The following is a 60,906-nucleotide window of genomic DNA, read 5'->3' as shown; positions in this document are numbered from 1 at the left end:
TAAAAATATAGTGGAGTAATGTCTACCTGAGCAGAGAGTGAAGTCACTCTCCCTCTGTGTGTGTTGTAATCCGAGCTTCTCCTCACTTGTTGACATCGCCGGGCCGGCCATGCGTGGTTTTAGTGCATGTTGGTGCATTTGAGCGTACATAATACATCATACATAATATTAATAGTAATAACAAAACAGCAAAAAAACATAAAAAACAAAAACATAAAAGTATTGTTATACATTCAGAGAATATAAATTTAAGAAAGGTATTAAATGTAAGCTCTTTTGACATTTACCTTCAATTTTATAGCATTCGTATGTGAAAATATTATACACATGCTGTTTTGATCCCATCCAAATGTAAGAAATGATTACCCCCTGTGGCTATTGACATTAAACAACACAACAAAGAATAAGAGGACAGAAAAGTGTATTTTTTATATTATCACAATATCTGATGGTTACTGTTGAGACTAAACAATGTAACGTTTCAGCTTGGAGCCCGACCAATGATCAAAGTTGCATGTTATGAGGTTGAACAAGACAAATTCTGTTAGCAGTTCCTCATATGCCAACGCATTAAGCTGTGTCTGCAGTATTTCCCTCTTAACCTTTACCAATACACGGTGGAAAGCTGGCGGTGTTAGCAGCAGTAGCAGACCTTTTTTTTTTGCTGGGGAGGTGGAATGAAGGAGAATCTCCTCATAACACATTGGCTGGCTGGAAAACAGGCCCTTTGACAGATGTGCATGCAGGAGAAATAAGAATATAAAGTGAGTTAAGGCTTACTGTAAATACGCATGTCTCAAATGGAATCACACAGGCCTTTGTCCTTATGGTACATACGTGATTGTTTGTTATGTTATTCAATATTTTCTCTGTCAAGTGCTTAATACACCTTTCCTACATTGGAATTTGACATTTTTAATTTAATAACGTCCACTTCACGCAGCCATTGACCAGGTGTGCAGAGGTGAGAAAAGAGAGGCAAGATTTTAACTTCTTCAAGAAAAGACTGTCCAGCAGTATGTGCCGTTATCCCCATTTGTACGATCTTGTAGTTATTTTGCGTCTCTTTTCAGTCGTTTTATGTTTCTTTGTGGTCATTTTGCATCTCTTCATGGTCTGAATGTGTCTCTTTGAGTGAAATATTGCAGGTGAAAGCCAAGGGGGCCTTAGCGCGGTAGGCCCGTTCAGTAATCCATCCATGTCCTGGATGACTGAGTCTTCATAGGAAACAGTTATACATTGATGTATAGTGGGATTCAATAATCATATCAAGTTATTTAAATCCAAAAACTGCTCTCAGCTGACTTCATACGTCATACATAATGAAATCATGCTGGACAGAAGAGACGGTTGTCTGTATTTTTGCAAAGAATCCATCAGAATCCATTCATCATTCTGGTCTGTTATATTTCATTGTCTGTCTAAACACATCTCCACATGGAAAACTAGGAGCAGAAACCAGAATGGAAAAAATGACTGAGTCACAACAGAAGGTATTTTGAAAAGAGACGGAGGGAAAAAAAAAGACTTGAGGTCAGAAACTACTTCAGATGTCACAATGGTAGATTGTTAGAGTTTGAAACAGTAATAGAAAAGATACGTTACCATGAAGACATCTAAAGGAGTTTCCAGTCTAAGGGGAGACCCTTTGGGAGCCTTTTCTTTTTAACTCATTTCCTCTTCTTGTCTTGTCTTGTCTTGTCAAAGGTCAAAGTTAGAGTCGGTTATATAGGATATCAAACTGTAGATATGGTGAAGGTAGAGCTGCAGGTTTAATGTTTGTGTGCATCTATAAGTGTGTGTGTGTGTGTGATGGAGATTCTCCCTGCCAAGGGATTTTCCACAGTCACTGCCGTATTCAGAAACAAATGCAGTATTGGCAGTCAGACCAGCAGTCGGGTAGAAAGTCTGAGAAAAATAAGTCCTCAAAGCATTCTTCCTGTTGTCCAAGTTAATTTCACACTTCCTCACTGCCATTCCTGCTTTCAAAACAACCTCCTCGACTACACTGATTCCTCTACTCCCACAGCACTATTCTACTCTGTGTCTCGGCCTGTTTCTCTCCTCATTCTTTTCTTTTTAAGCTGCTTCTTTACAGCTTAACTTGTTTCAAAACAAACATACTGATGAATATCAATATTTAAGAGACAAATTTCCTGCAAGCTGAAATCCTCCACTTTGTTTTCAATCTTTCATTAATGCAGGACAGATTTAACACACAAAGTAAATCATTCTCGCGCCTTTCCTATGTTCTGTGTGTTTCTCTCACTCTTCCTTCCCTCCCTCCCTCTGTTGCTCTCAGTCCATGTGAGGTGATTCAGCATCAGTGTAAGTCTTTAAAGCAGCACGTGAGTGACCTCATCCTCACACATCTGCTGCAGAGTTTTACCAACCAGGGCACTATGAAGGGCCTGAGCACTCTGCAGGGGTTTGATCAACACATGCAAACAAATACTCTTGATGGAGGAATTACTGAATCACACATATTCATCAGGCGTGTCGCGATCTCTAAATCCACGATTTGATTTGACATTTGATTTTAAGGTCATGATTCGATTTATAATTTTTTTTTTCAGCACAGGTGGCTATGCCATTGTTAGACTTTGGAGTTTTGATTCGAAAGATCAACAGATCATTGGTTTTATGCCCTGACAACTGTCTTTTACAATTTCAAATTCTTCTTTAAAAGGATAGGCTACATGGTATCAAGCAAGGTACTGTATATATATATATATATATATATATATATATATATACAAATATATACAGACATACTGTTGGGAACAAACAGAAGAAGAAGATCCATTAGATGGCATGGCCATTAGACTGTATATAAGAAGTGGACGTAGTCACCATGACATCATCCGTTGGTTTGTGGACTGCCGTTTTGAAGCCTCAAGTTCGACATCTTGTTTTTTTGCAACCAGAAATGACACAAGAGGGTGGAGCTAAGTACAGCCGAACGCTGAATAAGACATTTTTAGGCGACCAAAATGTTACAATTAACTTTCATGAACAAAAAACACACTTTGAAAGGGTTAAAGTTGTAAGACGAAAATACGGACAACTCCCAGATAACACCATGGTAGCGACCTGTCAATCGACGAAAAGACTTACGGGCAATAACTGTACTGGAATAACTGAAGCAGGACCTGACAGTCAACAGAAAATGTGGGAGCCTTGCTCATCCTCTTTGCCTGAATCCCGCCGTCCAAGTGAACAGGGAAGTAAAGTGAAACCACACCGCTGTGCCATTTACCGAAAGTGATAGTAACCAAAAAGAACATGTGTAGCCTAAACAAATAATAATAACACAGGCTAAATACACATTTTGGCTCCGACATCCTACAGTATATTTACTCTCCTTTTAGCTCTGTTTTTGTTTTTGGAAATATCAGGCTCTTAAGTTGCTCCACTTTGTTCACCAGCTAGTTGTTAATTTTCTCAATGTGTTGTTTGGTGCTGTGTAGGTAGTGTACAGTGTTGTTTGGTGCTGTGTAGGTAGTGTAAAGTGGGTTTATAGAGCTTTTTTGCTGGAAACAGGTGCCTGCTGCAGCAGAAACAGGGTTGAAAGCGGTGTGAGTGAACCAAAACAGTAAGGTTTAGAGCCGTAAAACCAAAACAATAAGCTGAAAGATACTAAAACGCTCCTTAGAGCTGAGGGGAATTGCGTTGGGTCATAATTATCTGTTGGTTTGTCTCTACAAGTAACCCCTTTTATATTACACATAGTCATTTGAGCCATTGTTACTATGAAAATATTGATTAGCGCAGCTTTAAATGAACTCACATTAAAGTCCTTTTCCCTGCTGGTAATGCATACATTCAAACATACATACAGCACAAGTCTTGCCCTTGTAAAGTTGCACCCACAACCTCCATAAACCTCCTTTTGTCCCTCCCATGAGCTTCCGTCTGTTGGCCGTCGTCTCGCCTCGGCCGGCCAGCCAGCCAGGCAGCTCCTGTTGTGATGTGACTTTTCCATCCAGAGCTGTGGGACTCAGCCAATCAGCCTGAGAAGAGCAGGGCCTGCTCTTTCACAACATCTCCTGGCTCCACCGTCAAGGATGTTTTTTAATGCAGTGATTAATAATACACAAAGTAAAATATTGTCTTGGAAGCCTCTTTGGGAAACTACATTCTAAATTTTCCATGTATGACTTCCCTTTCGTATGAGATAGCTTTTCAAGATGTGATGTTTTTCTATTTTTTAATCCAGATTTAGTGGTGTATTGCATTAGGCAAGAAGGGAGCAGAGCAATGCATATCTTCACTCCTCAGGTTCAGATTTATAAGTCATATGTTTGGATCAAGCATCACTTCCGTTCATTGGGTCGCGTGTAATCATGTTTGCATGCGCTTATGCGTGTCAATACTGTTTGTGATTCATCAGTTAAGCAGCGTATGCTTGCACACACGGAAGTACTTGTGTTTCTGTTTATTCCACATCTGTTAGTGTCCCTCTGTGCATAAATAAATCCTGTCCTTGAAGTGCTTTCCAATGGCAGTTAAATGATAAGTAACAATGTCTATCATGAGCACAAGGACCAGACTGATTACGTCTTTGCTCGAAAGCTACCGCCTGTAAATCCAGATTGTTTCTTTGTGTTGTTGTCGCTCTCTTGTCTGTCTGTCTGTCGGTTTCCTAAGCCTCTAGCAGAAGGGTGTAACATTTACAACCTCAAAAAGTCAGACAGAGTGGGAGTGAATTTAAAAGACTCATGGAAATGGAGGCGAGTGTTCAAGAAAAAGGAGAGCAAAATGTAAACGTGACCGAGGCAAGAGGTGTTCGAACAGTATTTGCAAACAATTCTTCAGATTTGTTTTAACTTGCGTGGAGCGCCGGATGAGTTTTGACATGTAGGACAATATAATCTGCTAGTAAGTCTGTTTAGCATGCCTTTTGGCAGTTGACCTACTCGACTCCACCTGAGTGGTCCTGGTCTACCTGTGTGGTGCTCTAACAGGTTTAAGCAATATAATAATAATTATTTGCAACAACTGTTTTTCCTCTCCCCGTCGTCAGGCCAAGGCTGATTGACTTTGAGGGATCCCAGCAGCTGAGAAGCACTATTCAATAGCCCAGAGACATATGGGGATAAATTCCAACAGAGTAACGCACATATTCCACCTTCATCTAACACATGGCAAAGAGGAATAAGTCAACTTGTCAGATTTTCTCAGGTCAATAAATGAACTGAGAGAGAGAGTGAGAGAGAGACATAATAAACCACAACACTTTCCATACCACGCTCACATGCAGAGACATGTCTGCCTTACGTTATGCAACTGCTAGCCATGCCTTCTTTTATTGTTTACAATATAACATGTTCCCTTGACATCACACTTTTTTACATGACATTTGATGTAACATCCCAGCAAATTACCTAATGTGATAAAAGTTTTAGCACCAATTTAACAGTGTATTACAGTCTTTGGGTTAGACGTGAGTCATTACCGTTGCATTAAAAAAGGCAACCCCCTCATTCATGTCAATGAGACCACTGTGTTGGGCTCTAGGCGGAGTACTTTCCAGAAATACAAAATACGGCTTGAAAGGAGTATAGACTGCTGTGCAGTGTCTTGGCGTCTGATAAGCTTTCAAGCTGAATTTCCTGGTTTGTATTTTATCTTGTCATTGGTAGATGTATTGCTGAAGTGTATGCTTCTACAGAAACAGCGTTTTCTGGACTACGATAAAAGCAGAGAAAGGGAGAGCTCCTTGTGATCATGTCACAGCTCCGTCATCTGAGGAGAAACAAGGAAACAAAATAGTTACCTGGCTGCTTGCACCAATGACTGCAGTTTTATTTTACATCACACGGAATTAACGTTAAGACAGCTGATTATTTGGTTCAGCCCAGTGGTGACCAATATGTTCCCCAGACCGGTCATAGTCATAGACTGTATATAAGAAGTGGACGTAGTCACTGCGGCGTCACCCATTGATTTATGGACTGTGGTTTTGAAACTTCAAGTTTGGCATTTTGACCGTCGCCATCTTATTTTTTGCAACCAGAAGTGACAAGAGAGGGTGGAGCTAAGTACAACCGAATGCTGAATAAGACATTTTTAGGCGACCAAAATGTTACAATCAACATTCATGAACTGAAAACACACTGTTTGTAAGATGAAAACACGGACAACTCCCAGACCGGACAACACCGTGGTAGCGACCTGTTAATCACAAGATAGCCACGCCCTAAAGCATACCCTGCTTTATGGTCTATTTGACTCTAAATGGGACCATAATTTACTAAATGAACATCATGCTGTATTGAAGAAGACTTGAAACTAGCGATTGAGACCATAAACTCATGTTTACAATGTTTACTGAGGTAATAAATCAAGTGAGAAGTAGGCTCATTTTCTCATAGACTTCTATACAATCTGACTTCTTTTTGCAACCAGAGGAGTCGCCCCCTGCTGGCTATTAGAGAGAATGCAAGTTCAAGGCACTTCTGCATTGGCTTCACTTTTCAGACTTGGAGGTTGCCCACTGGTCGTAGTAAAATAAATATCTGCTTAATGCTTTTTAATGCTTGGGTCCAAAAATGTAATATTTAAAACTGAAGTTTAAAAACATGTTGACAGAGACCTTATGTTGACAGTTAGCCTGTGACAGAGCGGCTAACTGTTTTTCTCTGCTTCCAGACTTTATGTTAAGCTAAGCTAAGCTAACCTCTCCTGGCTGTAGCATCATACTTAATATTATGTACAGTATATTGATTTATGTGAGTTGTATTGATCTTCTCGTCTAACTCTTGGCAAGAGAGCAAATTAACATATTTCCCAAAATGCTGAACTATTCCTTTAATGCTGAACATCTCAGCAGTGTGAATGTGTAACTGTGAACCATTGCTGATAAGTTAAACACATTGAGAGTAACAAATCAAATTCAGCTACGACATATTCCACTGACATATTTGCATCTTGCCTCTATGGCACTATTCGCCCACATTCATAATGGGATGTTGGAGTGTTTTTGGGGTGATAAAGTCATATTAGAGCAGTGTAAATATTACACTACCCTTCTACTGATTATGATGAAATCATATCTTTGAACTCAACAATAGGGGCCACTGTGTTGGAAAGTTAACATGGAGAAAAAAATGACGTCCAAAACAATAAACTTGTCAAAGGTAGACACCCCTGCCAACGTTGTGTTTTGATTATCAAGAAAAGCTGCTCCTGGCCTTGGTCTCCACTGGCACAGACTTTTCCGATGACGTATTTGTATCTGCTGCAGAGGTGGAGGATAATAATGAAGTAATAGAACATTTGAGCAACTCGACAAAGCAGTGGAGGTCATCCGAAGGTTTGTAACTATGCCCAAGGTCTAGATCACAGGGTCAGATTAGCTCAGCATCAGATAGGCGGGTGTTAAATCACTCACAAAAACATACATACTAAATACACCCTTTTGGGTAACACTTTACTTTAATCTACTGCCCTGATTTACTTCGTCTAACACCTATAGTCGGTGTATTTGATGTTGGTGTAGTGTTCTTATTGGTTTTATTAGTCAGGAATACGTTTCCAAAATTGTTTGGCAAATACGCTCATTCTCTTTCTTGCCAACAGCGAGATCAAAAGATCAATACCGCTCTCATATATATCCGTTAAAGGTGCTGAATTCCAAAGAGCATATCTATGATTGAGGGTTTGCTTCCACACGGCTCTCAACACGGCTGAGCTGGCAGCTATCAGCTAACAGTGTTAACAGTGCAAACAATGGCAACAGTGCTGACAGAGCTAACAGTGTTAACCTGGGGGGGGTACCAGAGGGTGGGCGTTACGCTTCCGGGACTATATACATAAACGTGTATATAATAAAATGAATAAAAAATATTCAATATATGAAATAGACGAAATTATATATTTATTTTTATATCAGTGCTTGCACATAAAATAACAGATGTATTGATGCAGTCAGTTAACTGTGAGATTATTCTGCTTAAAATTAAATTAAAAAATATTTTTAATTTATTACAATGTGGGTGTTATTTTCGTGTTATCCATCATTTCTATCGGTTTTGATAACATTGTAACTGCTGAGATCTGAGAATACTGAAAGTAAACACCCCCCAAAAAGTGTATAATAATCACTTCTGGCACAATCAAACTTGTTGTGCATACAACCAAGGAAAGTATGGAAGGTCAAGCTTGTACCAGGAAGTGGGTCTGTAAACTGTGATGGATGTTTATAACAGACAGTTTGGATAAGAACTTCAATATTTGATCTTTGTTTTCTCTTCCACATACAGTAAGTTTGGCTAACTTGAGGGTTTGTTTCAAACTTTATCTTCATGATCTTCTCATGTTTCTTGTCATGTCAGACTTCTTATGATGGTGCCACACTTCCATATCTCAGCAAATAAAGTCCGTACGTAGCCATGGAAAGGATGGACACAATTCCGAAAACAAGATAATATAAGTTTTATGAAAGGGAAATTTGTCTCCTCCGTCCTTAAGACCAAACATTTTTTCCTGTTTAGTGCAGTCAGCTCAAACCTCTCATCATGTGCTGAAAGAAAAGGAATAAATTCTGTGGATAAAATGCAGAGTTTTTGTCTGTAGCTGTGATAAATCTGGATTTTCAAAGAGGTTAAGACAGAAGAAACTACAGCATCTAAAGTGCCTCTCTGTGCTGGCAGCCAGGAGGTTTTGGAGCCTCATTAATCAATCATAGTGTCCAACATTGACTTCATTAGGCGTTTAACAGGGACTGTAAAGACACCACAACTCAGTCAAGCTCTTTCACTGCCTCTTTATCAGATCTGTATAAGCAGATCACGTAAGATAGGATGACATAGTGTTTTAGTTAGCCAAGAAAAGCCATGGGAACAATTACCATAATCCTAAACCCTATCTTTGAGGTTTATGGGCCAATAAAAGAGAATATTATCTAGAAGCTGCTGGATGAGGAAGGATTTGCATCATATAGTGTCATGAAGGTGTGCATGTGTGCCATGTGTTGACAGAAGTGCGGTTGTTTACGAGCTGCATGTGAGCATTCGGTATGTGTCGTTGCACATAATGACTCGTGGGACATGTTAAATGCACCTCAGACCTCACACACCGTCACAGAGGAAGGTCAGTAGCAATCAACGTCAATGCTTAAGTGTAAGTAAATACCCCGCTCTCCCCCGAGTTAACGATGTCGAAAATCTTTGTTTTTCCAGGTTTGTTTCCATCACATGAAGTCATTTTAGACATCCATGTCATGAAATGAGTTTAGCTGTTGACAGAATTGGAATATGCTGCAGCACTTTCTCTCAGTCTGACCTGATTACCTGGAAATTAGTCTGCCTTAAAAAACTTTAGGCTATCCTCATTTGACTGCCTCAGATTGGGGTTTGGTTTGTGTGCCTGAACCATAAAACAACAGGTCTTTCATAAAGGCCTGCGTTTACTTTTTAGAGTTGAATGAATGTTGGCAACATTTCCCGGGTAACATGAGCTGAGTTTAAAGACTTCCACTGTATTTCATGACATGAATAGTATATCTCATTTCTAAGCTCCCTGAGGGCTGCACGATTATGGCCAAAATGGTAATCATGATTATTTTGATCAATATTGAGATCATGATTATTTATCACAATTATTCATTGATTTTAGGGATTTTATCTATAGTTGTTATTTGCATAAAAACACACAATTTAAAAGATTAGGAAATAAATGATTGTATTTTTATTTAAATATTTGCTTTGATTAAAAAAAAATCTTGGCATTAGTTCTAATTATATATTATAAGCTGTTTAGGAAGTTAAACGGGACTTGCAGTTGTTACAAATTGCAGCTTTATGTCTTCACTCACACTGAAGAACTTCCTCACTGACTGCCACTGTGTGCCGACGTAAAACCATCATGTGGCGGCTGCACATGTGTGTGTGACTGGCTGCTAACTGACGGTGCATCTCTGTTAGTTTAGGAAACGCTTGATTTATGCAGCAGAGTTTTCATGCATCATGCATTTCAAACATCAATGTCGCACTCGATCATGTTCATTTAATTGTGGGAAGCCAAAATCGTGATCGTGATTAATATTCGATTAGTTGTGCAGCCCTAAGCTCCCTGTCACCATATTGTGTCTTTTCCTCCTGCATCTCTCACTATAGGGAATGAAACACTGATATTTCAGACTTTCACTTCTTCTGTGTAACCATAACCTTTAAGAGATAACAACCGATAATCTGAAAAGATAATGTTTTTTTGCCTCCTGGACGCTCACCTCTCAGAGTTTGTTAGGTTTATGCGTGACCTATCCACATGCCAAAAGAATGATATAATTGCAAGGCTCAGCAGGCTGAGTTCATAACTGACTTTCACAATGAGCTCAGAGTAGTGAACAAAAACTCAACTTTGATCCAAACCCCATTAAAAGAACAGTGAGCTGAGAGCAAAACAGCCGAGTCTCTGTCACTGCAGACTGCCTGTTATGTAATCGTGGAGTTCGGTAAATATTATGTCGCTGAGCAATTGAGAATTCCCAGATCTTTAATTTTCATTAGAGCTTTTTCTCTTCATGAAAAGCTTGTTCAGAGCGACAGGCCTGTTGTTTTTATCATTCCAGCTGATACTGCTGAGGATACTCGATATCCCCCCTGGATCCTCTGCATATCCTTCTCCTGCCAGTGTGGATTCTCTTCCAATCCATGTAACATTTATGTATTTATCCTTACAGAGCTGAAACCTTAGAGCTGTATTTTCTAACAACCTCCTTGTCCATCACGAGTAGTATTTGCTTAATCTGAAACAGCAACAGAAAGTGACAGATTTAGGTTCATAATAACAAAACAAGTCAAGTTTAGAAATTGAACTCTTCAAAAAAAAAAGATTGCTATGCTTTTCCAAATTCCACAAAAAAGAAAGCATGCACGAAAAATGAAGCCTATTGGATATATGCCTCGTGGTTTGACTTACAGTTTATTTGAGATGGATTCAACAAAAAGAAAACACTTTCACAATCTATTAAGTAATCTTAATTCTGCACACAATTAACAGAAATAAAACATGACATTGCTTGGAAGATTCTTGATTTTGAGGATCTGTCTCTCACCCTTTTTTCCCTCTTTTGCTTTTCTCTCTTCGACCTTCAACTGATTCTTCTTTCGATGATTTCAGCTCTCTAGAATGAAGTCTAACTTTTTCCAGTCCAAACAGCGTGTGACCCACTTTTATCAAAAAGAAACAAAAAAAAAAAAAAGCAGCATGTGGAAAACAGTTCTTTCACAACCACACATTTCTTCATGAGATTTTTAATGCTCCTGTAATTAAACAATTTTGTGGTATATTCAAATGTATGGAAATGAGCTTTATCCAAATCAATACAATAATGCCAGGAGTAGCTTACTGGCATTGAGCAGCCGGTTTGAGAGGTAGCTGGATTTATAATGTAAGATCCACGTGTGGAAAGTCAGCTAAAGTCAGCTGGGCCTGGTCTCAATCAAGCAAGCGTGGCCTTTTGCCCTTTTTTATATAAAGGATCTGCTCTGTGCACAGACTTTGACAGAGGATCTGACACATACTGGAAAATAGCTGACACATGATGTTTTAGTGCCGTGTCATTATGGATGCATGTCATGGTGTTATCTTGGCTGAAAAGAGGCGGAATTTCAACATCTTTGGACAAATTTAAAAGGGAGCGTTTGTGTGTGTGTGTTTTTGTTTATGCGTACATGAGGTTGATGTTGATGGCGGTCACCGTTTCATCCGTCTGTCTTCTGATGTCAGCTTTTGGCTTCTGGATGAAAGCAGATGCAACAAATCACAATCCGATTCTTAATCCAAAGTCTGATGCTGAAGAATGTCAAAGAATATTCTTAATGAGAAGAGAAAATGACGACAACATCAGTGATCCTACGTTTGATTAGCCAAACTGTCTATTCCATTGGTGTGTGTGTGGAGCACATTTTTTCCCTGAGGGCCACCCAGCTTAGATGAACACAGACTCCACCTAAAAGATTGCACACATGATGTAAATGTGGTCTTAGATAGGCTTTTATCAGTATGAGCTTCACTGGGGAGTAGAGCTGCTCCAACCATTCATAATCCAGTTAACTATTCCAACAGAGTATTTTAAATATGAGAACAATTAAATTCATGTTATTATTATTTGCAGCAGACAGTGATAAAAGAAAATAATCTGGAAAAAAGACATGCTTTTTGGAGCTACTTGTAGGCAAGTGTTCACAGGCGTTGTTTGGTTTTGATTATATGTAGAGTTTTGCGTGTTCCTTCTTTTCTGCTTCCAGAGAGGAGTTGGATCAATTAATCATCTTGCTTAAAGGAACAGTGTGTAGGATTTAGGGGGATTTATTAGCAGGAATGGAATATAATATTCATAACTATGTTTTCATTAGTGTATAATCACCGGAAACTAAGAATCGTTGTGTTTTCGTTAGCTTCGAATGAGTCCTTCATATCTAAATAGGGAGCAGGTCCTCTTCACTCTTCATTATTTTACCGTGTGTCTCTGTAACATGAATGCAGGGAGAGGAAAAAGCTGAGAGTGACTCTTTGCTCTCTTCTCACCACTTTGACACAACACAGCACTTTCTACAGTTACTGCGGTGTCTTCCTGGTTTTAGCCTGAATTTATTATCGTTTTGTGGGTTTTTGTTAGGCCTCTCATCTTCCGTGCTGCAGTACCACTCTCCGCCTGAACTGTTACTAATGTGCCAGCGGGGGCGCTGTTTTACAAAAATTAAACGCTGTTTAATGAGTAATGATCAGAATCAGAAATACTGTATTGATCTCCAGGGGAAATTACAGTTGTTCTATTTTAGAATAAAAAAATATATAAACATAGATAAGAAAGAAAGAAAATACAGATGAAATGTAAATATGTGTGCAAAAATAAATGCAAATTTAAAATTGACTATCAAAGAAATCTCAACTTAAATATAGAGGACATCAGACATACCATTTCATTTTTTAAATGAATACATTTTTACATTTAAACATTTTTAATTAATAAAAAACAATTTTAAGTTCCATGTTCTGTTACTTTTCCTTTTCCTGATGTTTTAGATTTTTGCCGTGGTATCATTTCAGTATCGGTATCGAGATATTAAGGCAGGGTATCGTATCAAAGTCAAAATTTTGGTATCGTGACAACACTAGTGTAGAGGTGAGTGTGTATACAGTAGTTTGGCAGCAGCGCTGTCCCGAAGCTTTGAATACCTTCGAATATTTCTCATCAAAGCTTCGAAGCCCAAAAAATGGTATTCGGCACAGCCCTACTGTATATACACATAATAAAAGAATATAAACACTTCTCATATTTTACTTTTTCCCAACTTCAGAATTTCATGGTACATCACAACAAGTTGAAAATCACCGATAATTACAGAAGTAACTTGCTGTTGAGAAATCTAGCGAGCCAAAGAGACGTGTTTCCTTTGGAGTTAGTGCACCACAAAGATGAAATCGGAAAAATTAATTTATACATTTGACAGTTAATAAGGAAGCGATGCTGTATAATATGCCCAACATGATGCCTATAGTGTTGCTAACATGTTAGCCGAAAAAAAAGTAGGCTGATATAATAATAACACAATTTGGAAATCAACATTTACTGATGATCAATTATTTAGAATCAATCACAGAAGTGTGTGTATACTTTATATCGGTGTCTTGTTTTCAGTTTTTTCTTGGAGTTTACTTTATGTCATAGTTAAAACCTGATAAAGCAGCATTTTATCTTTTTTCTGTATAACTACTGAAAGCAATGTGCTCTTTTAACAGAATTCTATATAACAGCAAAACATGTTATTGTTAAAGCTGTTTTTAGTTTCTCAAGGTCAAAACTCTTGTTTGAAGTGTTGTTCTTTTTATTTTATTATGATGAAAAGGTTGTTAAAATGCCTCAATTAAGAGTTTCAGCATCACATGCCCTCAACGCTGCGTTTCAGGTCTTTCCAAGAAGCAGTGCCTCGGGGGAAAGCAGTGGTGCAGAGTTTAAATCTTGGACCACACTACTGTTTTCCTGCTTGTAGTTCTGCGTCGTCCCGTTGTATTGGTTATAGTTTATCTATTTTTTTCTTCTCCCCCCTGACAGCAGTCATCATTTCTGACCGGAACACACACGCATACATGCGCTAAGTGTGACTTTATCCTCTCTAATATCTGTAGCAGATGTGATAGCCTTCATGTACACGTGTTGAAGCGTGTTTGTCCTCCTGTCTCTTCTTTTCCCTTTTCTCTCTTCTTTCTTTCTCAATTTCCTCCTTTTGCTCATCTGGTATTTTTCTCATGCAAAAACACTTTTTCAGGATGGGTTTCCCCATCGTGTGTTGCATTCAGTGTGCAACTCCGGGGTCTGAAAAGTGAAGCCAATGCGAAAGTGCCTTAAACTTGCATTCTTTCTAATAGCCAGCAGGGGGCGACTCCTCTGGTTGCAAAAAGAAGTCTGATTGTATAGAAGTCTATGAGAAAATGACCCTACTTCTCACTTGATTTATTACCTAAGTAAACACTGTAAACATGAGTTTATGGTCTCAATCGCTAGTTTCAAGTCTTCTTCAATACAGCATGATGTTCATTTAGTAAATTATGGTCCCATTTAGAGTCAAATAAACCATAAAGCAGGGGATGCTTTAGGGCATGGCTACCTTTTGATTGACAGGTCACCACCACGGCGTTATCCGGTCTGGTTGTTGTCCGTGTTTTCCTCTTAGAACTTTAATCCTTTCACAGTGTGTTTTCACAAAAGTTAGTTAAAACCTTTTTGCTCCACCCTCTCGTGTCTGTTTGCAAAAACAGACGTCACGGTGACTCCGTCCACTTCATATAAACAGTCTATGGTTGTATTGAATAGCATTGTTCTCTGCTCAGGTCAAATGGCACAGCAACTTGCAGCCAATGAAAATATTTTGGGGCAAAGAGAAGCTCATCACTCACTGAAAACACATGAAAGCAGAGGCTTTCATCCACACACAGCATACCTGGAAAATATGTTTGAAAGCTGACAACCATCTTCCAAAGTGTTGATTGGTCAGTAACCACTCCAAAAACAACCATTATCTCTCCGCCACTGCTCAGGGGGAATATTCCATGCCCTCTCAGAAGTCAATCACCATTTAATGTCTTTTAAATCTGACAGCCATAACACACCGGAGCCAACCTCAACAAACTACCGCCTGTGCTCCTCAGATAAGGGATTGCACGCTAGACCTTTGATACTGTGCAACGTTTAATGTAATGGAATAAAATAATGTTTTTAAGTGAACTTTGAACCCCATTCTTGGCTTAAATACAAACAGGATAAGCGTATTTAGGTGTCTTGTGATAGATGTATTGCATAATGATAAAGTCTCTTGTGGGTTATACTATTCCCGTCCTGGAGGAATGATGGGGATTAATTAGAGTGATATGTTATGTTTTACTATGAGGCAGAGTTGTACATTACGTGTTGAAAACGAGTAGCCTGGCTGCTACTGGATATCATCAATTTTTCTCTCCGAGTCAAAACTGACAGTTGTAATCAGTTTTAGGCAAACACTGAAAAGGGCAGCTCCGGTTCTGCTGTTGGGCTTCACGGAAAGAGCGATCCATTTCGAAAATGAATGTCAAAATCTCATAACTGGAGTAATGATTAATTGGCAACACACATACAAAAAAGACCCTCTCCATTCATTAAACCTCATCTGTTTTCCACCTGGTTTATTGTGGTGCTGAGCCAGTTATGATTATACTTTTTCCTTTTTTTGTTATTTTACACAGATGGACTATAATTCGTGTTCAAACAACACATTAAAATCTGAGCACCATAATTGGCTTTGAGTATGAAAATGAAACTCTATTCCTTGTGAAAGATTTTATCTGAGCAACATTTGAAGCAAATTCTAACTTGTCCGCCACGCAGGTAATTGGATTAATACTCAGTTTCAAATGATCCAGAATATACCAGTGATGATTGGTTTTACAAATGTGTACAGCAGGCTTTTCCAAATCTAACACAGCAGATATGGGTACTATTTCAAGCAGTGGTGGAGGAAGTATTCAGAACCTTTACTTAAGTAAAATGACTAATATAACAATACTCCATTAGACGTAAAAATCCTGCATTGGATGTACTTACAGTATTAAAAGTAAAGTCCACATATTTGCTATGTAAAGATATAGAGGAGTAATGTCTACCTGAGCAGAGAATGAAGTCTTAATCCTTCTGTGTGTGTTGTAATCCGAGCTTCTCCGTGCTTTGTTTACATAGCCGGGCCGGCTGCGTGTGACTTTTATGCGAGTCCCACTGGCTCACTAACCGCCACCACTCTGCACTCCGCTCATATTATAGTAACCGCTGAAAACGCCATCCCAGCCCATGACGTCACCACGAAAGCATAGCGCCCACCCTCCTGTTCCACAACAGGTAAACACTGTTAGCTCTGTCAGCACTGTTGCCATTGTTTGCACTGTTGGTGCTGTTAGCACCGTTAGCTGCTAGCTACCGGCTCAGTCATCGCCATTTTGAGAGCCATGTGGAGGCAATCCCTCGGTCATAGATATTATCCTAATTTGGAATTTGGCACCTTAAGTACAAATTTGAGTTACAAACGTGAACTTCACTTGGAGCATTTCCATTTTATGCAACTTTATACATCTACACCACTACACTATATGAACACATAAATATTGTACTTTTTTTTAAATGTTTTTTTAAATATGATGCATTTTTAAATATTATAATACCTGCTATTTACACAAAAATGCGTAAAAAAAATGTAATAATACTCGAATAATATGATATTTAATACTATAACACACACACATACACACCAATTTTCTACATTATGAGTGCTCTGAATACTTGATGATTTAAGCACATTCTACTTTTAATACTGACATACTTTTACTCCAGTAACATTCTCAATACAGGACTTCTTCATGGAGTCTGACATGTTGTTGTACCACCATGTTTCAACAGCAGCCCTGAACCAACCAACCAAACACTGCCTCTAGAGAGAGCTTTACGCGTTTTTACGTTACCTGAAGGCCACCTTAGTTCTCCGACACGCTTGGAAAAGGAGGGGTGAGCGGAGGGGTATTCAGTTGGTTGCAATCTGCAACCTTACCACTAGAAGATGTCACTAAATCCTACACACTGGTCCTTTAAGTATTGAAATAAATACATTTCTATACTTAAGAAAAGTACTTGAGTAAACATACTTTTTTACTTTCCAGCACTGGTTTCAATCCAAATCTAATTACAGTACAAAAAATATGCATTACAAATCCAATTTAGATATTTATGGTGCAGTATATTAATACTCTACACATGACTGATGTTTCCACTCACTTGTTTAATGCCAGTGGACTGGTATTTTCTCTCTTTCCCCCTCACCTGCTTCTGTCCACAATATGTTGTTTTTGACATTTCATCAGATTTTAACAGTTGCTGTTCCAGCTGGCTCCACCAAACTTTCTCTGTTACTCAAATCTTCCATTAGTTTGATTAAGTAGATCTGGATCATGTGGGGAAGCTTTTGCTATAAAAGAATGTGATATGATTCATGTTTTTGGATTGCTGTGGTTTCCATAACACCTTTATTCAATCTCTCACAATTCCTGAGCAAATATTTGGTCTTTTATTCTTTGTCCGTATACATAAAAAACTTACACAGTAACTTTTAATGAATTCTGATGAATACCAAAAGGGTGTAAAAAAAACAGTAAGATGTTTTAAGAACACGAATAAACAAACAAAATGTAGCCTTCAGAAGCTGTTACATTATGAAATACAAATCTCACGATTGAAAATGAACAGACCTATACACACCTTAAGTGCCCATTCTTACAGTTTGCTTTGCAGCTTGTGCTTTGGTCCAATGTCACTGGTTTGACCGTGCGTGTGCATTATTGATGAGATAAATAACACTGGGTGAGGACCTGTCTCTGGGATAGTTGGGAATAGTACAAGGACACTTTAGGACATGAGTTACACTAAGCAAGAGCACACATGCTTCTTTTTCCCCTCATATACAAACTGCTTTATATAAAAAAGTGCATTGTAATGATATACATTGAGTTGTTTAAAAAGTATTATATTCTCTTTCTGTGAAGCTGTAATAAATTCGTAGTGGTGTCATTTCATTTGGGCAGGCAAAAGTCTGTTTTTAAGGGCGAGACCAGTGAATGTAAGAGCCTGCAGCAGGATGCAGAAGGGTTGCCCTCGGTAACAATGTCTCCTACTCCTCCTGTGTTACCACTTCCCGGGGATGGGCACCCCGCATTCATACCAGCCCACGAATGGATGGGCTGTGCGTCGGCCAATGACTCCAAATGCAACGGGCTCCTGTCTGTAGGCGCGATAAAATCCTGCAAAAGAAAGAAATGATAATGCTGTTTAGGAGACTTGAATGCAATGAAGAGTGAGCATGTCTGGATATAATCATCATTTAGCACTTGTTAGCAATTACTTAGTTCTTTCTCTGCCTGACTTCATGACAATTCAACAAAAAGAGCCACTTGCATCTGAAATGAGGTTTGTGGTGTTCTATATTTTTCTTATTTCAGCAAATCCCATGAAAAGACAATGACTTGATCCTACTAGTATTGTCTGTGTGTCCAAAGCCTGATGAAGCTTATTCCTCTGTGCCATAGAGCTGTTGTTGACCAAAAACTATTAAAAACACATCAGTGAGCCACACTGTTGCACTGGGTGACCTGTTCCTTATAATGAACAAGGGCATGTGGTTCATTTTGAATCAATCCCACATACACCATCCTGCTGCTGTAAATACCAGTGGACAACTCCGGGGTCTGAAAAGTGAAGCCAATGAGGAAGTGCCTTAAACTTGCATTCTTCTAACAGCCAGCAGGGGGCGACTCCTCTGGTTGCAAAAAGAGGTCTGATTGTATAGAAGTCAATGAGAAAATGAGCCTACTTCTCACTTGATTTATTACCTCAGTAAACATTGTAAACATGTGTTTATAGTCACAATTGCTAGTTTCAAGTCTTCTTCAATACAGCATGATGTTCATTTAGTAAATTATGGTCCCATTTAGAGTCAAATAGACCATAAAGCAGGGTGTGCTTTAGGGCGTGGCTACCTTGAGATTGACAGATTGCTACCACAGCGTTGTCTTTTCGTCTTACAAATTTAACCCTTTCACAGTGTGTTTTCAGTTCATGCTAAAAATGTCTTATTCAGCGTTCAGTTGTACTTAGTTCCACCCTCTCGTGTCACTTCTGGTTGCAAAAAAACAAGATGGTGACGGCCAAAAACCATGATGGCGACGGCCAAAATGTAAAACTCGAGGCTTCAAAACGTCAGTCCAGAAACCAGTGGGTGACATTACAGTGACTACATCCACTTCTTAAATACTACCAAAATGCACTATTCAATACTGTAACAGTAATGTTTGCTAAAAACTACATTGCCCAGCCTTTTTAGGAAATGACTGAGCTTGAATTGAAACTATATATTTGTGACCCATTCAATAGGCTTGACACTGAGTGCCATAAACAGGATAGGAAAGTCAAAGTATTGACAGACGAGCTGATGCATCATCAGTTTTAATCTTTTCATTGGCTTTGTTGACGATAAGAAAAATATAGAATTGGTCCAGCCTTAACTTTTAAATATAAGCCAACACAAACTACTTCTACAACATTGCAAGTCAGTTTCCAAAAAGCAAAGCACAGGGTATGTTACTGGGAAATCAAACCCAGTGGGCAAAAGGTAAGCAAATATTGGAAGTTGTGAAAGATTAAATTGTGAATTTTGTCTTTCGAAACGTTGCTGTGTAACAGTGGACTCTCAAGTCTTGGATGTCAAACACAATAACAAGAGAAGGTTTTCATAACACCTTCTACCTTCAACTAGATAACCTTATTAGGCCAATGTACGTAACTTTGAAAGAAAAATAAAGCTAACTACCAATGAATGATGCTCACATTGATTACTCATCCCAAGCAAATTTCAAGTATTCTCGTTATGTACTGATATGAGCTGAAAACAATTATCGCTAGGAAGTTGTGGCATTGATCTAAGAAGTTATGGTATAATTAGGAAAATGGCCTGCAGTAATAAAAAGCATGTGAGATTTGGTGCTAAAACTTGCAAAACCCTGGTGGGTCCTTTAACAAGTATTCATTTAAACACTACTCTGCATCTGTGTTCTGCATTGATAAAGATCTATGCAGCTGGTCCATTTAGGAGCCAGAGAGCCAGACAGAATGGAAAGATGTGATAATCGGTTACGTCTAAATATCAAGGCCATAAATGTGCAACTTGTTCACCTTGTGCTGAGGGCAGATTATTTGAGAGGTAGAACGGACCGGTCCTTCCGTCCCTGTAGGAGTCCACAAACTGGCAATGGTCCTCTCCCTGGCCAAAGGTATCTCCTATACTGTAAAAGGGCTCTGGGGAGAGAAAAGGGGAAGTGGGAATCATAATTATGATTTTTTTTATGATAGCGCTGTAAAAAGTATTGATTATATCTGGTTTTAAATCGGACATTACCTCTAAGACCGTCTCCCATGAAGATCTTGTATCGCAGAGAGTTACACAAAACCACGCCCACAAACTTCCTGTACCATGTCCGCTTGACGTACTGGCTGCCCTTACAGCTGCTGTGGGCCGAGTTATACTTGAAGGTAAAGGGGATCCAGATTGGCTCTCCACCTGAGGAACAGGAGGAGGAGATGCATCATGTTGTGGCGATAAAATATGCATCCTATGTAAGACACATCTTGTATACATAGCAGAAGGTGAACTCTGTAAAGCTGAACGAAAACAATGAAATCCAAGGTTAACAGTTGTGTTATGGTTAGATATTAAATGGTCTGTTCCTAAGGTAGCCAGAAGGCAGCCAAGTCCAGTTCATATCTTGTAACAACCTAGATGATGATTTATACAACTATTGGTTTATGAAGCTCTGAATGGTTTACGTTTGATCTGTCTATCCTTTATGAACCACCCAGACCTCTCAGAGTGTCTGGAACAGGTCTGCCCACCGTGAAGCGTTCAGTTTTTATGCCTCACATAACTGAAACAAACTCCCAGAAAACTTAAGGTTGGCTCCAACTCTCAGTTTTTTTAAATCAAGGTTTACAACTTTTCTGTTTGCCAATATCTTTTTAAGATTTCTGATTATTCATTTATATTTTGCGCTTCACTGAAATTAGTTTTATCCTGTTTGATGGGTTTTATTCAATTTAGCTTATCTTCTATCATATTTTACTCTTGTAAAATTATATATATATATGTGTCTTTTATATATTGCCTTGTGTTTCTTTTGTATCTTGTCTTAGTGGTTTTATATATCTCATGTAAAGCACTTTGAATTGCCTTCTTGAAAGGACTAGCAAGGATTCAAGGAGGGAAACAGATGATACACCTAACTTCCTAAAACATATCTTTGAGATTTCTGTGCTGCGGTTTCTTAATACTTATTGGCCAACATATACACAATATCAGAGTGACGTTTGCCTATACACAGTAGCAAATTGAGAAACTCTTGCGAGATGGTCAGGGTTAGGCATTGAACTCGAATGGTTAAGGTTAGGATAGGTAGCTGGGCAAGTTTTCGCAATTTGGGGGTTACCTTCCAGACACCACCAGTAGCAATCACAGGAGGGCTACTGATCGGAAATGGTCGAGGAGTGAAAATCCACAAAATTGATATCCTTGTTCAACAGATGTAGCCTCTCTCTTTAAAACCTCAGTGAAGCATGGGTAAGACATGGCTTGCTTGTGCACCTTAAATTAGAGACGTGCAGTCGGTGTATGGACTTACCAGGTGGTCTTTCGATGAGAAGAGGATCGTCTGAAAGAAAGAATGCGATCATTTCACAAGGGAGGAAAAGCACACAGGCAGCACTGCAGATTTAATGCATTCACCTGACTTTGAGAATGAAAGCCCTATAATGCACATAATGCAGATTACATCTGGTAGTCGGCTTTTACCGCAAGGATGGTTTTATATTTGAATATATTGCATTGCAAAACAATGAATGTCACCATGACAGTTTCGTTGCATGCTGCAGTACAGCAGAAAATCTAAATCCAGTTTGAGTGCGAAACTGTAGTCAATGAGGCGTCTCAAAGTTTATCTTTGCAGGCGTTGACAGGATACACACCTGATTCGGTGACATAGGTGAGTGTATCGCTGACGGGTCCCAAACCAAACACATTCTTGGCCTGCACTTTAAAGTAGTACCTGAATGAAAGCAAACAACAGCATAAGGATTTAGTGAGAGATTTAGTAGTCATTCTGCCAGTGTTGTTGTGACTGCGTGAAGGTGAGGAAAATGTTAATGACCATAGCAGATGACTGGGCATGCTTCAGTCAGGCTGATTTAAGAGTAGTCTGTTTTATATTCATATGAATCCAAAGTGAGCGCAGCACAATAAAATGGCTATTTGGCTCGTGTTGAAGGGAGAAGGAGAGTGGAGGGAAGGGCTGCGAGGGGAAAAAGAGACATCTAGACAAGTGGAGATTGAGGAGATACAGGATAGAGGATAAGAATGAGAGACAGAAAAAAAGAGGGAGGTGGAAAAAGTAAAGCACAGGGATAGATGTATGCTGAAAGAGAAGGGATAAATGGGAGGTTGAAAAAGAGGAATAGTCCTCAAAAGAGACATTTGTCACAGAGAGCTTTAATATGGCAGTGAGTTCACATTGTCTCCAGGAGGTGGATGAAGTTATTAAATCCTATCAGATTAAAAACTAAGCCACAAATGTCAACTTTGAGTGTGCAAACTTTTCCACTGTAGCTGGCTGATGTGTTCGTGCAAGTGTGTGTTCATTAATCCAGTATTGTGCGCATATGTGCTTTCCTCCAGTCTGCAAGGTCGCATACAGTAAGTTCATGGTCCGTCAATTCCTAGCCAGAAACTTTCACCATGTACAGCCACGAGGCCTGGATCCAATCACCACAGCCACGTGACAACGGTGACCAAAATACATATCAGAAAGAGAGAGGGAGACGGAGAGGGAGAGGGAGAGGACTCGGCAAGGCAGCTGCAGTGAGATGATGTAATGATAGAAGAAACTGGAGAAGAAATTGGAGAAGGTAGAAAAAAAAAGAAAATGTGAGTCAGAATATAAAAACAGAGAAAAGACCACAAAATACAACATGGAGCCAAGATAGCCATTTGAACCTTTCAATACATATTGAGAGCTCTCAGTTTCAGTCAGAGTATCGATCCTCTCATCTTCTCTTGAGATGAAAATCTATGTGGCAACTGCACAAGCACTTTGAGCCTAATTCAGCCTCAGTATATATGATAGTTCAGCCACAAAAACTAACAAACGATTATAAACTGAAGTCGATTATAAACTGTAAACTATTCTAGGGCATGTAATGACACTCATATTTTTGAAAAGAAGTGGAAAAACAAGTATGGAGATTTCAAATTCACAAGTTAACTATTTGTATCTTATCTATAACAATTATTTAATCCGAGATCAAGATCCCTTTTGCAAAAGAGACCTGAATACAGCAGAAGAAATAGGTACAAAGAGAAGACTAGGGCTACGACGAGCAATTACTTTCATTATCAATTAATCTGATGATTATTTTCTTGATTAATGGATAAATTTTTTGGTCTATAAAACATCAAAGAACAGTGAAAATGGATCCTGGAGCCCAAGGTGACGTCATCTAGTTTGGTCCAACCAACAAAGAGAATTAATTGCCTGAAAAACAGGTGACGAGTGACCATTGCCTGAAAGTTGAACTGCAGCGGAATCATGATATATTTGGCATTTTTGCTTGAAAAATTAGTTAAACGATTAATTGATTTTGAGAACGTGCATCTCTATGAAGATTAAAAGTCCAATGGGATGAGATTTTCAAGTTTTTAAAGTCCTTTGAAATTCACTCCATTTCTCAGTTTTATGAGAAGGAAATCTTGTGGATCCAAGGAAATTTGTCCACATGTGAGTGCACATATGTGTGTGTTTAGGACTATAGTAGCTCAGTTGTTCTGGCAGACAGAAGGAGCCTGCAGCATGGGAAATGCCAACACTGTCGCATAAACTATCCCAGGATCAACTGTAACCACGAGAGATGCACTATCATGAATACAAACTGGTTGCCAGGGGAGGGAATCCCTCTTTGCAGACTCTTGGAAAACTTTACCCAATGCACACAGCTCTGTTTGTGTTCAGCAGCAGGTGTTTGGTTTCCTAAAGGCCCAGGACGAGACACCTATCATAACACCTCAAGCTGATTCGTGCCTCCACTGGGCCAGAGGATACTTATGTCCCTGATCAACTCACATCTGAAACTGTTTTTCCACCAGATTCTTATCTGACATACAGCTAGCACGTTTAAGGCGAATGGCAGGCAATTTATTCCCATTCTGATCCTTTAGTCCCACGTAAAATTATTCAAACAGTACATTTGCTAAAAGCATTTTTACATGTATCATTGACACTTACGGCTTTCAAGCAAAAGGGGCTTAATGCACAGCTGTAAAAGGAGCCAGATATCTGGGGGTTTTGGGTGAGAACTCTCCCTTCCTCTCTTGGGTCCATGTGCTAAGAGATATTCTCGTGCATTTATTTTGAAAACCTTAACCCCGTGTCTCGTAAGACAGGGTTTTGGAAACGCGCTCTAATAACTGAAACAGACCGAGGTGACTGTATCTGTGTGGAAGTGTCAGATAATCTCTGCTGTATTTATGTTCCGTTGAATTTTCCAAGATCTCTTAGAGTTTTACAACATGTCACATTTTGGTGCAGGTTCAACAGTGTTTCTTGACATGCCTCCATTTAGCCTAACAGATTTCCTGATCTCTTATACAGACATTACAGTATCAGTATCCAACTCACACTCTGCTTAGATCAGTATCAGCCTGGTTCAATATCACAACTGGCAACATATTCCCACATAAACATGGAATAGAACCAACAAACACGTATACATACATGCATACATGAACTCACAACACAGACATCCAGACAAGATGCATGTTCTGTGCATTATGTGATGACAGCATAATGATATAAACACTCAGCCGCAGCCAAGCACCTGCACCTCAGGCAATAACCTCATCATAAACATTACATGCAGGTCAGGGCAAGAGATCTTTCAACCAAGCAAATCTTTGTTTGGAAGTTCAGGTTGTCTTTCTCTATGACTCCCATGTGTGAGATGATACTGTGAATCACTGAGCCTGAAAGCATTGTGCACATGCTCACGCCAACGTCTCTCTAAGAGTGTGGCTGCGTCTAAAATTCCATACCAACATGTTATTTAGAACGCTAAAAACAGTATGTGAGATTTTACGTATGTCTGAAACCTTAGTATGAAACCAGTTGTAAGCGAATTGCATACTATTTACTAACGGCGGCATAAATATCCCACAATGCAATGCGGTAGTGACGACAATGTTCATAACATTGTCATTGACAGCTCTGCAACATCAACGCTTCAATTTAAGTGTAAGTATAATATTTCACTTTGCTAGGAGTACTAGTTCAGACTTTATGATTCTAGCACCGGTTACCATGGTTACATGTCTCCAACCGGCAAGTTGACTCTCAGGAAGTGACGACGTAAATTACTGCTCAGTGCGTCCAAAGAGATACACACTACTGTTTATTCACACAAAAGTATGTTGAACGATAGTACACATATTGGGTATGTAGTGTATAGTATGTGATTTTAGACGCAGCCTGTGTATTATGTACGTAATACGTATTAGTATGCATGCACACACAATGATATAATCACAGGTGGGTTATGTGTTACCTGGAGTTGGGTTTGAGATTCTCCACAGGCAGGTGTGTCCCGCTGGAGGGTCTAGTGGACCATCTATTGTTGAGGACATCGTCATATGAAGCACTGTGGACCATGTAGCCTGCAGGGAACAATACAGGATAAAAGGGAGAACTCAGTAGTTGATATAAACATAGACAATGTCTGACAGTGACTCTTAGTCTCAAGTGAAACACAATACCCCGAGGTTCAACATTAAAGGAATACTTTGACATTTTGAGACACTTTTTTTTTAACTAAGAGTTAGAAGAGACCGTTGATACCACTCTCATGTCTATAAGTAAATATGAAGCTAGCACCAGCAGCCAGTCAGCTCAGCTTAGCACAAAAACTGGAAACAGTAGGGCTGGGCAATATATCGTTATTACATCAATATTGTTATATGAGACTAGATATCGTCTTAGATTTTGGATTCTAATATTGTATTATGGCATAAATGTTGTCTTTTCCTGGTTTTAACAATTGCGTGATGAATTACCAGACTGTTCTAGCTGTTATTTACCTTTACCCACTTAGTCATTATTACTGATTATTTATCAAAAATCTCATTGTGTAAATATTAGACAATACTGTTGCAATATCTTCAAGGTATTTGGTCAAAAATATTGTGATATTTTATCTTCTCTTTATATCTCCAGCCCTTTGAAACAGCTAGTTTGGCTCTGTCCAAAGGTAACAAACCCACCAGGTGTTTTACTTTATCAACCTTGGACTCACATGACCTACGACTATTTATAAAATATGAACATTTACTTTATGCGTTCAGTTATTTTGTGAGAGTAGGTGGTCTCCCATATACATTTATGTGAAGAGAAACTGCCGCCCTGGCATTTTCTATAACTCATGCTGACTGTCCTCCAACCTGCCTGTGTGTTTTCTTCTTCTTCTCAGTCACGCACACTAATCCGTAGAATCCGGTAAGCAACCTCAGGTCACGCGGCTCTCGCTCACTCACTTTAAAACTATGGAGAGCAGCTCTGCCGCACATCAAACTACCAACTGTTTCTATTGCACTTTTGAGTCTGAGTTTCTATTTGTACTGGAGCCGCACCAACACAGCTGGCGGCTGACAGGAGAGAAGGGAAATACTAGCTACTTTGTTTTTCTTCTTTTGGTTTTTCATTCCTTCTCCATTCTACATTGTTAAACTGAGGTTTGATAGAGTAGTATGTGGACTTCTGCCTACTCTGTATTTTCCTGCTTTAGGTATTAATGTATGTAGTTGGTCCTTTGAGCCAAATACAACACTTGTAATACTGAATAATGAGTACGATTTGTCCAAAACCTTTAACTAAAAGGTCCTCTATGCATCAGAGTAAAAGGAACCAGAAGTTGGGTTCAGGTAAAAACTCAAGCCAATGTCCCTCATCTCTTGAGTCCACTTGCTAACAGCTGTTTCCATCCACTTGTTTTTGAAAGCCGTGACCCATAACTCGTAAGACATGGTTGTGAAAACACGCTCTAATAACTAAAACAGCACCTTGTGATTGTATCTGCATGTGTGAACTTTACCTGCATATGTGTGTGTGTCAGATGTCTGCTGTATTTACAGTGCACGTCTTTGCAATGTGGTTTATAAGGAAATTCACAAAAAACGTTAATCTAAAAGTTAAAAGTTCTCAGAGCCAACTTATCTTTGATATCACACATAACAGCAGAGAAACGGTACATCAGCGTCACAACACTTAATAGAAATGAGTTTCTGGAATGCACCGTGGTATGTAAGATAAAACTAAAAGTATTTGAAATGGGAGAAAATAGCGATTAGGTGCCAAAATGTCCAGACCAATTAAGTGCAAAAATGCATTAAAGTAATAAGTAAAGTGTCAGGATAGTGTGTGTGTGTGTGTGAGCAGAGAGGAAACACCTAGGAGAACAGATGGAAAGAAAGAGGGGAAGAAAACACCAGTGACAGTACAGACCAACTATCTGTTTTACACATCAGTGGACGGACGAACCCGCGGCATGACCAGGAGCTCTTGTTTTCCTGCCAAAGAAAACTTTCAAGCTGGCCAGACTGCTACCTCTGATAGTCCACCACGTCTCATACAGTATGCTGTTATCTTCACTCTCGGTCTGTCCCTTTTTTAACCCATGCGTCACTTTCTACATCATAGGAGTTTTGTTTTTCCCTGAGAAACTGAAGAGAGCTGAAGAGCCCTATTCCATGTGTTCAATGTAGTCTGTTTTTCATGATGTATTCACAATAAACTGCTGGAGCGAGTTCTTAAAACCTGAGTCAGGGGGGGATGCTGGTAACTTGTTAAAGGCATATCCTAAACCACAGCAGATGAAAGGCTGAAACAAAAACATCAGATACGTGTGGACTGTAACGTTCCTCCAATTAAAGGTAGGATTGGCAGTGTTGTTCAGATACATTTTTGTTATTTTGTTGCTCCTCCAGACCAACAGAGGTTTTCCGTGTCTTGTGAAGTGACGGAGCTCTGCAGAGAGTTACGTTGTCTTCTCGTTACCGACCGGGTGCCGGTGTCTCCTCTGCTCTCTCCGGCTGCAGAGCCCCGCTGCTGAAGCCTGCACTGAGGCAGGAAAAGCCAACACTAGGATCAGATCTAAATCATATTCATGGAGAGACCTTAGTCTGGTCAGCTAACATTACTGCCAAGCAGCTGAAATATAGAGTGATATTGTGGTTTTAGCTGTCATGTGTCGCCTCACTGTTTTGAGCGATGCTCGTTCAGGTATATTTAGAGCGAGCAAGCGCTGACTTTCGTTGATTTCACGGCCACAGGTGTCGCTGTTAACAAGCATTTCTGAAAGTTACAAATAGTCCCTTTAAAACAAACACCAAGGATATACTGATTTCTTAGTAAAACATTATTTTAATTCTAATTCAACTTTTAAATTCTGGAAAAACATTTCTTACCTGACACCATGTCATCCTTCAGTGGGCGGCCCCAGTCCAGAATGATGAATGAGTGGCAGCCCTCCATGGCGACCACCGTGAAGTTGCGAGGCTTGTTTTTGGGAGGCTGATTCTGATTGGCTACCAGGCTGTCCTTCTCTATCAGGTCTGCTAGGACGTCGACCTGAAGATACTCCAGAGCCTCCGTCAGGGAGCACGGAGAAGCCGGGTCCTTCCGGATGTAGTTCACATAGGGAGCTGATGGCAGGAAAAAGTGTTGGCAGTTATTTATTTTAACAACATCATTTCCTAAAATAGGCAATTAATAATGAATACAAATATTTATTTTGCATTATTTATTAAAAAAAAAAATCTTCTTGATCATAATTTAAAAAATATTAAACTTTTCCAGATCATACTAATTTAATGGTGACAGACTTATTCAGTCATTCTGAAATAATTTGCAGTTTGTTCGTCATTTTTAAAAGGGGTATCAGAAGTTGGCATGCTGGCTGTTGTGAACGCCCTCCTATATTTCCTTTGTTTCCTCTCCTCCTCTTTTTGTCTCTTTTTGTTTGTTTCAACAACTCTGGAAATGCCAACTGGACCTACAGCTGTGAATACTTCAGAGATCCCACAATTCCTAGTCTGACTGTGATTTGGAGGGAACCACTGGAGCCTGGAGTCGCTCCCACCTCCCCAGATGATTGGCCCTCTGCGCAGGCCAAGAGTCTCACACGTGTCAGTATCTACGCATCACCACAGACTGTGTGGGTTTAAGCTGTCACAAGCTCCTACTGTATGTGTGTACGCAGTCTTATGTATTACGCATTCATACACTGAAATGCATGCTCTGTCGTCAAGGGGAGCAGATTTATGCGTCTGTTTATGCACAGGGCGCTTGTAAGGCTGCGTTTCTGCACAGCATCCACATGTGCAGGATCAGTGCAGGTTTGTACACACAGAAGATCCAGATGTTTTGCTCTGATCATGTGTCCTTCTGTCTGTCTTGTTGAAAAACCGAATCCAAAAACTTTGACGAAAACTGCCATGTGTGAGCCAGACGTGGATCAAATGACACTGGGAAACAACAACAGGACAGTTCACATAATGTCATCCCTAATATCAGTCTAGTAAAGCATAAATTAGCATTGTAATAGTCCAAACATCCTGGACCTCATTTTCTAGTCCTATGTGGCAAACTCCATCCATCTGGATCTTACTATAAATCAGATTCATGCAACTGCTAAGAATTATTAGTTAATACGTTTTGTCCCACATCTTGCCTTGGGGCTAGATTCATTCAAACTATGCTTGGACAGATAAAGAGACTAAGGGGAAGTCAGACAGTTCATGCAAAGCATGTCAGTAGACTGGCAAGCTGCTGAAATGAACCTAAGATCTATTAAATTAATAAATCGAGAGGAGGATGTCTCCACATTGAGCCAACAAAGCCTTCTTTCTGTGCTGATGTCAGCACTCGCAACTTTTATGATTTCCACCGCTCTCCTGCTCTTGCCTGTTTTTATCTCGGGGAGAGTAATAGCTTTCAGATGGCTCTATGTGAGGTGAACACAAGGAAGCTGTTGTTTACCAAGATAGATGGTGTCCACAGTAAGCCATGTTATTGTCCCACTACTGCTTCCAGAGCAGATGATACTGATAATTCTGACATTGCGCTGATAAAGACGCAGCCACGAATCTTTTCCTGACAAAAGGTTTCTCACAAAGATCAGTATAACTGTGACGGTGACAAATTGCTTTTAATCTGTCAATAGCCGTGTTTCCGTTCAATTATCAAGCAGATTTTAAGCAAACTTTTGAATTGTCGCAAAAAAAAAGAAATGAGAATTAGGTGCATTTCCATAATCCATTTAGCGCATCAACTTTTTTTCGACTAAGGCAAAAACCACCTCAAGAGAGCGTACAAACCTTTTTTACGTAATTGAGGATATTTTATCGAATGTTGCCGTTTCCATACAGTTTTTCTAATTCAATACTTCAAAATGCGAATATACAGTAAATATTGAATGGCAACATGGCTAGTGAATGATAGGAAAACCGTTACTTATGTTTTTTTCCCGATCGTTAGACTAGCAAAAGGCTCACATTGAAGCTAATGGCAGTCATTTGCAGAAGTCTTCTGTGGCTCTGGAAGGATTTTTGTCAAGTCTCAAAAAAATTACTCATGCGTCATCTGTCCTGTATTTTGGCTTAAGTTGCATTATGGGAGGTGTAGTATCCAGTGTTTTTGGAACTTGACCCATCCTAAGGACTAAAAGTCACGATATCTTGGCTTCCACTGCGTCGATTTTGACCGTTGTTTTCACAATCTTGTAACCCATCATCTATCGGTCTGATGACGGATAAGCCTCTGGGGGGCTATATTTTTGAGGTTCTGGTGTAGCCAGCGGATATCTGGGCCAAGAATTCTTTTTACATGCGCTGATTATTGTTTACAGTCTGATTAGCAACTTGAGACGTGAGACTTAAGTTGGAGTTGAGAGACGCGTATGAACGGATTGTTTCACAAGTAGCCAGTTTACAAGCTTTAAACCAATAAAAAGCTGAATCATCATCAGACGGTAGCTGGTTCCAAGATTGCATTTCGGCCAGTGCTTTCCACCTTTTTCGCTCTCCACACAGACTGTTTACCTTCATTCAACCAAAGCCTACTTGAACGTGATCAGTCAATACTACTCGGACTACAAACAAAAACCAGAATGCTTCCGATACCAAAATCAAACCGTTGCCTACAGATTCTACATGTGAACACAGAATCTGTTATAGAGATTATGATTTTTATAAGCTGTCTCTTGTAAATCCCCCAGTTTATGAATATTATGTGCAATATGAAGTCGCTGCAGTATTCTTTTAATATGTGTTGATAGAAGTCTTTATTTCAGTTATTACTAGGCTACGGCTTCTCTAACTTAACAAAGAAGTAAAAGTAAGGTTTATTCCCAGGTGTGCAATGACGGTCTCAAAAGAAAATATAAACAATATTACATATTGGTTTTGGGTATATTGGTTTACAGTATCTTCACAATTATTATTTCAACAGCTGAAACATAACAAAAAGTACGGTCATTAAACAAAGCACTATTGAAAGGACCTCTGACATTATGTCATTTTTAGAAGGCTGGAAGTCAAGTAGATGCTGTTTTTATTTCTGTCTAGAGACTATTGCAGCCTGTTTGTGCAACCAGATGAGGTGATATGGTACGAGAGGCCAAAGTAAGCACACAGGGACAGTAAAAAGAAAGCAGGGGGCCAAAGTTTGCTGGGATCGAGTCTGGAGACCCGAACACTGTGTCCTCAGTGAACTTTGTTATCATGATCCAATCACGGATGGATGGAACCAAGTTGATTCAACTATTAGACATAAACTTATTCCCATTTTCCACAAAGTGATATATGCATATTTATAACTATATTTCACAAATCAGCAGTTGAGTGCTTTACTGTAGCTGCAATTAGCTACATTATGATATAGATGAGGAAAAAGTATTTTTCCTTTTTTTGGCCAATGGTTACTGTAATGTCTGAGAAGGTCGTATATTTAGGAGGTATTGCTGAGAAAGCCAAGATAGAGGTCCAAATTTATTACTCCACGACGAAACAAAACAGAACTCCCATCAGCCTATCATTATTTACAGCACAGCGAGACATTCATCACACACACTCATGAACAGGGATAAAAAAACATGTAATACTCAGAAGCCAAGCATGAATTGTCAATCAGGCTCTTTGACTTTCTTAGCAAGAGACGTATACTATTTATTGTGCTGTCGGGTAAAGGTAATATGTATCTTTTCTCTGGCATTTACAGTCAACTGAACTCACAGGAACAAATAATATATTATATTAGTATATCCTCCTGCTTCCTGGGAGAGGAGGATGTTTCAAACATGAGGTCAAAGTATAACTTATTTTATACTTGAGGGAGTTACGTTCCTTTTAACAGTGATCCATCATGCTTAATGAGAATGTGCTAAATAATCTAAAATCTGAGTTTAAAGCTACTACGCACACTCAAAGCTTAACTCTGGAAGAGAGGAAAAAAAAGATAATCTTGCTCCTGGAGAGAAGCATAAGTCTTGGAAGAAGGATGGTTTTTCACACATTAGGTGAAAGTATAACTTACGGTACATCTGTCTGAGGGTGTTAACCCTCTGAGACCCACAATAGACCCGCTTTTGTTTTTTTTAAGGGGGTCTTTAGGGGGAGATAGGAGGTCAGCTGTATATGTCACATAGAAGTGGTGTACATCATCTGAAAGCTGGGAATCTGAAGATTAATTTGAGATGCAGTTCAGCACTGTGTATCAAGTTGTTCTAGTCATAAATTAGAAATAAACATGAATTAATTAATTAACTAAAATAAGTTGTCAAAGTGTAAAAGGGTTTAGAACATTATGAAGTATATGATGATCACATCACCACATCAAGACACCAAGACCTGGAGGAACACCATAGAAAAAGCCATGCTGTGATTTGGTATCAAAAACGTTTGACATTTGGAGATTTCTGCAAGAACTGCATTTTTCAGCGATTGGATGGCAAGCACTTCTGTTCTGGGAACTGCTCAGAAACCCCCTTATTGTCAATCTAGCAAGGAAAGCCATCCATTCTCTAAATGCCCTATGTCTCTAGTTTGTGGCTGTAAAGTTTCACGAGGCTGTGATTATCCTAGAGGTCACAACAGCTCATTTTATACAGTGAGGTCAAATTTTAAAAAATGGTTGAAAGACAGTAAAGTTAACCCCCGTCACTCCACTCAGCTGCCAGGAAACAAGACACGGGAAACCTCCGTTGGTCTTGGAGGAGTTGCAGCATTTATTTCTGTACAAACTTCAACTTCCATGGCACATTCACTTGATATTCTCAGAGCTAAACTAAATCTGTCTTCTGTTCCGCTAGCTTACTCGTTCGCTCACACATATTGGCCGCCCCTCTCTCTCTCTTGCTTCACCACTTTTTTTCCCACGTACACTTACACACTCTGGCATTGGCTCTTCTATTCTCCGAATGACCTACACTACTTTTAGAACAACTACCTCTAGAAAGGGCCATTCGCATTTTAACGTCAGCCACTGTAGTCGTCCTACGGGCCTGGCACACGGGTGATGTTTCTATCTGCAACAGTAGTTGTCTCCATATCTTACAAACAGAACCTTTAAGTTTACAGCTGCACAACAAACTCAAGGCTAAACTCTGATATAAATTACATCTGTGCGCCAAACAGAGGAGTAGATATACATGGAGAAACACTTGTTGATAGACACACACTTATTTCTGTCTTTGAGTACCTGTGAATCGCTTCTTCCCACTGAGGTCAAACTCAGATGATGGGCCGTGGTTGGATGGTCTGGTGTCTGGCTCCGGAGTCGGGATCTCTGTGGTGGTGGTGGTGGTTGTGGGTGGCAGGGTGGTCTGGACAAAAAGATCATCTGGCAACAACACATGTGTCTGTGAGCTTTTGATTTTAATAGACTTTATATTATTTACATCCTAACTCAATAGCATGCTGCTGTGTTTCATTAATCCTTTGTAATCGGAACCATGATCTACGGAATAAAAGTGCCAAATTGATTTAATTAATAGTGGGCAGATGTGTGAGCTCACTTTGAAATAACCCCTTTTCCCCTGAACACCCAAAGCTGTATTCTTATGTAATGTTTTGCTACCCATATTTTCCATGTGAGGGGGGCCTTTGAAGACAACGGCCATTTCACAAGTCTCCGAGACTGACAAATGTGAAGGGATTCAGTGGGTGAAATGTAATTAGTTCCTTCTGCTTTCATCACTGTTTTTTTCCTCGCATCAGTGGGCCTTGGCATTACATCATGGTCCACACACATGCAACCCGCTTTGAGCCGTAGCAGGAAAATGCTAATAAATATTGTAATGCTCAATGTGTAGCAAAACCACCCCAAAAAAGAAAATATCCAATGCTGCTCACATGCAACAGCTTCTTTGAAAGTTCCAAGCACCTGTAGTGAAATTAGTACAAAGGCAACAAAACGCTGCAGTTTTCCATTCAGCTAGTGTTTGGCTGAAGTCGGAGTCCATCTATTACATTACAAAGCAACGTTAAGAACAGCAAATACGCTGCATTAGATCACAAGCCAGGGCATTCTCTTCATCTTAGTAACGCGGTTCACATAGTCCAGTTTTTGGAATACTTGTTATTAAAAACAGCCCATGATGGAAAATTACCAAAACTTAAGCCATGAACCAAAAAAACAAGCCAAAAAAACATACAAGAAGAGACACAAAGTGAAGACCACAGGCAAGGCAAAGAGGAAGAGACAGGAAGAGCTACCAAACAGATCTACTGACAGATAAACAAACAGTGCAGTCAACAAAACAATGAGCATGTAGTGCAGTGTGGCCCATCCCAGCCCAGTGGCGGTAGGTCGGTCCGAAGCCAAACTCAGCCAATACCTTTCTTAAGAGCTAAAGCATCAGCCATGGTCACTGTAACCATGTGGTCCATTTCCATTCCTGAGGATTCCTCTGTCAGAGAAGTAGAACAAGCTGTAGCATCAATCTCACATGACCATGTATACATTTCTAAACTGACATACACACGTACATTCACACACGTACACCCACACATCCATATAGACAGACCTACTTAAATATATGCTGTAGGCACAGGCACTAATACATATTTTGACACGAGTGTAATCCTGGCTAGATTTCAGTCAACTTAAGTGGGTGATGAATGAGTGAGAAAGTGTTGTAAAACCCCTTTTTCTCTATTTTAGACTTTACAAGGGAACATCCAGCTGTCTCAGTTTGCTGGGTGTGTTTGACGTTGTATGTGTTCACTGATAATGGGCACTGTAAGGTACAGAGCTGCCCTGGAGAAATATCATTATCTAGTATTTTGTTACAGTGGGAAAGTTTACTATTATAGCCTACCGTATGTCATCGTAATGGGACACTTTTGACATTATAATGAGAAGTTTTTGCGGTGTAATGAGCTTTTTTGTGGGACTTTATCCATTGTTATACAGAAAACAATATTCCAGAAACTACACCGCAGATATAAATCACCATGTTTTTTCTCAAATAAAAAGCAATACTTGTAGGATCCACACACTAAAAATCTATTTATTGCTTGGCAAGGTTTTATTGCTTGTCAGCCCCAAACCAAACACTTCATCAGTTCCTTCAAATATTCACATCCAGTTCCTCTGTATAGCTGCAGCATCACCTCTTTTTTGTTTATAATTCAAAACCTTGGCTACTATGGATTAAGGCTAATCATTTGTACATTTAAAATGCATTTGAAGTTCATAATGCAACACAAATAGCAATGGCAGTTCTGTGCTCACATAATCAGATTTGTTTCTTTTATGAGTTTAAAAAATACTTTTAATTAACTATTTTGATTTGAGTTTTTTATGGTTGACTGCAAATCTACAGCTCGGATCTTATAGTCTTGGTTTATTTTCAAATCCCCCACCATATGTGCTGTAATAACTATAATACCCATGGTTCTTGTGTTCATGCTTGTGTGTAAGTATGTTTCTTCTATTGTCTTTGTGCGATAACACTAATGGTAGTGTGCAACTGACAGCTCGTAGTGTGTTTAAACCAGCAGGACTCTGACCACAGCCAGGCCCCAGATGTGGAGACTTACATGTGGTTCCTGTGGTCTCACATAGACACACACATCTACATGCACACACTGACCAGATCACAAAGTTAAGACACACACTGCTATAGAGTTATAGGACTCTGTGGGTAAAGACAGGAAACACTCATGGCCTTGGCCTAGATGGATATGACAAACAATACAACTGAGAGATTTAGTGAAGTCACTATTCTGGCTCTAAAATGCTTCACTGAACTTGACTTCAGTTATGTGGGAAAGCTCTTTACTAAGCAATATTGCAAGTTGGGACCCTGCAGTCGTTTGTTTCATTCCTATAGTATACATCTATATCTAGATTAATCTTTAAAAATGCTTTCTGCAATGCGTTATGATGAATTTCAGTACTTGTGTCTTTCTCAAAATCTCACCTTCTGGATAACAGTCCAATATGCCTTCTGCATCCAGCAGTGGATACCCGTATTCATCTGTTTTGGAGAAGGTTCCAGGTGGACAGGTTGGGAACGGTGGTGCAGAGGTAGACTCCTCTATGATCCAGTCAGTGGTGGTGGGTTCAGGTGTGGTGGTGGTGATGGTGGTGGTGGTGGTTGTAGGAGCCCTAGTGGTGGTGGTGGTGGTCCTGAGGTGAGGAAGGTCCAAGCCAAGTAGAGGTTTCCCTCCAACCATGAGCATCTTGTCTTTGGGGTTGACCACAGGCCGGCTATCTCGGCCATGGCCAAACAGAGCCATACCGTCCTCGTTTACCAGTGGACTGCCCATGTGGTCTGGTGGTTGGTTGAGTGGAGGAGCAAGGATGAGGGGAAATATTCATGACTTTGTCTTGAACAGTAAGCTAATAATGACAATGCTGTATGTGTAAATGTCATGCAAGATGGAGAGAAGCATATCACCAAAAATCGTGCGTCCATCCTCTCCAAGCACCACTCTCTTTGGTTTGCCCTGGGAGTCCTGGAGAACTTGTCCCTCCTGGTTCATAAGAACCCCCTTCTCTAAGTCTACGACCTGGAGAGATAAAAAATAATTGCCAGATCTATACAGCAATCTATATAGAACTATTGCCTCATCCTGACAGTGAGATTAGGCGGAGTCTTACTCCTGTTCACTGCTATTTCTTATAAACAACGAGAACAATTGAGCAACATTTTTGGTATTTCCAAGAGTTAGATGATAAGATTGATACCACTCTCATGTTTTTACTGACAGCAGTCAAACAGCTAGCTTGCGCCTCTGTCCAAAGGTAACAAACTCCACCTACCAACACCTCTAAAGCTCACAAATTAACATGTTTTATTCTGTTTGTTTAATTCGTACAAAGGAAGAGTAAAAATAATAGCAATTGGGGGTTATGTGTCGGACTATCTCTTGGACGGGCACAGTAAATACCTGATGTCTTGACGTCACCGTGAGGTTGCCAGTCTACCAGCGGAGACTACCTTTTGATAGATCCATGCTTTCTGTTTCCCCATTTCCAGTCTTTATGCTAAGATAAGCTAATCATTTCCTGACTGTAGGTTTACCACACAGATATGAGAGTTGCACCAATCTTTTCATCTAACTTGACAGAAAATGAATAAGTGTATTTCCCAAAATGTTGAACTGTTCCTTAAAAGTGATAGATAACAGTACAATCTGCAGTATGTCATACTGTAGTCAAGAATAGTATGCTTCACAATGTAAGATTACAACTATTGTTAAAATCAGTTCATTACCCATTTGGTTCCATCAGGTCCAGTGATAAACCTTTGACCAACGGCCTTGCTTGTTCCATGAGAGGAAGGGGATTCTTTATCACTTGTTGCTGTCAGGTTTGGTCGTCCATTTTTACCTACTGATTATACGATTTGTTACTAAATCATTTACTCATTACAGTATCATACATCTATACATTATCATTCAGCTTTTTGCTGAAGCAAATCCTTGCACCTTTTGAGTAATACAGTAGCAGGTAGTGGCAGCAACTTTAAATCGCATGCATGTTACCGTTTCCATTGGCTGGCTTGGGTTGTCCTCCATTGGTTGGCTTCCCTCTAACGATGGGATAGCGAGACCGACCCCCCTGGCCCCTAAAGCTGTCTCTAGATGATGATGACGATGATGTAGACTGGGAGTTGCCTCCAATTAATCCCCCAGTCTTTGTCACAGTAGTGCCACTGCCAACGTCACGATCTGAGGTCAGAACTGGTTGGGGCACATTTGAAGAAGAAGAGGAGTCCGATGATGATGAGGAATCAGACGTTGAAGAACCCAGCCTTGAGTTCTGTGCTGGCTGTGGTCTGATGGGAAGCCTAGATCCACCAATCTGCCTGTTAGCAAGCAGAGGAGAGCGTACCCTCCCGTTCACTCCCATACCAGGACGACGATAAGGTGGAGAGCCTCCAGACGGTGAGCCAGGTCTGGTCCTGGAAGAAGTTTCCCTTGTATCCACACTATCATTGTCCTCTACTTTTCTGTGAGGCTCAGAAGAAGTTATAGTCGGATTCTTCTGGGCCGCTGCAGGGTCCGCAACTTCATCATTTTTTCCGCTGATTTCTCTACTCCTTTCATTGAGATAATCGTCATTATGATCGTTGTTATTGCCATTAGACGTTCCTCTATGGACGGGCTTACTTGAGTCTCCACCTGAGGAACGATGGGAATCAGAGTTTGAAGAAGAGGAAGATGATGAAGAGGATGAGGTAGTTGGGTTTCTAGCGTCACTAGATGCTGTGTTTTGATTGGTCGAAGAAGGTTTAACTGAACCCACCCCCACCCCGTTCTTCAGTGAGTCATGAGTCCTCAGATCTTCACTAGTCTCCTGTATCTTGGATACTCCTGCAGCACCTGTGGCCCCTGAAACTCTAGTGGGTGTCCCCCTAGAGACGGGTCTGCTGGCCCCCATGGAGGGTGACGTCCTGGTCACGGGGGTCCTACCGTCCTGCCTGGAAGATGTAGCTCTCGTCCCTGAGCCAAACCTGCCTGGGTAACGGGTAGCTAGCCAAGGGAACCTTTCAGCAAATGAGGGGCTAATTCTGGTACGAGGAACCACAGGTTTTTCATTACTGCTCTCCTCCCTTCCCTCTTCCTCCCCTCTCACCTCCTCTGTGGGTTGTGGTTTAGAGCTTGAAATTGGCTCTTCAACTACATCTGCATCTATGTTTTTGTCATTACTGTCATCATTTCCCTCCCTGTGTGTTGTGTCTCGCTCAGGTGATGCCCTGTCTGGTAAAGTGGACTGTGATGTTGCTGAACTACGTGCGTTTGGAGTTCTGCTTGGTGAATTTGATTGTGAGGTGACGGCCGGTTTGTAACCATTCAGCAGTCGAGTTGAATTCCCTCTAAACAAATATCCAGGATTTCTTCGACTGTAACCATATCTAGAGCCCAACCCTGACCCATTGGTGCGCCCAGCTGAAGCTGAACCTCTACCAACAGCTGTAGCTTCTGTCTGCTGTGAAGTGGTCTCTTTTACAACTGGAGAGGAGGGCTTTGTATGTGTTACGCTGGGCTTATTGTAGGTGTCTTTGCTCTCTGGGTATGTGGAAGCCACATAGTCCTTTCTACTGGCTGCCGACTCTTGGATACGTGAGGAGGAGGATAATGAGGTTTTAGAAGGTGAGGATGAAGAAGAAGTAGAAGATGAGGAGGAATCAGACGAAGAGGAGGAAGCGGAGGAGGTGGCAGAAGATGAGGAGGATGAAGAAGAAGAAGATGAAGAGGAGGAAGCAGCCTTGGATCCTGGTTTTTGATGAACCCTGATCTTAATGGGCCTTCTGGGCGGGGGCTTGGGATGAGGTTTAGTTGGGGAGGGCGTCAAAACTTTGAGGCTGGGTGTCTCAGTAGTCAGAGGCTTTTCATCATACCCCAATTCATCTTCAAATTCAGGGGAAACATCGTTGTCTGGTTCTTTTGTCTCTGGTACAACCTCCATGGTCGTCGTCTGTTCTTCTGGAGGTGGCGTTGTGGGTATTGTCTCTTCTTCTTCTTCCTCCTCCTCCTCTTCTCTATCTTGAGCTCTTCCTCTGGAAGACCCTCTGTTCACTGTGTTCCTGCCTGAGCCCCTCACAGAGGTCAAGATGCCGTGATAGGAGCGTGACTGGGAAAGTGGGCGTACACGCCTGTTGACAGGTGTAGCAGGGCGTGTCAGAGGCGGTGTGGTTGGTTCCTCTGTCACCTCTGTTGTCTGGATGTCAGATTCTTCATGGTCGGTATCCTGTTTGGAAGGAGTGTGGCTAGTCCTGCCCCTGTCTTTGGCTTTTGAGAACGATGAGGCAGCGCTGCTGGCTGGCAGTAGACAAACAAATTACATGAATTTAGTATTAATCAAATTTTGAAGCATACATGCACACACATAGACCCTGTTGAGACCTGGCATTAACATGCGTCTTGTGTGATCCGATCACAAGTGGACAGCTCTAAGTACGTCTGTTCACACCTGGCATTAGAATGCGTCTTCATGTGTCTTGAGTGACCACTTGTGATCGGATGTTATGCGCTGCTGTAGAGAGTGTGTGAGTAATTAAGTGTTTGCCCTTTTTTATTACCTTCATATAGTATAGGCGCAACGTAAACCTTGGCTAGACTAGCTGTTGTGGATCACCTCTCTCTGTGAGTAACACACACCGGTAGGCGGTCCTTCAATGTGTTCAAGGACGCATTTGCGTACACACTGCTAAAAGAATGAGGCCATATGTCAACTCCGAATGTGGTCTGAGCAATCGGATCTCTAATGCGTACTGGTTGCATTTACACCTGTACTTAGCGCTATCCACTTGTGATTAGATTACCCAAGACGCATGCTAATGCCAGGTCTGAACAGGGTCATACTGTATACAGTAACATATGCTTACATCCTGGCATGACAACACTGAGGACCTTGCTCTGTGGTCCCTGACCCCTCCTGTTGGTGGCTCTAATCTTGAAGATGTACCGGTCTCCCGGTGTGAGGCCATCTACGGTGGCTGTGGTGAGGCTGCCCCGGTGCGTCACACTTTTCATTCCAAAGGGCTTCATAGCAGGAGCATAAGACAGGATGTACTCTGTGTGGAGATAGAGCATGAACAACTGTTGTGAAGAGAGGTAGTGTGAACATTCAGGAGAACATTTCATAACTAATATGACACCAACGATGTACTGTATATACTGATTTCTTAGCAAAAATGAATTAATTCAATCATCCTGGCCCGACCTCTTATCCTTCCATTGGGTTCTTCAGGTGGATCCCATGTTGCTATGACAGCAGTTCCTTTCCCTCGTAGTGGCTTGACCTCAAAGTTCTCGGGTGGCCCAGATGGTGCTAGCAAGTGAGGAAAACACAAGTGAATGTAAAGACAGGAGGAGCAGCAGGACAGAAACCAGAAGCAGCGTAGAGGGAACAGGGTGAGGAAATTGCTGCTTAAAGAATGTAAAAACAGCGAGTTTGTGCCAGGAGGCTTGAACCGAGGGAAGTACTGTTGCCATACGTAGTCAGGAACCTTCCCTTGTGATCATGTATGGAACTGCAGATGGATATCTGAGCTGTGAGCCAGGCAGTAAATGCTGACATCCCAATGAACCGCAGCTCAGGAGCTGCTATGACATGGTATGAGAACTGCAATCATGACAGAGCTGCAGCCAAAGCTGGAATCAAATATCAAATAGGCAGTGAATGTGATGAAGTGTGGTATGAGGAAATGAGTGTTATGCAAGATTGAATTCTTCTCTGCAAGAGTAAACTCTCTTTTAATATTGTAAGGAAAATGCAGGGCTTTGGTTCTCTATAGCTATTCCTCTTGACTCGCTACTCATCACCTTTCATTGTGACCTACAAAATGATATTCTCTAAGCAATTCTCAGCAGTTAGCGGCTGCGTGTGCATACCTGACTCGGGGGTCCTCTGAAAGACGGAGACGCTCCACTTCCCATGATTTTCTCCCTGAGAGATTCTGACAGAGAACTCATACATGCCGTCAGCAGACAGGGTGTCTATCATCATCCTCCTCTGGGTGCTGTCCTTGTACTCCCAGCGTGCTGACTCTCCCTTCTCCCTGTATTTAACTGTGTAGGATCTGGATTAAGAGATAATAGAGATCTTTTATTCCAGTGGAAAGGGGTTAGTGATCTCTCTTACTCAGTCAATCTTTGTCTTTAAATCACTTTCTTTCACACACACTTTAACAGATCCCACCTGACTACCTCGGGGTCGACCTTCCCCATCTCAACAGCAGGGTCAACCCAGGAGATGAGGACCGACTGGGGAGACATGACCCTGACGCTGATGTCCCGGGCCTCGTACTCCGGTGGCTCTGGACAACACACACAAAGACGTAGAAACAAAAATGTCTAGCTCCAAACCAATATTAAAATCACCTCTAAGGGCGCTTTCACAAGCCATAGTTTATTTGGCTAATCCGAATCAGAGTGAAATTGATACTTTTGCTTCGTTTTCTATTTAGTCTGGTTTGGTTTCACAGTGCACAAATTAAAGCGAACCAAATAAAAAATGAATTTGCTGAGGGACGTGTATGAAGGAGCGAATTTATCTTTTTCGTCTCAAGAGCTGCCACTTCTATGCAGGGAATCGCGGACTTTGAAGTATCGCCGTCGAAGTTTTTTCACTTTGTCTCGGCACTGATCTACTGTGCGCACAAATCCCTTCTCCTCCAGTTTATCTTGATTGACTTTATAAACGTCACTATTTTTTTTACTTTATTTAGCATATTCTTTATGTTCTCTTCGGCCCAGATGTCAAGCAAACATCGAACTTCTGCAGAGGTCCAGGTCAGACGTCTCCCACTCATGTTAACCTGTCATTTTACCTGTGTCCACAACAAATACCTGCACAGACAACCTGCGTTTTGGTTCGCTTGGAACCGGTCCAAGAGTACGATTACTGCGTTCACAACTGCCCAAATGAACCGCAATAAAGTTCGATTAAAACAGACTAAATGCTGGCTCGTGAAAGCACCCTAAGATCATTGAATTTGGTTATTGGTCGGCCTCTGGTTTCTCATATTTTGGCCAACATGACAACCATCGATTCCCACACTTACATAGATATTGATGAGCTATTTTAAAATATTTACAATGCAAAAAAGACAGACAAATGTGTAGAGGAATGCAGTGATTGTCTATAAACCTTCAAGTACCTGGTGTGGTTGTTTTGGTAGCGACTCCTCTGTTGGCGGGTGCGCTCTGGCCCTGGGCTTTCTGTGCCTGCAGTGACACCACATGAACGGACTCAGATGCTATGAATAGAAAGGAATACCAGGCACGGCCAGGGTTTACACTATGGACACTAAAGATAGTACAAACAAATGTATACATTTAGCTAATTTTCATTAAAAAAATAAATTAAGATCTGCAAAATGGTGTTTGGAGGTCCTTTCAGCCTCATATTTTACTGTAACTGAAAGCATTAATCTGGAGGTTAAGAGTGTAAAATGTGAGTCCTCTTACTTAGTTTGGCTGTGTTTCGGTTTCTCTGGTCAGATTGAGGCTTGATGTGGTGTTGGCGTCTCCTCTCCAGCGGGGGAGCTCCTGCCACAGCTCTCTCAGGCTGCCTGGGCCCTGAGGAGGACTGAGGGGCCCTCCTGTGTGTCCTGGTATTAGACACGCCCAATGACTGAGCTGTTCTGTCCACCCTGGTGGCCCGCCGTACAGAGGGCTGCTTTCTGACAGCAGTTTGTGGAGACCTGGCTGGACCTGTTAGGGGATGATAATGGAGGTGAAAAGTCAGAGTTGCCTTTAAGGGTCTTGTTGAAAGTAACTGCCATGGAAAATCATTGAACATAATTGCTCCACTCGAGACACATCAGCTCAGTGATAAACACATAATTACATGTCATTTTCATCCAACAGTTTCAGTTAACATGCCCAGTTGTCACTCAAGGGACGTGCTGTGGAACCGCACCACCTACTCCAACTTCTGGTGTCCTGCTGCGTGCTTCAATCCCACCCTAGTCGTGACTCCATCGTGGACATTGACTCAGACATCGACTCAGACAGACAGACGATCCCCTTCATCTGGCTGCAGTGCTGAGCGATAGCATTGGCAATATAACAAAAAAACCCTCTTCTTTCTTTCCTCCCCTCCCTCTATCCCTCCTTTATCCGTTTCTCATAATCACTGTCAGATGAAAAGGATCTGCCCTGTTTCCCATCAGGATGGCTGCATGCACAGCTGGGTGAGTACTGACAGGTCAGCTGATGTAAGAAAGTGGATTTGATGAAATTCAAAGTGGTTAAGGACAATAAAATGCTGTGATGTGGGTTTCCCCTTTCAGCGAACAGGTAGGGTGGGCCAACTGAATAGTTTTCCAAGAGAGGCCACCACACCCAAAAAGTTTTCTTAAGCAATGGCTTAAAAAGGGAGACAGGGAGAGTTTTATGATACTGTATATGAGGGGGAACAAAGAGGATGTGGAGAGGAGTATAAAAGCACAATAGGAAGAAAGGGGGGGGTTTGTTGGAGCTCTCCATTAGTGTTTTTAAGTCTCTCTGTATCCTTCCCTCTGTCCTGCCAGCACAGCTGAGTACATTTCTCCCTTTGGATCGAGACAAATGGCTGTTTGGTAATGCATCAACTATCTCGCTGTGATGGTCCTTTTCCTGTTTTCAGATCTTCCTCTCCAAGATTCTCCTGCACCTGTACAAGTTTCATTGATAATCTGTTCTGTGTGTTCCTCTTGTCTGTCTGCCAACATGACAGCAAAGCTTCACTGTAACTGTTTGCATGTCTGTTAAAGGTGTAATTAATAGACATGAAAGGCCCACCTAAATAATTCAACATCACTTTAAGTGTACGCTAGAGTATTTTCGCCGGTTTACGTTGCTGTGAGACAGCTTACAGTCTATGTTTCCGACGGGGAACTGAAGCTGTTATCTATGCTCTTTCCACCAGACTCCATTGAAAAAAACAGTAATTTTACCTCGCAGAACATGGGAGTTGCTGCTCTAACACTGCCTCAGTTGATAAGTTTGTTTGTGTTATTTTGTGACTTTGGTTAGTTCGGATTCAGCAATGTCACACAATAGCACAAACAAACTAACCGATTGGGGCGCCCTGGTAGCTCACCTGGTAGAGCAGGTACCCCATGTACCAAGGCTGAGTCTTTACTGCAGCGGCCTGGGGTTTGAATCCGGACCTTTGCTGCATGTCATCCTCTCTCTCTCTCCCCTTTCATAACTGTCACTGTATCTAATAAAGCCATAAAAAATCGTTTAAAAAATCGAAATCTAACCGATCAAGACAGCGGTAGACCAGCAACCCCCGTGTTCTGCGAGGTACAATTACAGTTTTTTTTATGGAGTCTTGTGGCTTTGGCGAGAGAATAGATGGATACAATGGCATCAGTTCCTGGTCAAAAAGGGCTGTCTGACAGCAAGGTAAAGCTGTGAAAATATTCTAAATATAGCATACGTTTGAACTGATATGGATGTTTTAAGGTGGGCCTTTCTTTTAGGTAGTTAAAATCTGTTTTGCTGCAGGCCCCGTCCACAGCAGTATAGTTACTTTGGTTCCGTGTGGTAACTCTTGTCTGCTTCTCCAAACTGGGGGTGTGCCGACGGTCATCTACTGTAGGTAATACACTGATTATGGATAAGTACCTCATACAACCCCACTTCAAAACACCCAACTATCCCTTAAAACTTAAACTTGAACAAATCAGGATCACACCAGTGTTGTTTTATCTCTCTTAATACAAGTCACATACTTACTGTTGACGGTTGTTTTAGTTTTTTGTATGCATGCTTACTTACTTACTTATATTTTTCCAGACATTTATTTCCACTCATTGTAAAATCCCCTAAAGATAAATTCAGGAACTGTGGACACAGAAACTTGAAACTTGCAAACTTTGTGTTTATTTTACTATCTGTCAAAGTATGTGTATATCAAAGTATGTCACAGTATGATACCACTGTGTTAAATGTATTTGAAAACACAGATTCATTTGAAAGTCTGCACTGAATTACCACCCAATAATAACATATCGGTGGGGAATATGGAACATTATCTTATGATTTATTCCTACTTGTGAATTTCTGACATTTTTGGCTGCTACTGAAGCAACACCTTCAACAATAACATTAATATATTCTCTGTCTCTTACCCACTGTACCTGTTTGAGCGTCTCTCGCACTAGCTGATTTTGAAAAAAAACAAAAAAACATTTGGTTTTAATCAGCCTAAATCTCCTTTTCCTTATTTTTCTTCTTCCTCTTTTTCTCTCTCTGGAAAGCTGTCACAGTGCATAGTTTGGCGCGGGTCACCCCGCCGCGGACCACTAAACCATTGACTCCGCAGTGCTCTCACTTGCCAAATCCTTTCTGTCTTTTCCTGGAAGCTGGATGGTCCGAGGTGCTGTGAGGCTGGCCTCCAGACAGACAGACATACCACTGCTACAGCGGAGACCCACCTCAGTGTCTGATGCTGAAGAATGCTGTGCCCTGACTCCCTCCTCAAAAACTAGCTGAAGACAGCAAGGTTTTTATCCACCGTCTTTCACATTTCATCTACTTGAAAAGCAAATCTAAACTTTGCAATCATAAATTGGTAGGATTGGTTACATTGCTCAGTTTAGCCACAGTTTATTTAACTTTGAGTGGTAGAGCTCTCCTGGAGGCAGAAATAATCAGTTTAGCCTCAGCTGACAAAGACAATGTTAGCTCGCTCACTGACACAAATGGCAAGAGAAAAAGGCTCCAGTCCAAATAAGAATATACAACACTTACGCTCAATGGCTTCATTTATAACTTGCCTTTATTCATTGATTAGCTTAACAGGTTATCAGCTAGTAGTCGACCATATAAACAACTTGATCCTAGGGGTCTTTGAGGGGGCATTCACTATAATTCCATCCATAAATAACGCGGTGACAGAATCTAAGACTATTTTGGTGGTATGGGTTTCATATACTTTCTGTAATAAAACATCTAAAAGCAAAAATCCCATCAGATGTGGGACCCTGGAACAAAATCTTATCAAATGGGGGTTTGTGGTCTAACTTCAGTCAGTTTAGGTTTCCTTGATGTGAAAAAGTTTGTGAACCACTGAGTTAGCTAACCTAAAAGATAATGTAACCCAATGTTGGATAGCAGTTGTCAGTTGTCAGTAAGTTTGCTAGCTTTATAAAAGTTGCTAATTCATTCATACAAACAATGGAGGCAGACATTCATTAATTGTTTACTGCATATGAATGCTCTATTTAAAATGCAATGACTAAAGTTTCTGCCATATTATCAAGCCCGTCTTCTAGAAGTAAATAGCAAATACAGGTGGGAGTGGCTTGAAGATCGAGGCCACACACCCCAGTATCAGGCTGGTGCGTTTGGCTGTTAACCGAAAGGTTGGTGGCCCACCAACCAATAAGCTAGTTTCCATGTCCAGGGGTTAAGTTTTGAAAAACCAGGAGCAAATGTGTGACTGTGGCATAATGAATAGGACAAATCATCAGTAGCGGTATATCCTTATATCAAAAAGAATTAAATTCAAAGCCAGAGCACAGTTAAAACTTAAAAAGTGTCTATAAGGCAGCTTTCACATTTTCCAAATAACAGGAAAATAAACTGATAGTCATATAAATTAGAAGCTGTGTTAGCAGCATTATGGCTGCTTCAAAAGTCAAAATATGGTTATAAAATACTAATGCTAGTGTATTCTTTTGTTATTTCCATATGAGTTGTGTCCATATGAACGCCCTCTTGTGGTATTTACAACTTTGTAAGTGGAAAGTTTCTGAAAGCTCTGCCGTTGAGTTTACGAGTTGTGTACGTGTTTGCTGACATTATCAGAAATGGCGGAGGCCTTGGAAGTTAATTTTTCGGTGCATAATCAGTTTATATATTGTACTTTTAGTCATAGGCCTATAGAGTTTTTCTTTGTAATTTTATATATCTCAAGAAAATATTGATATCCCCAATGGCCTAATCTTTGCCTCTGTCATTATGCCTTTGCATTACTTGCATTACATACCCGCTTGCTAGCTTGCTAAATAGTTAGCCTCTATGGCTTCTAGACACCGACAGACACGTTAATATTGCTGTTGTCTAGCAGCGGTGTTCTAACGACTTAACCACTTGAACGCCAAGCACATTGTGTTCACGACTTCCCATGCCGTAACCACGAGCTCACGAGTTTCATTTGAAGGCAGCATTACATTAGCCGGTAACTAGCTAGATAACGTTAGTTAAGGTAACGCTAACGTGAGTCTGCTATGTCTTCTTTTGCCCTTTCCTTTTCACTGGGCGTTATTCTGGCGTTACTTTGCCAGAAACACAGTGGGTCTTTGGCTCCATTCACTGAGGTTAAACTCAACAAATATGATTAACTGTGTCTCCAGAGCGGCTCTGCCTCAAACGAATACAACTGAAACTCCAGAGCAGCGTGGTGGTTCAGTGGTTAGCACTGTCGCCTCACAGCAACAAGGTCCTGGGTTCAATTGCTGGTCCTGATCCCTTTCAGTCTGGAATCTGAATGGGTTTTCTCCATGTTCCCCACCGCGGCTCAAAGACATGCCAAGTCAAGTGGTTTGGAGAGACTAAATTGTCCGTGTGGAACAGTATGAACACGAGTGTCTATTTGTGTTCCCCCTGTGTTAGACTAGTAAGTGTTTACATGCCATCTGCTTACATATCCAGATGTCCCATGACGCCGCACAGAAATAGACAGATAATGAAAACTTACCAAAAGTCTAGTCTGAAGCTTAAGTAAGCCTCATTTAGTGTGTTTGACTTCAATGAGAAGAACATTTAAAGAAGACCTATTATGCTTTTGTGCTTTTCCCCTTTCCTTTAGTGTGTTATATAGTTTTTTGTGCATGTAAAAGGTCTGCAAAGTTACAAAGTCCAAAGTCCAGTTACTCTCCCCCACAGAATCACTGCTCCTGAACTGACTGAAACGCCTCGCTTGAAGACCCGCCTTTTCTTCCGTAACGTAGTGATGTCAAGTAACACCTTTGAATACTACCTGCTTGGCAGCCAGTTTGGCACGCCCTCAAACAAAGCTTGTTAGAGCGGAGCATGAGCGGAGTCCGAAGAGTTTGGTTCGGTTGACAAATCACAACATTGAGCACGCTGACCAATCAGAGCTACCAAATACAAGTATGCACCTGAAAATGAGCATAATAGGTCCTCTTTAATTTCCTCTAAAGCGCTTAAATAGAGTATAAATAAATATTAGAGCTGTAAATAATGAATTCTTGATTTTTTACCTGTAACTCAGTGAGTCATTTAGTCATTAAATAACACAAAATCATAAAAGAAATGCTCATCATAATTCCATAGAGCCTTAGAGTTGTTGTCCAACCAACAGGTCAAAATCCCAAATGTTAAATTTACAATGATATAAAATGGAAAAAATCTAAACATTTCCACATTTGAGAATTTGAAAACAGCAAATTTGTAGTAAATAAATGACTATTAATTATTAATCAATTAAAATTGTTGGCAGTTCATTTTCTATCGCTAATTAAATTAATTGACTGTGCACTCATATGTCAACACAGTATTATTTATTATTCAGCATCATTCACTGTATGAGTAATCTGTCAATAAGGTTATAAGCAGTTCTCTCTGCTAATTTCATTTTACAGTCTGTTGAAAGAAGTGAATATGTGATAATTAACATGGTGTTCACCATTAAAGGCAATAAAACTCCTAGCTGAATAGATAGGAATCTATGAGTCAGAGACAATTGGGAGTGTTTCCCATCCACTGATCCTATCGGGACAGAACAAGTGAGCCCCGAGACATTGCACTGTGAATCATCATCACATTAGATTCAGCGGCTCCTTTTATGCCCACGATGACAGCAGATCATTTCAGCTAACCACCGTTAATGGACCACATAGTTTTACATTCACGGCTGTTAACTTAGACACGCTACTCCAATGTGTTGTCGGTAAAGATGCATTGAGATCAGGTTTACCTGTTGATGAGTTGCTGACAGGTGCACCGCCCAACACAGCAAAGCCATCCAGGTTAACCCATTCAGGGTCTAGAAAATAAAACAAGATATCTGGTTAAATTATGTTACCAATAGAGACTTGGCAAGCAAGCAGTAAATTATATAAAGTGAAAAAGAAATTGACAGAATCATTTCCACCTGATTTTGTGGTCAACTTTTAAATGTTTATGATTTGCTTTTCCCCTTCCCCTTCCTCTTTTCTCAATCTCCCCTTTTCTTTTACTCTCCATTTCCCCTCACCTCTAAGTTTTTACAGTTTTACTGTAACAGCGGCTGGCCAGACACATTAATGATGTGGAGGCAACCAGCATGGTGTTATTTATGATGACTGATGCTGCTCTCATGCTGCTGAGGGAACAGCACACGATCCGCAAGGAATTTTTTGGAAAGGCAACACTGAGACGCTGCTCGGTTGCCAGAGACTTATGGCAAACTGCACCGGAGCTGGAGAGACCACAAGGCCGCCACAGCGCACACTGGGCGGCACACACACACACACACTAACACACGCTCACATAAAAACAAAAGCATCCATAGATGCATATTTGACACGCCATACAAGACAATGCATGATTCAACACTTGGCGACACCCTATCCTCCACCACAACAACCACCAAACACACGCATGTTGCACACACGCACACACACAGCAAGTGACCACAACACAGGGGATAGGGTTATAGGAGCTGGGCTGGGTTTGGATCTGGAAAAGAAGGGTTGGCTGCAGACTCTGAGCTGCTGATGAAGTATGGCTCTGAGATGCCAGGGATGGAGGAAAATGGAATAATGACAAAAGCAGGCTAGACTGTGTCAACACTGCAAAATGTGTATAGAAACATAAAGACCTGTCTTATGTTTTACAAGGCGGGATTAGGAATTAAGAAGCCGCTAAGACCTAAAAATAATGCCCTTCCAAAGCTTAAAATAGCTGCTGTCTGCAGAGCTGGAATGATGGTCGCCGATCACGCACACAACCACCACCCATTGCTTTTTCTTTCTGTCTGGTAAACTTGGCTAACAGCACATCTAATGATGAACTAATCTGATATAAATCAATAATACATGCACTTGCATGCGCGTGCATACACCTCACCTCCTGGCGTCTCTGCTTTGTACACAGCTTTGCTCATCTCCCTTCTCGTTCTTGGCACTTGTCTTGACAAAGTGCAGACCTCCGGGATCTGAACGCTCACTCCATGGTGTAAGCCAACCTCTTTCTTGCTCTCAGTCCATTTATTTTCCTCTTAATGACTTTTTGTGTCTAGCAGCGTGACCTCAGGTCCCTCAGAAACACACTCATTAGCTCCCACTTCTCAAACATTATCTCATCTCACATCCTCGTCTCACTCTCACCCTCTCTGTTTAACTTCCTCCATGTTTCTGCCTTACCTACATCCTCCAGTAGATGAGAGCGACTGTCCTTTCCCACTTTCGTGAAGCGGTGAGACCTCGTGGGTTTGTTAGAGCTGATGACGAAGCGGTCCACAGGTCTTCCATCCAGATGAATAGAAGGCTCCCAGCTCTCCCTCAGGCCCCTATCCACAGATGTCTGTTTCCCATTCTGTGACCGCAGGGGCTTCTCTGCTGCAAAACAAATGACGTCAGGATAAATTGGGTCTGTATGAAGTTTATTTTAACAGTCTTCTCTGTCTTTATCTTCTATCGTAAAGGCTTGTTGCCCCTATACACATTTTAGCAGTATGTGGTTCTATGTTCAAGCTCTGTAAGCTGTTAATAAACCTCTTCTTCAGTGCCACTAGTACAATTTACTCTGGATTTATTATACTTGGCATTTAAACAAACTGTGATTCTGATGAAGCATAAACTTACGTGTAAGGCGGCCCTGAAAAATACAAACTAGTTTGATGGTTAAATAAATAAATGAGGATTTGCTTGGATGGCTAAAGGTTCGGGACAATAAGCAATCTTCAGTCTCCCTCTTGGATAGCTTTACTCAAAACAGAGCAAATAGTTACCAACGCTGTGTTTTGGACAGCAACTCTCCTCTATGATCTTCTTTTGGTTTGCATGCTAATGCAACGCGGGTGACACCACAATTATCCAACAGCCTAACAGTACACAAGTAAAGCACTGTGACTTTAACACAATATAAAATCATGAATTCAGCTTATATGAAAGAAGAAAAGCTGCTAAAAGGCCCCAGAGGAGACTGCGTACATGCATGTGACATAATAAACAACCACTTGCGATATTCAAAATAGCTGACTTTATTCATCATGTGCAGAATAATGGCCTCGTGCCTGAGAGCCAGAGTCTGACGCATAGTAAGAAAAGTGCTTAATACTTGTTTACAACCCTGAACCAATAAGCGTTACATAAAACCCACAATCAATGTATGTGAATTTCATTGTTTTGCTCTCTTTAAAGTCAAACAATTGACCATTTTTAACAGCTGGTTATACAGATAAAGACTCTGGTATGAGGATTCTGCTGAGAGAACTAATTAATAACATGAATTAATAACACACATGAACATTGAATTTTAGTAAAGTCAACTGTGTACCATAAGGAAGAGGTTGAGGTGGTTCAGGGAGCTGCAGCAGCAAACGGTGTTGGCATAACAGTAACAGTGATTAAGTGATGGGTAATGTCTGTACACCAGCATGAAACTGATTGGATGTTATAGCCACATAGTTGCAAGTGAGCCAATGAAACTGAAGCATATATGAAACAACTGCTGCCAATCAAACATGTGTTATTGTGTAACTTTTTTTTTGTTTGGACTCACCAAAGCCACACAATAGCACAAACAAACTAACCGATTGAGGCAGCGGTAGACCAGCAGCCCCCGTGTTCTGCGAGGTCTGGTGGCTTTGGTGAGAGCATAGATGGATACAACAGCTTCAGTTCCTCGTTGGAAAGGGCTGTCTCACGGTAAGGTAAAGCTGTGAAAATATTCTAAATATAGCGTACACTTAAACTGATATGGATTTTTTTAGGTGGGCCTTTCTTTAAGGTGGCTAAAATATGATTGGCTGCCGGCCCCGTCCACAGCAGTACATTGCTTTGGTTCCATTCTTCTTCTTTTGGGGGCGTGCCGACCGTCATCTACTGTAGGTAATACACTGACTATGGATAAGTACCTCATACAACCCCACTTCAAAACACCTGAACTATCCCTTTAACATCAAAATGCTCCACTACATTTATCATCAAGCTGCTAACTTGTGTGCCTGTGTGCTTTTTTGTTCTGGACAGATAACGTATGATTGGTTTATCCAAGCTTTTTTTGCTGAAAACAGCAACTGAAAAGGTGCTGATGAAAGTGGTGAGGATAAAGCAAAGTTGTGGACCAAAACGATGACTGAAAGATGCTAAAGGCAGAGTCTGGTGATAATTCTCTGTGCCATTTAATCCGTTGTTAATACAAAAATACTGTTTATAGCAGCTTTAAATCTCAAGACCCAAATACATATTCAAGCATTGGCTAAATGGAGAGAATCTGCTGGAACATAAGTAGCGCAGGGTTTATTGGCAAGCTGCTCCTTCGTCGCTGTCACATATAATTGTCAGAATTGTCTGTCCATATCATAAACAGCTGGCCCTTACGACCGTCTGTGCTCCCCAAATGTTTACAGCAGCCCTTTCAGTTTAGCGTCGTCGCAAAATCACTTCACCGCTTTGAATTCTTGTTGTCTGCAGGTGTGCGTCCAGCTGGATCCGCACTTTCATTTTTCACATTAAGCGATAATTGCCGCTCAGGCCTCGTGTGCTGAAGGTTACAGATGGTCGCAGCTCTTCGGAGGCCTACAGTGTTGTATCTGCTTAACTCTGAATTTTAGTAAGTGCTGAAATATGGTCTCTTTGCTGTTTCTCTAGATAGCACAAACCCTCAGATACAGACTTGCATCCTAAGTGTTTGTGTTTTCTCAAAACAAAACACAATATCTCCTCATTATATCCTCATTAATGCAGGGTTAGAGTGGAGTCACTTTTATCAGCTGCTCGTGGCAGACTCCATTGACATAAGCCTGGACGCACTTCAATCACTCCCACCCTGTTTCCAATAAGGCCGTGTATTACGTAGGAAGGGATCTGCTCCTCTGTCCAGACATCATTCTGTGATTTGGCCTCTTTGGAAATTTATGATCCAAGGGCAAACCAGATATTTCTGATTAAATCAAGACTCCTTCGAGCGCAGCAGATGCATGATTGCCATCCAAGAATAAACAGTTTGGGAAGCAGTTAAGCAACTGAGTGGATGTAACATCATAATCGTACGGAGGGAGGCTTGCTTTCAGGGCGTTGCCATGGGAAACAAGGGCAATAATATAACATTTAAAAGACAGACAGTTAGCATGTGATTGAGTTAGACAGTGGAAAGTATTAAGTATGTGAAGAAGGGCCTGTGGGTCAATATGTCACTGTCTTTCTTTGATAAAAGTGTCCGTGTGTTAAAGAGAGAGTGAGACAGACACACGTGTAGGTGCATGTGTAGTCTGGTACAAGAAGCACATGCAGGTAAGCCCCGAGGTCAAAGGACTCCTGTAAAAGTGTTCTAGAAAATACTTGCGCTCATGCACCTGCAATGTGCTCCACTTTTACAAGAGCACCTTCTCACCTCGCACACAAAATCACAGACGCCGACCGCTCGCTCACCCCTAATGTGTTTGCCATTAACCCCTAATAACTGTCCTCTTCCATAAACAACCATGGATCACCAGTGAAGGTGTGTGTGTGGGGAAAGAGGTATGTGTGGAGGGGTTAACAAGATAGTGTTGCAGTGTCGAGCTAAGACTGTCCAGTCTGTAAGTCCTTAGAAACAAGATACATCAGTGCGTGTTTAAATATTAAAATTAATTTGTTGTCATGTCAATAATAGAGACAGGCACTGAGGTTTCTTTTCTCTCTAATAACTGTAGGTGCTAGAGGCAGTTGATGTAAACGTTTCCTCTATTTTAATCATTGCAGCACAACAAGCATTCAACAGACATGAGTGAAACCTCAAAGGTGTCTGTGCAGAGTTTCTTGGTAGGTCCTTCTTGATGTTTGTTGTTCGTATTAAGGGAACAATGTTTAGGATTTATGATTGGTCAGATTGAGCTGTATTTTCATATTTGACATTGGTTTAAAGGTCTGGTTTACCCAAATAAATAAATGAATGACTCTCATTTACCACTGATCAGCTATGCAGCTAGTTTTGGTTTTATTTGCCCAGATTTTTGAAATATTTGTCCCCGAGCTTTCTGATGCCCCCCAAATAATTGAAGCTATCTAGCAGAATTTCAGATGCAGGACCACGCCTCAACCATGCAACTTCCTGCATTTCAATAAATACCCCCCTAACCAACTCCTCCGGTTCTGCTCTCCTATTCAACACCCCTATCTTCCACCTCGCTCTTCTTTTCCTCCCTCTCCCTTTCTCTTCCTGTCCTCTACGTCGGGTCCCGAGGGGGTCCATCGTGCCCGGGTGCTACAGCAGATTCCCTGTTGAAGTTTCCCCAAGACGCATTCGGAAAAGCGGACGAGCTACAAGCAGTTCAAGCCTCGCACATCAATCATGTTTTTCTGTACGAAATTGTTAAATGCATCTTGTTTATGGTGTGGTCCTTGCTAGTGAAGGTCAAATTGAATTGATTATTGTTGTTCTCTCAGCATTGAAAACATGCGACAGCAAAGTATCTTTTCCAGAACCAATTTTACTCTGGACAGTTCACAGACTGCACTGTCAACAGTTTTCAGTGGAAAGATTTTCTACTAAAGAAACAGTCCCAATAAAACTGTTGACAGCATGTTCTGGGGATTATCACGAGTGACTGCGAACCTGATGCTGGAAAAAGATGTTGCTTTTTAAATGTATTTTTGTGTGTTTTAAGCCCCACAAACAAAATGTCATTCACCTTCATTGTATTAGGATGGATATCTGAAAAATCTGGCAAATAAAACCAAAACCATTCACATGGCTGGTAAGTCAGAAAATGTGCTTTTTGATAATTTGGGTAAACCAACTCTATGAAGTAATAGTTTGACGTTTTGGAAAAAAAATGCAAATGCATGCTTGCAGAGAGTTAAATGAGAAGATCAACACCACCCTCACATCTGCCCGCTCAAATTAAACTATAGTAGACACACCCAAGAGACAGTTAGCTTAGCGTGGCATAAAGACTGCAAAATGGGGGGAAATGGGGCTTTGCTTGTCGTCAGATTTCTTGACCTCTAGAAAAGAGCAGCTGTTTCCCCAGTCTCTCTTCAGATCAAAGAAAATACCTAGGACTTGAATACATTTAAAAACAGATTTGACCTGCATGAACGTAAATTCATCTGGGTAGGGGGTTGGTGTTAAAGCTTGCCAGGGGCTACAGAGTTCTCACCTCTGTCAGCCTTCCTCTGACCTCCTGACCTAAAGTAGACTCTTCCCAGTAATCAACTTTGTTTTAAAGTCGACACACCAGACTGAGACCATGACCACGCCGGTACATCAATCACCAGGCTGTCAGACTAGATGCTGTCATTTTATTAATGTGAGTTAAGCCTCATTTAAAAGGGAAATGTGATTGAGGACATATTTTATTTAAAGCAACAGCCTGAAGTGAATAATTGTTTAACTTGGGAGGGTTACATGCATACATGTATGACATTAATAACATATGACATTTACTTACAGAAGCTGGCCAGTAAAATTACAGTCTAAAAACATATTTTGCATTTCAATGCTGGTGGTCATGAGCTCGAACAAAACAGACTTCCACAATGATTCAAATATAATGAAGACTGACATCTTACACTGTTAGTTTATGCTATACCTTCCTGCAACACCCTTAGTATGCTGACATCTACTGTGCTGTGACAGGTGTGCTCATGGCCCAGCTGGTACTTGTTTAAACAACTGGAACGGCGCGAGAGATGACATCATGACACGAGACACGCTATCGCTGGCAGATTTGACAGGCAGCCAAGTTGCAGGTTGGTGGGGGTAGTGGGTCAAGCTATGTCAGGTGATCAAACACACCCAGCATTGTGGAAAATATTAGAAATATTAGATCTGCGCTAGCTCTCTGCGACATGTGTCATATTTTCCCAATGCAAAGTTATGAAATTCCTGATTCTGAAGGTTTTCTGTGAGCTTCTGAAGAATTCCAGCGCGTTAAGTGGAGCAGGGAAATTAAATTCCACCAGCCTGCAAAGACATGATTCCCTCTTTTCCCCTCACTTTCTGTCCCAATTACTCTCTACACTCAACACTTTCCAGGAGTTGATGGACTGTGGCTTCATGGAAGAACTTGACATTATTTATTATCCATATACACTATGTTTCTGTTCTCTCTGATTGTGCTGCTCCCGCCTAGGTTTCCAGATAATCCCAAGTGCCCAATTTCACCCGCTGTTGTGAAGACTTTTAGACTGACAGGCTGATGACATGCAAGTGGAGAAAGTTAATGAGTAACACTCTCCTCTCCCTTAACAACTACTGTCAAAATGCCCGAGAGGAAGACATTTAACTCCATGCTGCTCCAGCGGAGCTGCTCAGCAGCATGCAGCAGTGAACCGCAGTTGTATTAAGTAGCTCCCAGGTGTGAATGTATACAAGTGGATGAATGTGAAGCCGGGTGTTGCAGAGAAAGTGCATGACCGCTCTGAAAAGACTTCCTAAAAGACGGAAAAGAAAACGACTCGAAGGAACAGACCACAACAAATAGCAGCTGCCTATATTCAGAGAAAGCAATGACTTCATGCACTAAGTGCTTACAGTTGAGAAGGAGGCATATAGAAACTTACAGATCAACTGACAATATAAGTGGACTGAGTATGTTGGTGAAAAAAAGAGAGGCTTGCTGTAACGTGGCCTTTAAACGCAGCCAGAAGGGTTAGCTTACTGCCCTCCAAACTCATCACACTTTATGGCTCTTTTGATATTTTGACTGTCTAGAGGATGTGGGCTTCTTTTCCTGAAAAATTGATTTTACAGACAGTAGCCTACTTCAAGGTGCTATCCAGAGCATTGTTATAGCAGCAAACAACTATTGTCCATGTAAAGATATAGAGGAGTGATGTCTACCTGAGCAGAGAGTGAAGTCGCTCTCCCTCTGTGTGTGTGTGTTGTAATCAGAGCTTCTCTGTGTTTTGTTGACATAGCCGAGCCGGCTGCACGCGCCTTTTAGTGCATGTGAGCGTGCCCCACTGGCGAGCTCACGTACGCCACTGCACTGCAATCATACTGCAGTTACAGCTGATAACACGGTCCCGCCCGACTCCGTCATCGCAGAAGTGTAGCGCCCATCCTCTGGTTCCACTCCAGGTAAACACTGTTAGCTCTGTCAACATTGTTGCTGTCGTTTGGCGCTGTTAAAACCGAAAGCTGCATCGAGGCATATTTGCTTTGAATTCCATATAGAGAACCTTTAAAGGTACAGTGTGTGGGATTTGGCGGCATCTAGTGGTGTGGTTGCAGATTGCAACCAACTGAGTACCCCTCCGCTCTCTCCTCCCTTTCCAAGACTGCAGTAACGTGAGCCACTGAGTGCAAAACCATGGTAACACCGTTCGCCTCGCTCAGAGGCCATCCTTACCATAATAACACAACTTTAGGAGCAACGGAAGTCAGAAGGTGGCTGGCGGTACGACGGTTAAGCACTCTGCAGCTCGCAGTTTCACAAGTGTGTCAGAGCCAGAGTTTGGTTTGTCTGTAGAAACATGGTGGAGCAACCTGGCGGACTCTGTGAAGAGGACCCGCACCCTATGTAGATATAAACAGCTCATTCTAAGCTAATGAAAACACAACGATTCTTAGTTTCAGGTGATTATACACTAATGAAAACATAGTTATGAATATTATATTCCATTTCTGTTAATATATCGCCCAAAATGTTACACACTGTTCCTTTAAGAAACTTAAAAAATGTGAGCTGCACACTCTGTGCCTATCAAAAATGCTACATCCATTTGATATATCACTATGCTGACATGGATTAAAAACTCAAATTTCAAAATAAAAAATACATTTTGAATCATTTTGCTATCTGATGTATTTCACCCATTCCTCTCTAACAGCTGATGATTGATATGACATTCAAAGCATGCAGCAAAGTGACTCTATCCAGACTAAGAAGTGAAAGAAAGAAACCACCACTTCTATTCTCCTGAGTTTTAAAAGGCAGGTCATTTATCACCACCACCAGCAGCCAGATTAGTCACCCATTTGGCATGATACCCCTCAGAAGAAAGCACAATGATGCAGCCTGGTATTTATCATCATCTACTAATTGTTGATCATGTGAGCATGTGCCTACTGTATGAGGTAAGGACTTGTTCCATGACTGCTGCTGAGAGACCAGCATCATATTTTCCCCCCATAAAGTAACAACAGTGAAAATACTGTCAAAGTCACTTAAAGCAACTCTGTCACGAATGCACATGATAAATCAAACTATACACTCTCAATTAAATATTCCAGTGCGTTATAAATGACTGCAATTAATCTATTTCATGAAAAAATTACATCTGCAGCTGCAACTGGGGAAATGGTTAAGGCTCGAGCGCACAGATGTGGATATGCACCACTTAGACATAGACTTTCCTTTCAAAATAATAGCATGAAGATGAGTAAAAAGTCATATTTTAATGCACTAAAACAAGCAGATTGCAGCAACAAACTGGCAACCATCAATCAAATTGGATCCATTAAACCACAAGAGGAGAAAGCAACAGTGCCCCAAACTGAATAACACATCAGTGCAAAACGTGCACCTGCTCAGGGGAAAAAAGTAAACAAATATTTTACCTGTCCATCCGCATCCTGGTGCGCAAAACGTCACGAATAGCGCCAAGAGCGTCCTGCTTGCGGCTAAAGCCATAGTGAGTGTGGCGCTTCTGCTGCGCAGCGACGCACCAGCTGGATGCAGAGAGGAGAGAGGAGGGCTGGGACGCACCAGCCACTCCTCCACTCCTCCGATGGCTCTGCTGCTTTTCACCTTCTTTATGTCAGCAAAAACACTTTCTAAAAAACAATAATACAATATCACATCCATAAACCTCTGCAGTTGATTCTGATATGATAGAAATTATTAGAAAAAATGCATTTAACTGTGAAATAGAGTGCTCTGCTCTCTGTATATATGATGATTTCTGTTCTTATGATTTTAATTTAATCAAATGCATTTGTTTTATTCCTTAACAGTATGCATTCTTCTCAGATCTTTAAACGTGCCTGCAGGCTGCTGCAGAGTGTCTTTGATTTTGTTTTGGATAAAATAATAGAATAAAATTGACAAAATGTCTCCCTCTTCAGGGAACACTGCTGATTTTATCCAAAAACTGAAGGTCTGGTAGCAGGTGGAGGGAGAGGGAAAAAAAGACTGCAGGGTGAAAACGTCTGATTTAGTGCCAGAATTATTCAGATCTGAGGTTTTGCACATGCTGTCCACGAGTGCTCAAACCACACCTACTCTTCCTGATGTAGTTCCATGTGTTTTTCATGTTAAAACTGCAGGAATGTTATTTTTAAGGTAGTTGTTTATCTAAAAAAAAACTGTATGCAACCTGTATGTCTTATTTTTCTTGCAGACCTGAACCACTTCAGGATCAAACACTTCCATGACACCATCACGTCACCAGCAGGTGTGAGGGAACTGGACTGTGGGCCACTTAAGACTTCAATAAATGATCTAATATGTGGTGAGTGCTCAATTACATCCATTTTCCAAAGAAGTAATTTAACCACTAGATGGAGCAACAAGCCACATTTTTAAATATAGTATAGCTTGTGTGCAATAAAGGTAAGATTTTGTAGA

The 60,906-nt window shown here is 40.9% G+C and overlaps 1 protein-coding gene across 5 annotated transcripts; it reads right to left on the bottom strand.

Moving 5' to 3' along the window:
* Nucleotides 1-17,568: 17,568 nt before the first annotated feature.
* On the bottom strand, nucleotides 17,569-60,056 carry fndc1 (fibronectin type III domain containing 1). Of its 5 annotated transcripts, none has more exons than XM_074615353.1 (22): nucleotides 59,898-60,056; nucleotides 51,548-51,742; nucleotides 50,119-50,187; nucleotides 43,647-43,892; nucleotides 43,337-43,435; nucleotides 42,376-42,493; nucleotides 42,069-42,256; nucleotides 41,398-41,505; nucleotides 41,060-41,248; nucleotides 38,214-40,493; nucleotides 37,943-38,061; nucleotides 37,124-37,235; nucleotides 36,644-36,997; nucleotides 35,054-35,125; nucleotides 33,916-34,056; nucleotides 28,626-28,862; nucleotides 25,715-25,823; nucleotides 22,091-22,170; nucleotides 21,748-21,777; nucleotides 20,472-20,633; nucleotides 20,249-20,371; nucleotides 17,569-18,321 (listed from the first exon to the last, which is right to left on the bottom strand). In XM_074615353.1, the coding sequence occupies exons 1-22, from the start codon at nucleotides 59,968-59,970 to the stop codon at nucleotides 18,206-18,208; spliced, it is 5,220 nt and encodes a 1,739-aa protein (XP_074471454.1). In that variant the 5' UTR covers nucleotides 59,971-60,056; the 3' UTR covers nucleotides 17,569-18,205. The 5 variants fall into 5 exon arrangements, with proteins under 5 accessions (XP_074471454.1, XP_074471456.1, XP_074471455.1 ...); XM_074615355.1 differs by having other exon boundaries at nucleotides 37,943-38,058; XM_074615354.1 differs by having other exon boundaries at nucleotides 51,548-51,739; nucleotides 59,898-60,053.
* Nucleotides 60,057-60,906: the final 850 nt, after the last annotated feature.

This window comes from Sebastes fasciatus, chromosome 18, assembly GCF_043250625.1.
Source record: "Sebastes fasciatus isolate fSebFas1 chromosome 18, fSebFas1.pri, whole genome shotgun sequence".
In the NCBI taxonomy this organism is placed as follows: domain Eukaryota; kingdom Metazoa; phylum Chordata; class Actinopteri; order Perciformes; family Sebastidae; genus Sebastes; species Sebastes fasciatus.
The sequence above is the reverse complement of the archived record's forward strand: the minus strand, read 5'-3'. Positions and strand labels throughout refer to the sequence as shown.

What these genes read in the sequence shown, in the direction of transcription:
- fndc1 (XM_074615353.1), bottom strand. Translation starts at nt 59,970, where the DNA reads ATGGCTTTAGCCGCAAGCAGGACGCTCTTGGCGCTATTCGTGACGTTT. An exon ending in CACCTATGTCACCGAATCAG is followed by an intron (nt 21,778 to 22,090) that starts GTGTGTATCCTG and finishes TCTTTCTTTCAG; the next exon opens with ACGATCCTCTTCTCATCGAA. An exon ending in CATGGGAGACGGTCTTAGAG is followed by an intron (nt 20,372 to 20,471) that starts GTAATGTCCGAT and finishes TTCTCTCCCCAG; the next exon opens with AGCCCTTTTACAGTATAGGA.